Source organism: Camelus ferus, chromosome 13 (assembly GCF_009834535.1).
Source record: "Camelus ferus isolate YT-003-E chromosome 13, BCGSAC_Cfer_1.0, whole genome shotgun sequence".
Lineage (NCBI taxonomy): Eukaryota > Metazoa > Chordata > Mammalia > Artiodactyla > Camelidae > Camelus > Camelus ferus.
Genome location: NC_045708.1, coordinates 6,343,114 through 6,404,061, shown reverse-complemented (window position 1 = coordinate 6,404,061; position 60,948 = coordinate 6,343,114). Strand labels below are relative to the sequence as shown.

The window sequence follows — 60,948 nt, the reverse complement described above, 5'->3', positions numbered from 1 at the left end:
CCTGTGCACCTGTGCAGCCCAGATGCCGGGCGGCTTGCAGGGCCATTCGGAGAGGGCTCAGGAGAAAACAAGGGCTCAGTCACACGGAAGACCCCACCAGCTCAGGGTCAGGTCAGGGGTTGCTGGTTGGGACGGGCTTTTCTGAGAGAAGCTGAGCCCCCGTTCATGCTGTCTCCAGAACATCCTTCTTTCTCTGCTCAGTTCACCCTTCCCACCCAGGCCGCTGATCTGTTCAGATCCCTCAGCCCTTCTGGGGACACAGCCACATGGCGCCCACCACCCAGAACCGCAGGCCTCTGGACGCTACCTCGAGCTCTGTACTGAAGAAACCAGTGAGTGAAATCTCTCCTTCCTTGGCTGGAGCTCCCCACCCTCCACCCGGATCAGGGCCCTTCCCACCCCAGCCTGAGCTGCCTGAGCAAACGGAATCAAGACAAGACAGGCTGAGGTATATAGTTCAAAGGTTGGTATCTTTTTGGTTCCTTTTTAACTTTTGTAAAGAAAAATAAGGTTGTGTTTCTTGTTTGAAAGAAAACATAAGTAAACCCCTCCCTGCCCAGCCTCCCCACTGCCCTTAGGGGCACCGGGACCCCTGGCCCTGGGCAGGAGGGGCCGCGCTGGCCCGGGCGCGAGAGGAGGGAGCTGGGCACTCTGTCAGGGCTTCCTCAGGGCCAGAGAGGGAGGGCATTTGGGAATGGAGTCTGGCTTGGTTAGGCAAACAGTAAAATTAAAAAACTCAACACACACACCCACTATACAAATGGGGGCCAAGAGGCACCACCTCCGAGTTGGAACCATTTCTGGCAGTTGGACTCAGGGGCCTGGTACAGCCCCTGGCCCCCCAGTTCCCCATGTTCTGGGGTGGGGGACGGGGCAGGAAACAGTAGCTCCCAGGAGTAGGGGGAAGTCAGAGCAATCCCCTTCCCCACATGGTAAAAAAAATTACTAAAAAAGCACCCAAAGCTTGAAAAAACTAAACCTCCCTGGCAGGGAGAATTGGGGGCATCCTGCTTATCAACAGAATGCCTACCTGGCAAAAATGTGTAGAAAAATAAAATTAAACTTTATCCCTGAATGAGAGTGAAAACCCTTCCCCTGCCCTCATAACCCTCCCCCGAGGCTGCTGACTCCTCCCCAAGGGGCACAGACAGGTGCACTGACACGCACAAGTGTGCATGCACGCTGCCCTGGGCCCTGCCACACCTGTGTCCAGGGCCCAGGGCAGCGGGGACTGCGGGTTCTGACATCCACAGACACACAGTCTCTCACTCCTCACAGCACTCTGAGGGTCCCTGTGCCAGGCTGAGGTCCCTCCTTCCTCCTCTGGGTTGAGGGTGGGCAGGATGGGACCCCAGCACAAGGGTGGGGGCAAACCTGCAGTATCGGTCAGGAGGGCAGTGGCAGGATGGGGTTGGGGAGTAGGAAGCAGGCCAGCTGAGGTGGCCTGGAGACAGATGGAGGTCATGCTGAGCCCACCGTGACATGATGGCAGAATGAAAGCGAGGGAAGTGGGGGCTCAGTGGCTGAGGAGCTGAGTTCACAGCAGGGTGGGGGCAGGGGGTCCAGTTTCATCTGAGACCCATAGACTGAGGGGTCAAGCAAGGCCCCCGTGGACAGTGCATGGGGGAGGGGCCTGGTAATGGGGTGGGGAGGGTCCTGGGTAGTGTTCTCAGGGTCACTGGGCTGCTGCTGGGGAAGGTCACCAGAGGTAATAAAATGGGGGCACACGTAGACAGAAGAGCCTTGGGGGTGCTTACACTAGTCCAGCCAAGCCCTCAAGACCCAGGAACTGAAGAGCCAGAGGGCAGGCCTAGCCTACAGCCTACAGGAAGGGCCAGGACAAGGACGGAGGTGCCCGATCCTCAAGGGGTCTGTCCTGGGGAGGTTGATTCTCCACTAGACCATCCCTCCTTCCTCCCCCAAGGAGCCCAAGGTGCCCGGTGGGACAGGGGAGTACAGTACAGAGAGGCGATCACAGGCCTCGGGCGCGGAGCCAGGGCTCAGGCCGGCTCCTGCTCCCATTACAGTAGTAGAGGCAGCCCTGCCAGGCAGGACTGGGTGGTGGGGAGGGGACCCTGGGGTCATGCAGCCCCTTGGGGTCCCTGGCCTCAGGATCAGAGTGTCAGCACCAAACACACAACTGATATCAGCCAAGGAGGTGGGCGGGGAGGGGTGTCACCCCAAGACCTCGATCAGCCCTGCAGTCAATTAGATGGGGAGAAGGCGTCAGGGCAACAGGACTCCATCTGGTGAGGTCAAGGGCCCTGGCGACGAGGGCGGAGGCGGCAGCCCTCGGGGAGGGCTCTGAGGCCGGCAGTGGTGGGAGCTGCACGCACCTGGGCGCACCCTCCGAGACTCTCTGGGCGCCGGGAGGCTGTGGACGGCGGTCAGCGCAGGCTCTGGTACAGGTAGGCAGAGGTGAAGAGCGCGTTGGCAGCCAAGCTCACAGCCAGGAGGCTCCGGATCAGGGAGGGGCCAAAACGACCTTCCAGAGAAAACAAAGACCGAGTCAAAGGCACAAAGGTCCTGAGGAACCCAAACACCTGCCCCGCCCACCAGAAATGCAGGGGTGCGGCTCTGCAGCCCCGCCCCAGAGGCTCTCCTGGGCTGCGGCCCCACCCCCAGAGGCTCTCCTGGCCTGAAGCCCAGTCCCCAGTTCTTTCCTGCTGCCCAGAGGCCTCCCACCCAGAAAGACCCTGAGGCCAGTTGGCTAAATCCTGACTCCCTGAAGGTGCCTCCTTTCCTGACCCTGGGCCATCAGGCAGGTACCCGGCTCGGGGGGCATACACTTGTACCTTGCCGTGGGGGTAGGCGGGCTGTGGCAAAGGCTTCACAGGCATGTGCCACAGGGGCTTTAGGGCATGAGTGCCCTGCCCAGACCTCAGAGGCAGTAAGTTGCTGCCTGGGGTCCCCAGCCCCAGGTTGATGCTGCAGAGTCACATCCCAGACCCCACCTGATTTTGGGGAGAGCACCCGTTTCCAGTCAGCTCAAGACAATCATTCCAGGAAACTTTCTCATACACACACACATCTCCCACAGGGCCTGGGGTGGGGGTAGGGGGCCAGGAGCTGACCACTGGTGCTTTACACGGAACCAGGACTTGAGATCTGATCTCACACCCTGCCCGTAGCCTGCGAGCAGGGGAGCCGGGATTTGAACCCGGGCAGCTCAGTGCCCAGTGCAGGCCTGCAGCCTCTGCACCGGGCCCAGGCGCTCCAGGCCGAGCCCATCCCAGGGAACTTTCCGCAAAGGTCAAAGTGTTCTCTATCTGTTCTGTCCAGGAGAGCAGCCACAGGTCACGTGCAGCAATGGAGCACTTGCAAGGTGGTTGGTGCAGCTAAGCAACTAAACTGTTATTGTTATTAAATTTTAATTGTTAAATTTAAATAGCTGCCTGTGGCTAGAAACTACTGGAATGGCGGAGATCCAAACCCTAATACAGTCTGGGAATGCTGTCTGCTGAGCCCCAGGCAGAATCCAGAAGGTGCTGCGGGAGCGATCTAACCATCCTGTCACCCAAGGGCCCTTTGAGGGGCGGTTCTCTGTCAGGGTCCCAGACTGGAGACAAAGTTGGCTGCAGACCCTCAGCCCCGACACTGCCCTGCCCTCCTCCCGTGCATCGCATCGCGGCGCAGACCTCTCCAGGTAGTGGCCTCCTCTGCGCACCCTCTGGTGGTGGTGTCCACCACGCAGGAGGACGACTGGGAGGAATCGTCCTCTTTCTTGATGGAGCGGCTGCTGCAGGTGCTGCCTCTTTTTGGCACTGACTTCATGTCTGCAGGGAGAAGGGGTGTTTCAGTGGGAGCTCACAGCTCACCCCCAGGGACAGACGCGGGGCAGCTCCACCTCCAATCCCAGGACGGTCCTTGGATGGGGCCAGCCAGCCAGCCCTGCCCGTCCCAACTCGCCTGGCCCGCCCTGAGCAGTGGGCAGTGGGAGGCCAGGTCCTCATTCAGGTCCTGTCCGCGTAGCTGCCGCGAAGGGAGCTGGTTTTAGATCAGGAGCAGCAAACTCAAAGGCCACCAGGCGGTAGAAGACGATGGCCACAAGTGAGGCTTCGGAGGGGGTAGGTCGACGGGGCAGGGAGTGGAAGAGGCTGGGGCGTGGGACCTGAGCCTGCCCTTCCAACTGTCTGGCCAGGATTCCGGCCCAGGGTGGCCAGATCTTCTGACATCGTAAGAGACACAGGAAATCCACATGTTCATGTGAAAGATTTAAAAGACTGAGGCCTAATTTTAAAAATTTAAAAATGCTTTGCAGAAAAACACCATTTGAGCAAAACAAAAGCATCTGCAACCAGATGCAGCCTGATGTGTTTTTGATCCATTCCAAGGAACAGAGGACCCTCAAGGTCAATTGTAAAAGAAGAAAATAAAATCAGCCAACAAAGGGCCAAGTCCTGGAGGGTTCAAGGTCACCAGAAGCCAGGCTGTGGGTGTCTGGACTTGGGGGAGTGGCCACACAGTCGGAAAGGAGCCAGAACAGGTCCTCTGTGGCCTCTTGACAGTGTCCCCACTGCTGCACACTGACCACAGGGGCCTCCCATGGCCTGCTGGGCTCTCCTGCCTCCGGGAGGGTGGTCACAGGGCCGTACCCACGGTGTGCTTCATGTCCCGCGTGGGCTGCCGCTGTAGGACCTGGGGTGGCTCGACGGGGAAGAGGCTGCCGTTGTGGGGCGAGTGTTCGTCTGAGCTGCTGGGGGTGTTGGGGGCCTCTCCGGGGGGCGACGGGAACAGCAGCAGCTTCTGCCCCTTCAGGTTGAGCCGGGCAGGGCTGATGAGGGGCCGGCGGTGGCGCCGAGAACCAGAGCTGGAGGCTACGGAGCCAGCTATGGAGGGTGCTGGGGAAGGGAGCGGGGAGGAGGGGCAGCTCCCTGACAGCACTGAGAAGTAATCTAGGGGGCGAGGGGATGACAGAAACAAAGATAACAACATGGCGTGAATGTTCGCTGTGGTTACAGTGGTGGCTCTTTTGTTCCTGTTTTTCCTCTATTAACCCATGAAGAGAGACAAGGCTGGACCTAGACTGGGGGTGCACAGAGGACACCTGCTGGGTACTGAGGGCAGAGGGGTCAGGCACCTGAAGGAGGAGGACCATGGAGCCTCAACCATGTTCTCCCTCTGCTCCGCTCCGATTTCTACTCAAAGGCCCTGGTACCTCCCTCAGCTGAAAGTGAGGCCTGGGTAGAAACAAACGGGAGACCAAAGGTCAGCTAACCTAAGCCCTGCTGATGGCGGAATCCCTCAGTCATCACTTAAGAATGACAGCATCGTATCTAATTATAGAAACTACTGTGCCCATTTCATAGAAGAGGAGACTGAGACCCAGGGGTTTTAGGCGCTTGCCTGGGGCTGCACAGTAGGGAGGCACAGGGCTGGGATTTGAACACAATCCCCTTTGGGGGCTCATCTGACCCCAAAGCTCATGCTTAACCCCTCTGCCATCCTGCCCCACACAGCGCTCCGGGGACCTCGGCCCACGAACCACCCCTCCTGAAGCAGCTTCCCCATCACTCCTCTTGGTTCTGTCCTCCTCACCTGAAACTGGAACCTCCGTGGATCGGGACACCTGGGACGGTGGGCGGCTCCCACTGAACAGATACCCTGAGTCTGGAGAGGAAAGAGAAAGGTGACATGGGGCACCCGTGGAGACAGAGCCTCTTCTGCCCCTCACATAGCCCGCTCTGCTGGCGGCGTCGCGCTGTCACAAGAACACAGGCTCTAGACCTGTCTGAAGTTCGTTGGGCACATCCTCACCTTGTAGATGAAGAAATTGAAACCCACAGCAGGCCACACACGAGATCAAGCCTGATGCCTGGTCCTGCACCCTTCTTTCCCATGAGGTCTGGCTGCTTTTTTGAGTCCTGCCTCCTCCACCAGCCCATCACCTGACCAGCTGCCTGCACTGGACCTCAGGGCACCTGAGCACTCCGCTCTTTCCTCAGTCAAGTGCACCCCAAGGGCAGGGACTCCATCTCACATGTCCTATTCCCCCAAGGGTCCCACTGAGAACTGAGCGGGCAGAGATCCACCATGTGTCCAGTGGGCACTGCTGCGCCATCGCCCAAGGGGCTCTGAGGGGCCCGTCGCCCGCAGAGCACCGCCCGACCTCTCCACCCACCAGGCCCAGGGACACAGACCCAGGTCAACCCAAGTGATCGGGCGCATGTGGCCATGTGGCCAAGCACAGCCAGAGTCCTTTCAAGAACCTGCTCTACGGATGCCGGGGAGGGGTCTTCCTCCTGGGCATGACCGCAAGGGACGCAGGGGCAAGGCTGCAGCAAGAGGAGCAGAGGCCAGCAGAGCGGAGGGAGACAGTGCTGCACCTGTGACCCGGGCCACTAGGGCCGATGACCCACACAAACCTCATCCTCGGTCCACCTTGACAACGGAGACTCTGGAACACCCCACCTGATGTTCTGACAACAGCCCGCCTGCCAGGGAGCTGCCCTGCCGCCCTCGGGGCGGTGGACCTCCTGAGCCCTTGCCTCGGGCCTCCCAGGGTGACAGGGAAGCTGCCTGTCATTTGCAGTGGGTGGGAGATCTTGCCCCGAAGGTCTGAACTGGCTGTAGGGGGCCCCTTGGCTCGGCCACGCTGGTCAGTGTGCATGGCCAGTCCGGGGGAGTACTCGGGCCCACGGCAGTCTGCTCTCCTCCGCCCCAAATTCCACTACAGAGCCACAGGAAGCAGAGAAGGACACCCTCCTAACATCAGCTTGGGGTCTGAGCACAATGGTCTGACCTTTGATCCCCTGGGAAGAGCTAAGCTTCTAGCTGTATCCCCATCCCATAATGATAACAGCAGCCATGTCCGCTGAGGACCCTGTTCTGGAAGCTTCCTTGGCATGGTCTCATGTCAAGCCTTCCACAGCCCCAAGGCACAGCCACCCATTTCAGAGGAGAAGTTAGGATGCAGGGACCACCCAAGGTCACGGACTCAGGGGCCCCACTCGTTGCTCCCAGCTGGCCTGGTGGCCCCTGGCACTGTATTTCCTGCATGTACGCAGTCCTCACGCAACCCCACGGAGTGTGTATTACTAAGCTCCCTTACGGGTGGGGAACGGGAGGCGCCAAGAGGTCAGTCTGAGGCCCCCATTTCCCCTCCATAGATCAGCAGCCTCGGACCGGGTCGGGTTTTCTCCAGAGGGAGAGGTGGGTGGCAACCGTGACCTGGGCTTTTGGTTTTCTAACCCTGTGTTTCACCTTGCAGGGAACCTTTGGAGCAGGAATGTTCCCCTCGAAGGTCAGGTTCTTGCCTGTCACCCTGTGGGGTGATTTATCTGACTCATTTCATTTTTTAAAGAACAAGGCAAAAGGGAACCCTCCCTGGGCAGTCAGCACCCCTCGCTCCCCAAGATCGCCAACACCAAGCTCTGGCAGGGCCCGCATCCGAGCTATCTTGCAGGGGCTCGGGAGCTGGGTCCCGACTCCAACCCTGGAGGCCTAGAAGCCTCTCAAGCTCCGGGTGGGGAGCTCCAGAGAACACTCTTTTGGGGATGGGTTTAGCAGCAGGGCCTCCCAGGTTTGGGGGGCCAGGGCATTCCATGTCCTCTCCCCTCCCCTGCCCCTACTCCAGCTGCTGTTCACGAAGGGCTCATGGAGGCCCCGTCCGCCAGCCCCAGGTCTGAGCTGGGCCAGGTCTCAGCTGTGACTCGCCTGCCACAGGCAGGGGCTCAGAACTCTGCTGAACAACCATTCTCGGCAGGGCAGGTAGCAGCCACTCTCCCCCAGCAACATGGCTCACGTCTGGTTACACGGAAACATCTGGAGTCCAGGTCTCTGTACAACTCGAGGCTCTAACCCCTGAATGCCACCCTGAAGACCTCAAACACCATCCACCGCTCAGCTCACGGGTGTGTCCCATGAACAGTCCCTCCTGCAGTGCAGCCCACCCTCTACCCAGAAGGACGCTGGACTGCACACTGGGCAAGAAGATGGCTGGGCTCAAACTCTGGGTCCTGGCAGCTGCAGAGGCTGGGCAAGAGATGGAGGGAAACCGAGACTCAGGGAGGTGTTGGACTAGAGCAGGAGCCCCTGCTTGGGGGAGTCGTTGAGGGGCTTAAATGAGACACTGCATGTCAGCAAGCCCGGCTTAACCAGACGCTGCCCACATTCCTAGAAGCCTGGTCCTGCTGCCCACATTCCTAGAAGCCTGGTCCTGCTGCCCAGCCGGCCACCACCAGGCCTGGGTCAGCCCCAGGCCACACCCCGAGGGCGAGGCAAACCCTGTGTGCACCAGGCGGCTTCCCAAAGAGATGCTGGTCATCACAAAACACCCACAGGGCTTCAGGGAAGATCTATGACGGGGACCAGGTGCTGGTCACACCAGGACTCCACAAATGCCACTGACCAGAACCGAATCCCTGACCTCTGGACCACACAGAAGGGCCAGGGGCAAATTTCCCAGTCCCCAAGATCTAAAAACAACAGCAATGAATTAAGAAATGTGATAAAAGATAAACCCAGTGGGCCTGGACATTTATCGGCTGGATGCCTCAGCGCTTTAAATATGTCATCCTCTTTAACCCTCACTGAAAGAGGAGAAAACTGACAAGACGGCTGCTGAGTGCTTCAGGCCTGCACTTCTAGCTAACCCGCTCCCCTCCCTGTGCACTCTTTTCTTAGAATAACTCATCCTTTTACCCTAGAGGTCTTGAAAGAAGGTCATGGACTGAACCTCAAGAAAATGGGCAGACCCTCCTCAACTCCCCCGTAACAACAGCAAGTTCTTATCAAGATGAAAGGAATGTAGCCCCTGCTCACACCCTGATTGTTATCACCCTCCTGCTCCCATTTTTCTATAAAACCCCAGGACAGGCCCACAGTCTTTAAGGCACTAGCCTGCTGTGACTCTCTTTGCCTGGCAAAGCAATAAAGCTGCTCTTTTCTATCCTCCCCAAACTCTGTCTGACTTTCAATTTGGCTATCAGGGTGCAGAGACCAGTTTTCCAGCAACATCACTACCACCACGAGGCAGGTCCCACTAATACCCTTTTTTTTTTTTTGAGGGAAAATGAGGCTCAGGATGTTTAAGTCCCTTGGCTACGGCAGCTACTGAGCAGAGACACCAGGATTTGAACCCAGTTCCGCCTATCTCTATAGCAGGAGCTCTAACTGCCCTCCTGCACCATCTCCCACCTTGTGCTCAGCCAGAGACCCTGTGCCCAGCCACCCCTAGCCCCGCTCTGCCCACCCGAGTCCTCACCTGCTCGTGTCAGAGAGGGGATGGTGCCCAGCGAGAGGGCCCGGCTGAGGCGGCCCGGCAGCGAGGAGGGCGAGGCCCGTCGCGGTGTCCGGAACAGCTGCTGGTTGGCGAGTGGCAGGAAGCCGGGCGGGGTAGGGATGAACAGAGACGGCGAAGAGCCCGTGACACTCGGGCAGGGGATGGCCAGGCCGGGGCTAGTGGGGAAGAGGCCGGCAGAGTCTCCCGGGAAGTACCTGCAAGAGCCCATGGGCGTGGGAGAGAGGACCAGGGTCAGCCTGGGAGGGCTCTGCAGGCGGCCTCCACGTGGCGGGTCCCCTCCCCTCTCCCACAGTGCGAGGTGGGGCCTGAGTCGGGGTCCCAGAGGAGGCGTGTGTTAGTTGAAGCGGAAAAGCAGTCCGACCACATTCACGCCATTAGGAGCGGGTGGCTGGGAGGTGCCAGCGTGACCCACCCCTCCCTGCATGCCCCCTCCCAACCCCCAGCTTCACAGCAAACTAGTTCCACTACGAGTCTCAGTATTAAAGTGACACTGTCGCCCTTACCAACCTCACGCCAACCCTTCATCTTGAAGCAAAAACACCCAGCCCTGCGCCATGTGCTCCGTCAGGCTAACGGCCTTGGGCTCCTCTGTGCCACGTCCACTCAGTGCCCAGAGCCTCCTGACAGCGGCCAAGCTCGGGGAGCCCCCTGCTCCCCAAGGCCCGACTCCGGGAGTCCCACTGCTGCCCTCTGCTCTCAGACACCAGCCCCTCCTCTAAAGGCCCTGGCAGAGTGGAGGGGGAGGCAGCCAGGCCTGGGAATCCCCGGGAAGAGGCTCTCGTGGGACACCAGCCAAACTTGACCTCAGAAAGACCTGTAAACGATCGCAAGGCAGTTCAAAAGACGGAAGGTGACAGTGTCTCTTTAACTCGAGAGTGGTACAGATCACACAACAGGACCTGGTGGCCCCAAGCCAGAATGTCAACCATGCTTCTGATTAAGGCAACCGATTACAGAGGGGGAGGGACAGAGGCAGTTAATACATTATTAGTCCGCCGTCTGGACGGAGCTGCAGGAGGTCCAGCCTTACCTCAGTCCCAAGGGACAACTGAGCCCATGGACAATGTGCCGACGGACAGGCAGGCTGGCTCAGGCCCTGCTGCAGAGCCGGGGGCCGGCTAAGGGCCCCACCCTGTGCCCATCACAACCGCACACTCGGGCACCACTGGCCAAGCTTCACTCCACTGACTTCCCTCTTTCACCCCTGCCCCTGACTTCAGACAAGTTTATGAGGAAAGTGTGGATTCAGCCTATGCCCCCCTGGAGGATCATGTGACCTCCTTAATGCCTGTCAAAGTGCCAGGAGGCCACCTGGACTTCAGAATCAAAGGGGGGACCCAGTATTTCAGGCACACAGGGACAGCGAGGCAGGAACTCATCAAGCAAACCTTCAGAGGAGTCTGGTCAACCTGGCTGCCCCAGCCTGGATGCGCCTGCATTCCACCTGCTAACCTGTCCTGCCTAAGCCTGTCTGACCCCCACCTCCTTTTCCCCAAAATGCCTGGGGAAGGTTCTGCATTTAAATGCAAGATATAATCTTGTATTGTCATTTTAAAATTGCGACACCATTTGGCAGGACAGCTGCTTCCCTTGGGGAGTGGCCTGAGGTCAGGGGACCATCAGGCACTGAGGGGCAGTGAAGCTGCGCTGGGACCAGCTTTGGCCAGCTTAATCCGATCAGGCAGGGAGCCCTGTCCCCAGCTGGGGCCCGCACCTCCCAGAGAACTTGTCTGCCGTGTGCAGCAGCAGCCTGGCCACGGCAGGGTGCGTGGGCCTGGCAGCAGACATGTCAAGGCCTTTCAGCGGGCGGCAGGAGGACTCGGCGCTGGTGCCCCTGAGCCACCCCACTGCGCAGACCACAGGCAAGACTGGGAGTTGGCCAAAGGCCCCCCACTGCAGTAACCAGCAAGTAAGAGGAGAGGGGCCAAGTCAGGCCGCAGGTTTCAGAGGCGGCCAGCTGGGCCCAGGAGCTGGGTCTTGCCAGCTCTTTCCTGCTTTTCCCAGATCCTTCTCACACCTGGGGCTGCCCACGTTTATAACTTGAGTGTCTCAGTCACCTGGCACAGGCCACAGGTGCTTTCCCAATCTCTGATGCAACTAAAACTGGTGGCGCCGAGGGGGAGATAGTTCTTCATTCCGACCCCTCTCGCTGAGACTTAACTAGCAGATCCTTGTGAAGCGCCAAGGGTGAGCCCTCAGCCTGGCGCCGCAGAAGACAGTCCCCTTGGGCCCCACCTCCGCCAGGCTCCCAAGCACTGCCTGAATATCAGCTTCCTCTGGCGAGGCCCCCCCACTGCCTGTGCCCTCAAACCCCGTCTCAGGGGCACTCAGTCCGGAATCCCAGTCTGGCATCCGCCGGAACCAAGGGGCTCTGGAGCAGGTGGCAGGTTGTATTGCAGCCCACCTGACGCTGAGGGGACGTCTGCTTTTCCCACCCAGTCCCCGCCCCAGCCAGGAGCGGGAGGAGAGAAAGGACTGTATTTTAAGCAGCGGTTTATTGAGACGACGAGGAAAAACACAACCCAGCAGGGCACCTGAGGATGGCCTGGCCTCAAGCCGCTTGGTGCCCACTGTTGCCAGCTCCCACACCTGACTCTGGGGGGCACGCTCGTCCCCCAGAGCCCCCGCCCCCTGTGCAGAAGCCTCTGAAGGATCGTGAAAGAAAAACAAAGACGTGGTGCCTGACGCCCACGGGTAAAAGCAGGGCCCCGGAGGCATTTATTGAAAATACAGCATCAAAAACACTACATCTACGGCCGGGAGTTGCGATTACAGTGATTAGAGGGTCACTAGACAGTCATCCACGTTCTACCACACAACAGAGGACAGGACACTCGGCAACAGCCACGGGCCGAGGGGACACGGGCCCCTCTGGGTGGGCTCTGGGGCAAGCATTATGGGGGAGCCCGCTCGGCCCGGGGCGGGAACCCCAAGCCCAAAGGGAGAAGGCGTCCAATGGCACCTCCCTCACTTCTCGGGGGCTGTCACCCCGATCCCGGACGGTCAGGTGGTTGTCCCCAGCGGAGGGAGAGGCCCCCAGCAGGGCCGCCACGGTCCCCGTTAACAAGGCACGATCCCAGCGGCGCCTGCACTTCCTCAGCTGTTGCCAGTACCGCTGGAAGGTGCTGCAATACGCTCCGAGGAATGAGACTTCAAGGGACAGATGGGTAATTTTAAAACACCACACAAACTCTAAAAAGGCCAGGAAGCCTTCCTTTGACGGGGTCCATCTCATGACACGAGGGCGTCTTCCCGTCCCCGCTAGAGGGCAGGAAAGACATCTGCTCAGCAGGCTCCTGGCCAGCGAGAGAGCCGGTTCTGGTTATTATAAATAATTTAACTTAAATACACACATACACACAGATGTCCCACTTCTACTCAACGCCAAGAAAAGCAATAATTAGCATCGCGCCATCAGTTTCCTTGAGAATAGGAGGTTCCAGATACAAAGGCACGCACAGCCAACAGACACTGGTCCCCCGCCTGGCACCTGCCGCCTCCTCTCCCTGAGGCTGGCTGACTGGGGTGAGGGACAGACAGGGGCTCCCTCCCCGCTGACAGGCCAGCCACCCACCCCTCCTCCTAGTCAGTGCTCTTCCAGCTCTCCCTCCACCCAGAGCAAGCTGCGCCCAGCCAGACGGGCCTGGTCTGAGGCCATACAGCTACCGGGGGCGGCTCCTGACCCACCCAGGCTCTCCCACACGGATGCCGAGGGTGGCATGGCTGCCACCCCATCGCTCAGGTGAGTGGGGCTGGGTGGCCAGAGAACACGAGGATTCGTGCTGGTGGGGCTCGGGCATGACTCCCCTGCACCCTGGGGGCTCTATGAGGGTCTGACCAGGGCACTCTCACCTGCCCCTCAGGCCCAGCTAGTCGACGGCCCTTTCCTAAGTGTGACACATGTAATCAGCTTTTGCCTTTCCTGGGCTCTGATGTGCAGAGGGGAGGGGTTGGCACACTTGGGGCCACACCTAGAGAGGGGCTTGTGGTCACAGTGATGTGTGGCAGTACACAAGGGCCCTGGAGGGGTTGCACTGAGGTCACCAGAGGGCAAGATGCCAGGCAGGGGACAGCCTTGGTCTACCTTCCTGCTGGAGCCGTAGAAGGCAACCCCTAGGCTGAGAACCTCCTCCAGATGTGGATGGCACCTCAACTTCCAGAGCATGTATACACCAAGGTCAGCACCCAAGGGCCCTGGAGAGGAGTCCACTTCTCATTCCACAGATGGCAAACAGGATGGGACAGCAGGGCCTGGCCAGGACCACACAGCTGTCCCTCCCGTCCTGCTGACCCAGGGAGAGCGAGGCTGTGGCAGCCCTACCTGGAAGTGGGAAGCAGGAGCCTCGGTGCTCTCCATGAGGGACTCCAGGGGCCAGGAGGAGGGTAGTGACTGGCCAGAGAGGGACAAGGTGACAATGACCTGATGTCATCATGGGCCTGTGTGTCCTTTGGGCCCCTTACCCTGTGCTAACCTCAGGGAGTCAGGACTCTTCCCAGGCATCATATTGGGGTGGGGCTGGAGGAAACTGGGGACACCCCTGGCATGGGGGGAAGGAGACAGGGCCAATGAGAGCAGTTCAGGCCCCACAGTGCCAGCCAGCTAGGGCAGCCCTGGCCCGGGAAGCCTGAACCCCAGTCCCTACAGGGAGTGACTGGAGGGCTTTCCATAAGGGTCAGGGTCCTGCCTTTCCAGGGCAGAACTGGGGGCTTCCCAGAAGATGGGCAGAGTGTGTGTGCTCGAGTTCTGTCTGGCTCACAGCGATGCCCGAAAGACAGATGAATAAAGAGAAGAGTATACAGACCCCACCTCCCCCGCCCACTTGAGTGAGCTCCCACCACAGCCTGGCTCTTAAGAAGAAACTTGCTGACCACAGGAGAAGCATGGCCTTTCTACCGTCCACCTTGAGAAGGGCCTTGCCCCACAAACTCATGGTCGAGGCCAGTCTGGGCCTAAGAACTGCGCTCTCTGTTCCCAGGGAAGGAGGCTGAGGGATAACAGGGTCTCACCAAGGCCTCAGAGCAGGGAACCCAAGGGGCAGCCCTGCCTCCTTCTGGTTCCACCAGCTCTGGCAGGGCTGGCTGGGCAACGGGTAGGACCAATGGGGCAGACCAGAGAAGTGATGCTGGGACGAGGTAGGGAGCTCCGCTCTGGCCCCAAACCAGCAGCACCTGCCTGCGCCAAGCAGCCCGAGTCGTCAGGCCATACGGCAAGGGCCCAGCGCTCGGCAAGGCAAGAGGAGAAGCAGACAGCAGGCTCTCAACCTTCTCCCACTAGTGTCAGAGCCAGGAGAAGGGCCGTGGCCAGCATGGGGGTGCCCAGAGCCACCAGCAAAAAGCCACAGGTCAAAGGCAGGCAGTGTAGGGGCCCCCTGTGTTCCAGTCTCAGGGCAGTGAGGGGGTCTTTGGCCAGAGAGGTGGCAGCAGTGGTGAGCAGCTAGAGAGCACCTGGGAGCACACTGGGTTGGGGAGTGGCTTGGTGGAGCCAGAAAGAAGAGGTGGGGAGGCCCGACTTCTTGGAGAAGGGGCTGGGCCAGGACCAGGGGCCCTAGGATGGGCGGGGGTGGGAATGAGGCAGGTAAGAAAGATGCAAGACAGAGGTGCCCCGTCCGGGCTGGGGGCAAAGCCCTGGGCCTGTCCGTCCGTCTGTCCTCCCCCCGCAGTCACTGCTGCTTCTCTGACCTTCGAGGCCGGAACCTTCGTGGGCCTGTTGACTTCCTCGTGGCCACGGCTGCCGTGAAGCCCACCAGGCAGCACAGGGACGTGGTACTGAACTTGAGCGTGTCCAGCCAGCTGGGCGAGGCAGCCTGCAGGTACTGCTCGGCCAGGTGCAGCCCCAGCAGCAGGGCCCACAGGCAGGTAGAGAAGGCGTCGATTCTCCGGAGCCTGCAGGGAGAGCGGGAATGAGAGCCCATCAAGGTGGGAGAAGAGCTCTCTCGCTCCTATGATGTCCTGCCTTCTTCATCCGCACCCCTGGCCCCGCTCAGGACAGAATCCAGGGCCAAGAGGAGAGTGTAGGCCTCTTGGTGCAGCGCCCAATACTTAAACGCTGTATGACTCTGAGTCAGTATTTCTCCCGAGCCTCAGTGTCCTAGTCTGTGAACTAGGGCTAAGATACCCCCGAGTCACTGTGGGATGACACAGACACTATTTGGTACAGGGTCTGCAACTGCACGGGGAAGCAAAGCAAGGACCCAAGGAATTCCCACTTGACCCTCCAACAACCCACGAGCTAGATTATCATCACTCCAATTCTGCAGGTGAGGAGCCTGAGGTGCGGAAGCAAGGCAACGTGGCCCCAGTGGCCCTGGCACATGGCAGTAAGTGGTGGGCCGGCTCTGACATTGCTGCCCCTCTAAGGCAAGTCACTTGCCCTACTCTTGCCCACTGGATTTCCAGCTGCTGGAGAAGAAGGATGGAGTCTTGTTCCAGCTGCATCATGGAGCTCAGCCAACGGCTGTGCGCCCAGCAAGGTCCCTTGACTCCAGACCTAAGCTTTCCTCCCACTGAGCCCTGTCCCGAGGCCACAGTCCAAGACGCAGACCCCTGCCCCACCCACTGCACACATACCTGATGCGGCCGGCCAGCACCATGGCCAGCAGGCAGGTGAGCAGACCCAGTGTCACGACGCCCACCTGGTGGCTCTGCCCTAAGGCCCAGGCCTCGCGCAGCTTCTCTGCCACGTGCTCCGGCAGCAGGCCCAGCAGCTGCCTCCAGCCCTCGGCCCCAGGGGCTGTGCCATTGTCAGGTGTGGCCGAGCCATTGCCACCAGGCGGCAGCGCTGGGGGCAGGGGGCCCCCAGGGGCCAAGGGGTTGTTGGTGCCATACAGCGCAGTGGTCAGCAGGAAGGCGCAGGCCAGGAAGGCAAGGGCACGGAGCACAATGACCTGGACCGGGGCCTTCACCACAGATGAGCAGAAGCTCTGAGGGAGGGACGGAAAGACTGGTCAGTGAGATGGGCAGAGCCACCCACCCATCCTGGGGCCCACTCTACGCACAGGGGTCTGGCCAGGGCCCCACAGTCCTTGCCCAAGAATCCACTCAGTTCCTGATGGCCAGATGCCCTAAATGCTGAGACACTCTTGGCTTGGTTTCTGGTTTACCACTGGGTCCCATTAATCTGTCTCACTTCTGGGCCATCATCCCACTGTGAGAATTACTGAGTGGGGGGGCGGGCACTGCGCTACCACGTTCTTCACAGAAACCCTTTTCACGTTACACTGAGCTCTTCTTTCAAAGTTTTTCAATCATGAAGTTCTTATCAAAAATTCCTATTGTGGTTTTAACTGGAATTGTAATAAATATACAGATAACTCAGGCCAAAGTTAAGTTAAAACATACAGCAACAAGTCGTCCAGTCTGGGAACAGGGTGGAGGGGAGGAAACCAAGGGTCAGGGTGCCCTGCTGGGCAAGCAGGCATGTGGGCTGGCGGCATGGCCATGTGGTCAGGGACCTGGCTGCAGCCTGGGAGCCACACGCCAATGGGACGCACCTCTGGGGACCGGAGTGGGTGGGTGGGAATTTCTCTGGGGAGGATGGCTTTTACTTTTAAATCCACTTACTACTATGTCAGATTTTTTTAAACCATAACATCCCTTTATCTGAACACAGTGGATAAATTAATGATGACTTTAGCCAGCCGGTCCTGGGTTCAAATCCTGGTGACACGGCACACCAGGTGTATGGCCCTCTGCAAGCTACTTAAGTTCCCTGAGTTTGGTTTCCAGAGCTGTAAATGGGAGTCACAGTGCTCAGCAAAGCACCCACCACAAAGGTGCTGTGAGGAACCAACACAAGGGCTGGGAAAGTGCCCGGGTGCAGCAGGGAAACTCAGAAACCCATCAAGCAGGCAGGTAACAAATGCGTCCTGATACCAAGCCATTCCGCTCAGGACACCTGCTCCACTCCGGGTCTGGGGGCAGGTTGGTACACGGCCCCACTGGAAGGCTGCTGCCCCAGGGAAAAGGACCTCAGCTCTGAAGAGCTGCCCTCCGGTCACTGGGCTGAGTCCTCTGTGAAGGGGTCTCCTGCACAAACTTGGGGGCTGTGATGCCCAGAATGCGCTGGGGCCACCCCTCAGACCTGAGTGTGGGTCTGGTCAGCCTCCCGGCGCTTGAACTGGTGGCTGAGCAGCAGGGCGCGCAGCTGGCGGTTCTGGTGCTTGATGTAGTACTCGACGGCCGCCTGGCAGGGCCGGCACAGCTTGTACATCTGCTCCAGGTGGTGCCGGTACACCTCGATCTCCTCGTCGTACCTGCCCTGTGGGGGGCGGGGCAGAGGCTCAGGGGCCTGGTGCTGCCTGCCTAGCAGGTCGGACCTGAGTTCATGTTTGAGCAGGGTGACCACGGGCAGGTCGCCCCCACGCTGCACTGGCTTCCTCCACCGCCCAAAAAGACAAACGGCCCCCTGGGTGCGGTGAGGGCATCAGGAGTAAGGGCCACCCAGAGCCCGGGATGCAGCAGGGGGCCTCAAGTGACAGGAGACACTCTAGCCAAGTTCTGCTGCTCCACAGGATGCACCTGGAGGCCAGAACTTGGGACATGGCCCCGCTCCCAGACACCAGGGCTCCAGGAAGGCGGGTGAGCCACGGGAGAAGGTAGCTCTGGGCTGACACCACCTGGATGCAGACAGACGGGACAACCCAGAGGTAGGCGTGCCTCACCCCTTAAGCCTAGGGATCCAGACAACACTAGAGAGCCCTTGGCTGGGCCAGGGCTTTAGTGGGAATCAAAGGTCCACTGGGCTTCAGGGACAGCACAGGAGACCTGAGTCCCATCTGTCCTCCCCCAAGAGGTGCAGCAGCAACAAACCTCTCCCCTTACCCCCAGCGTTCCCAAGGGAGCCAAGCAGTTCTGTCTGCAGGGCCGGAGGGTTATCCGTTTGCTCTCCCGCTGAGACTGAAGAAGCCTCGTCACACGTGCCTTCCCTTCTTTCTGCCGCTTCCCCATTTCTCCCTGCTCAGCCCAGGCTCCCCTCCATTTTCCCCCTTCCCTCCTCCCTCCCTCCCTCCCTCCCAGGCTGGGCCTTGGGAAAGTCCATGTCCCTGGGCTTCAGCTGGGACTTTCTCCTGAGGTCGTGGGATTCCCAGCCTGGGCGAGGTGGGATGAGCTAGACGACAGGGCTGCTGGGCTCAATGGGGCCAGGGAGGCAAGCCCTCACATCCAGCTTCTCAGCAGCACCCATCTCCCTTCCTCTCCCACAAGCCAGGAGCACCCTCCACCAATTCCAGAGCAAACCGCCTGCCGGCAGCAGGCAAGTCACACTCAGAGGGACGTGGACAGGACGGGTCCAACAGGGCCCCAAGCTGGAGCCAGAAGACCCTACTCACCTCCCCTGCCCAGGGGCAAACCCCTCTGCCGTGGGGCCAGCACGGACAGGGGCAGGGTGAGGAGGGGGTTCCCCTCCAGATGCCTCTCAGCTGCTCTAAAGCACTTCGGCCCCTCCCCGTGCCCACCTCACCTCGTCTCTTGGCGAGAAGGCGGCCAGCTGCTTGATCTTGGTGGTCTGGTGGTGGCTGCACCTCCTACACAGCAGCACCTGGCTGCTCACCCACTGTGGGGGCTGCGCGGGGCCGCGGGGGCTGGGCGCGCTGCTCACCACGTGGTTCAGGTGCTCCAGGTACTGGGCGGGGATCGGCTTGTTGTAGTCTCCGTTCTGGGGGAGGAAGACCTGAGTCAGGGGGCTCCATCGCCGTGAGCCTGGTCCCAGGCTGCTAACACTTTCTTTACACGCAACACAGAAGCTCTTCTTCCGAAGAAACTTCACGGGGAACCCCAACAGGCGAGACACTGGGAGTGCAGCCTGGAACCCCCTTACCCCCCACCCCCACCCCGTATCATTCCTCAGGACCCGACTGAGTCTGTCACAGGGGTTGGCGAACAGCTGGTGGGCTGCCACCCATGTCTGTGAACAGAGCTCTCCTGGACCACAGACACACTGACTACAGGGGCTCGGCAGATCCGAGTGGGTGCCAGGGACCTCATGGCCTGCGAGGCCTGAACTCCTCATTACTCGGCTCCGCAGAAAGCCTGCGACCCCAGGCTAGTGCAGAGCAGGGAACGAGCTTCGGAGCCAGAAAGATCTGGAACTGAACCCAAATCTGCCTTTAGTGTGTGACTCCGCACAAGTCATCTTGGCTCCCTGAGCCTGTTTCCTCATCCTCCAAGGAGGGGTGCAGGGCCAGGGCGTGGGGCCCACAGGCCCGGGACGGGAGGGGATGTGCGGCCGCACCTCCTGGAAGCCGTTGTACTGCTCGCAGTGGGGGCAGTCCCAGCAGTTGCGGTTCCCGTAGGGCACTACCGTGTCCTGGTTGCAGAACCAGCAGTTGACCACGGTGTGCGTCGGCTTCATCCTGGGGACGAGGACGGAGTGGAATCAGTGGGGAGACCTCGCCACCGGCGTGATGGAGACCAGGGAGGATGTGCAGGAAGCAGGCCGGGGGAGGAGAGGACGCTGTGAGGGCGAGGACCCTGACTGGACACCGTGTGTCCGTCTGCTTCTCCTCAGCCCTCGAGGCAGACTCCCCCCGACCCTGGGGGCAGCTGGAGACTCACCAGATCCCTCGGCTCCACGTGTCCACATGGGGACCCAGGTCCACCAGGCCCCACTGTCCTGGGGCTCAGGCATGGGGGCAACGGGGGTCAGGGCCAGCAGGCCATGGGGCAGACAGCGACCAGCTCCAGGATGCCTGCCCTCCCCGCAAGGCCTGCAGACCCTGGGCCTGTTCCCAGGCTGTGCAAATGGTGCTCCCTGGGGAGCATCCAGATGGAAGGAGCCTCCTGTGCTTCACAGAAACCCCCAGGACAGCGAGGGCCAAGGAGGCCAAGGGGTGGGGACTACAGACAGCTGCTCAGCCAGGGGCTAATCCTGACTGGCAGAGGGACAGGGCAGGCCAGCTACAGGGGCCCGCACAGGCCACACATGTGGTGACAGGTGGGGTCTGCAGGATAATCCCAGCCCAGACATCGAGGGATCTATGCTTAAGGCCCCTCCATTCATTTCACTGACTGTGTGTTGGGGGATGGTGTCGAGAGGGGGAGGGGTGCACAGCAACTGTCCAGCAAACCCCTCCAATCCCAGGAATTAAAACAATGCGGGTGATGAGTGGCAGCTCTTTGAGCCCCGGGGTCCTGGCTTTGCTGCTCCTGTCCGCCTGCTCACCCTCAGAGTCCACCTTCAGCCTTCCGAGTCTGGGCCTCTGCTGGGGTGGGCAGCCATATTCCACATGGACACCCCTACTGTCCAAAGACAGCTTGAGCCCACGCTTCTGGGAGCCAGAGTCCCTGGCCCTGCCAGCTTCTAGCCATGGGCTTCTCCTCTCTCAGCTTCAGCCCGCGTCCAAGTGGGGGTAATCCCAGAACCAGGGCATCTGCATGTTACAAGGATCCAATGACACAAGACACACTAAAGGTGCTTCCCAACACAGAGCGCTGGTTGTCACTACCCTGTCCCTGGGGTGGTCAGGGGCCTGGAAGAAAGGCTGCCCCCAGGAAGCAGAACTCCTGCTCCTGACACTGCAGCTGCCTCCTGGCCTTGCCACTCCACTGACCACAGGCAGGTTCCAAGAGTTCTCCAAGCCTCAGTCTTATCATCTGTTAACTGGGAACAAGACACCTCAAGTGTGGGAAGCGCTAACAGTGCTTGGCTAAACGCCCAACATCTGGTAATTAATGTGGGGATGGGGAGGGGAACTGGAAGCCCAGAGAGAAGTGGATGGAACCAGACCCCGCACGGAAGGGTCCCAAGGTCCACAGAGGGCGCCCCCAGCAGCCCCAACCCCAGCTCAGGCCAAAGCCCTCATGATGGATCACAAGGGACCACCTTGTCTCCAGCATCGAGTCAGCGGGCAAGACCCAGAAACAGCAGCACTGGGCAGTGCAGCCTTGTGGTCACCATGTGGCCTTTGGGGAAAGTCATTCTACCTCCTGGAACCTCCACTGCACTCCTTCATTTGGCCATCAGGGATAATGATAATCCCCGCCCCAAAGAGGCTGCTGAGAAGATCAAACAAGAGAACTTAGGAAAGCGCGGAGCTGGGCAGGTGGTCAGTGGAGGCATTCTGACAGCTTCTCTGGGCTTCGTGCAAAGAGCAGTGGAAGGAGGCAGCTAGCGGTGTGGGAACCCGCTCTGCTGAGATGCCAGCACTTGGCTTTCTCTTTGTTAATTTATACCTGCTTTACAGGTTTCTTTTTAACAGTGCACAGGGGCAGGTCCCCAGGGGTGATGACGTAGGCTCCTTTGCCCCCTAGGCCCTGCTGTCCTCACGATGGGTCCGTCAGCCTCCTTTGCCCCAGAAGCCCACTGCACCCTGGCTGGAGAAGAGCCAGCAAAAGAGCTGGCAGCCCACAAATAAAGAGAGACAGGAAGGGAGTAAGAGACTGGCCCCAGGGACCAATGGTGGGGAAGCAGGAGCCAAGGCTTGGGTCCAGGGGGACAGGCACGGAAGCCCCTTCCGCCCAGGAAGTCATCATTTCCACCCTGAACCTCCAGCTCTGTTGCTGGGGAAATGAGCCTGGCCTTGAAAGCGAGTGACAGGAAGGGGAGGTGGGAGATTAGGCCCTGGCCCCTGGGCCAGCAGCTCTGGCTCCTGTCACCCTCAGCCCTTCGTAATCCCTGCCCGGGGTTGAGGGCTCCTGCCACTCTGAGTCTTGTGGGCGCTTATGGGTCACATCTGGGGGCGCACTCATGGCTGATCTTACAGCTCGAACAGTCTTCACAGCTGCCAGGCAGGTGGGCCTGGCCTCTGGGCCCACACCCACTTCTACCAGGGATCTGCTGGGTCAATCTGTTCTGAGCCAGCAGCCCAGGTCCTGCTCTTGCTCAAGGAATGTCCCCCTACCCTGCTCCCCTCCTAAACTCCTCAACCCGCTTCTCCCCCAAGCCAACAACCTCCGACCCCAGTGAGGCTCTGGGTCAACCCACAATTTGTGGTGGACAGTATCTGAGGTGACAAGACACAATGTCCCTGTGACAATTAGAAGAGTCCTGGCCAGGCTGCCTCAGGGAAAAGGTTGGGCCCCAGAGGCTGGGTGGCTGGGAGGGTCTGGAAGGTGCTAACCCAGCTCCTGCTACCTGTGTGCTGTGCTCTTGGCCAGAGGCCCGAGGCAGCCAAGGATAGGAGGAGTGCCTCAGGAGGAACCAGGGGCAGTTGCACACTCTGGAACCATCCCTCCACAAGCCCCAAACAATGGGGAAGAAAAAGATGAACACGTGCCCCTAACTGTTATCATCCCACTGGCCCCAAACACAAACTTTTAGTTACAACAAAGTTTGTGCCTGACACCCTGCCAGGCCCTACAGGTCTGGTGGGGGGCAGAGGGCGGGGGGTCACTTCTAGCCCACCACTCAGAGGGCTGCAGCATGAGGCCCTGGGCCCAGGACCCTGCCAAGGACTGGGCACCTGTTGTGAGCCCAGCACTGTGCCACATGGAAGGCTCAGTCCCTGTCCCAGGGGGCAGGGTGGGCAGAATGGGGTTTGTCAGAGACTGGTGAAGGCCAATGTGTAACCAGTCTCCACCAGGCTCTGAGAAACCCCCAGAGGAGAGCCGGGCACATAGCCCGTGACTCTAGGCACCGCGTGCTGGCCCAATGGGGTCTAGAAGATGGTCTCCGAGAGTCAGGCTAGTTCCCTCAGGTAGTCAGCCTCTGGCAGGACCCCAACAGGATGTCCCAGGACAGCCTCATAGGGGAGGGGTCCTTACTAGACCCCACATGGCTCCTCACTTGCTCCTCTGTGCCCCAAGTGGGCAATACATGTCCTATTCACCTGGGAGAATCCAAGAAAGTGCCTCCTGGGCTGCGGGACAATGGCAACAACGTGCAACTCAGCGCCTCCGCGCTGTCGCTCCAGCCTCAAGGGAAAGCACACTTAAGTCCACAGCAGTTCTGCCAACACTGAGACACAGAGCCCCCGGATCCGCTCTCGGGGGACCACCCTGGTTATTCAGCACAGCCCGTGCAGGCTGGGCACACGCCAGGCTTGCAGAGAGGCAGAGATGAGCGAGGTTCTCCACTCCTGACCCGGACACAAGGACAAGAACGCAACCTCACAGGGCAGCTGGTGACAGATGCCACAAGAGAGAGCCAATAGGCGGAGCATCTGCCGTCACCCTGAAGAACAGGTCTGCTGGCCAGCAGGGCAAACGAGCAGATGGCCTTCAAACAGACGGGACTGCTGGGCAAGGCGGGGGGGCCACCCGGCATGCGTGCAGGGAGCGGGGTCCCCTCAGCCAGAGTGTGCGGCACTAGGAGAGTGTGGCGAGAGGTGAGTGGGAAACAGGGACTCTGAACGAGGCTCTGCTCCTATACCCAGGAGGCTGCATCCTTTCCGTCTCTAAAGACCAGAAAGTGGACAATCCAATAAACACCTGCGGGGGCCGTGGGAGGCCCCTAAGGTCCTGAGCAGGGATGTGCTGGCAGCAGATGGAAATGACACCAAGCAGCAGAGTCTGGGGGTGGGAGTCTGGGTGGGAGAGGCACGGGAAGCCACTAGGACTGTGTGGGTACAGGGTGAGCAAGCCCAGGAAAGCATAATTCGGGCTTCCACAGATTTCCAGTGGGTGCAGAGCGGCAGCCACATCACCCGGTGAGGACCCAGAGCGCGGGGCTGGGTTACGAGCTGAAGGGCTGGAGTGAGGCGGGGCTCTGCCGCTGAATAGGTGGTACCGCAGGACAGGCCTCCGTTTCCTCATCTGTAGAATGGGGACAACAGCAGCACCTGCCTCCCAGGTTACACAAAGTCCAGTCCAGAGGACTGCCTGGTGGGAAGCCAGGGTGGCCCTGCCTGAGGCTCGGGGGGGCTGCAGCCCTTCAGAGAAGTGACCTCCTCCTCCTGCTCTGCGGGCAGGCTTCTGTCCATGTCTCTGTGCTGAGGCGGCAACCACCCACCTGGCCAAGTCGATTTCCAAAAACAACTCTCCTCACATGCTCTCCTAAGGGTCATTCAAAACCCATACTGTGGCCAAAGCCAACATTCCTCACAGTCACAGTTCTTCCCCCAGAAGGGAGAAGGGATCAGTCTGCGGGGCTGGTCTTGTATCTAAATTGTGCCAGTGGCATTTATGACCCCCAACAAAAGCTCTAGGGTAAAAGCTCAAGCCTCCTGGGTAAGGGCTGGTCCTTCTCAACCTACAGGACCCAAGGCAACACCATGACCCTGGCATCATGCCACTAGACTGAAAGGGCCTCCTGGCTTCACTCCAATCAGCTCACCCGTCACGGCACCAATGCCCCAGACGCCTGTCTCCGAGAGGGAAAGCTGTGGCTGGCAGCCCAGGAGGGGAGATGGGACCCCCAGGGACAGCTGTAGCATAAGGCAAGAGCTGGAGGCACAGTGAGCACACCTAGTCCAAGTCCAGCTACACCAACACAAGGGGGCTACAAAGCCTGGTGACAATGCCTGGCCCAGGCTCTGATCCTTGGGCTGACATTCCCCATGGCAGGTTAACTGGGAGGCAGCAGTGTTCAGAGACAAACCGGGCTCTGGACACACCTCTGCTGTCAACACGCTCTGGGAATCTGAGCAGGTGGCCTGATACTTCTGCACCTCAGTTCCCTCCTCTATAAAATGACTGGTTTGAACCAGTTGGTCCTGCAAGCCCCTCCAGCTTCCAAAAATTGGGCAGAAGCTGGGACACGCAAAGGCGTGGGTTGTCAGGGACCCTTTGAGGCCGCCCCCTCCTCAGCCTGCCAGTCTGGCTTATCCTGCAGACACAGCTGATGTCCCTCCTACCCCTTCCTCCTCCGGGAAGCCTGTGACTCAGTCGCCCTCACTTCTTTCCTCCTTGGGTGAGAAGCAGGGCTAAAGAAGAACAGACAGACCCTCCAGGCTCAAATCCCAGCTCCCCCACTTGCTGTGGGCAAGTTCCTTCGCTTCTCCCACCTAAGAGCTGAGCTTCCAACATCCCTTGCTGAAGCTACAACCCCACCCCTTTTGTCCCTAGAATGTTCTCACAACCCCACCTTTTTTTTCCTGTGCCCTGGAAGGTGGATCAAGTAGGGAGGCAGTGGGGCTGCCCCTGAGACCCTGCTGAAGCAAGAGGCCATTAAGCTATTATCCCTGATCATGGCGACCCATGAGACGCCAGCTCTGAAAATGGGGGTCAACACGATCTTTGAGCCTAGGCCAGGGCGGCGGGCAGCCACTGAATCCGCTCAGCAGCAGCGCAGCCCAGTTTAAAGACCTCGGAAGTATGTCCGGCTTTCCTACTCTTGGAGGCTGTAGTGCCCAGGGGTTAGGGATGCCGGCTCCACAGCCAGGGTGTTACAGTTCACACCCTGACTGCTCTCATTATTAACAGTTTATGTAGCTCTTTTGTCTCTCAGCCTGTCTAGGCACAGCAGGGGCTGTGACTCGGAAATGGGCTAATGTGAGATTAGAACGACGCCTGGGACAGCGCCTGTACACCAGAAAGTGCCAGCTAGGATCGTGCCACCCCAGCGTGCTCCTGAGGACCAGGGATCCGGGATGAAGGCGAAAAGAGCGCAGTCCGACCCTCGCTCGATTCTCCCGCAGGATTTGGGGGCCCTGCAGACCCTGCGGCTCCGCCAGCACAGGTCTCTGCGGGGGAGGAAGTGCGTAACTCACGCGCTGGCTGTCCCCGCCCGCTCCACATTCCTGAGGTCCCCCAACCCACTGCTCAGCCGCTTCCCACTAGATTCCCCGCACGGTCTTCTTTCCGGGGGTGGGGGCGTGCACAGCGGGTCTCAGCGCGGGGGCACAAGGGCCAGGCCCCGCCGCCACGCCGGCCTCGCGGCGCACTGGCAGGGAGGCGCCGGGCGGTCCCGGAGCCGACGAGGGCGGGAGGGCCGCGGGCGGAGGGCGGAGGACGGGGGCGGGCCGAGGCCGCGTGGGCCGCGCGGGCCGCGGGCCGCGCGCACTCACCTCCGCGCGATCCGGTAGAGCAGCACGCCGGCGGCGGCGCACGCCGTGACTCCCAGGCCGCCGGCCAGGCCGGCCGTCGGGCAGCGGGCCAGCAGCGCGCTCACTCCCTCCATGGCTCCCCGCGCGGACGGCGGACAGGCGGCAGGCGGCGGCGGCGGCGGCGGCAGCTGGGGGACCGAGGGCCGCAGCCGTGACGCGAAGCGGCGGCGCGCGCCTTCTCGCGCCGTGACCTTCGCCGCTTTGTAGCCGGCGCGGGCCCGCCCCCTGACTCGGCGCGCTCCCGCCGTGCAGCCAATCGGAGCGCGGGGCGAGCCCGTTGGGCGGGGCGCCGGCGGAAGTCGCGGTGCCGGCCCGAGTGCGCCCTCCCGCGGCCAGAGGTGGGAGGCGTCGCGGAGCCCTGCCCCGCGCTCTCCGTTCCCGCCGCGCTCGCCGGGCCTCTCCCGCAAAGTCCACCAACTTCGGCATCTCGGCTGGTTTTAACTAGTTTCCCCCGTTAGTTCTGTCTTCCCAACGCCTAGCCAAACCCGGCCCATGTGCGCGATGCTGTTTTCCGGCAAGTTGGAGCTTCTTAAACCACTTGACTGAAGCCACTCCAATGATCAATTGGTTTGTGGAAACATGAACGTCTCCCTCCCCACAGGGAGGAGATCGACTAGATCATAGGATCTATGCTTCCGATCGATCGTAACCCAACCAGAATGTCAGAGGTACTGGCCTAGAGGGATGAAACAAAAAAAGCACATGCAAATAAATTTTGAAAATACCTAAGTTTGAATAAACTCCTATATTATGTGTATGTTCACAGGAAGTAGAGGCTGTTTAATATTGAACTGCAAATAGTTGCGGGGGAGGGGAGTGAAGATTGATTTTATGCAAGTGTTTTAGCATTACTGGTTTGAGCTAAATTACTTTTATAACTAAAAAAAAAAAAAAAACAAAACCACCAGTAAGTCAGAAGCATTCGTATTTAATTACACAATATATATCTCAATGCTCCCACTATTCATGTTTTTTGGGGTCAACATAGAGTACTTACTGTCCTGGATAGTGATGGGTTATTTAGCAACAAATGTTACTTTGTTTCCTGTTGCTAGTTGGTCTGTCCACATCCTCGTCAGGTGCACTCACCAGGAACTGCAGAGGGAAGGGAGCAGGGCCTAAAATCCAGGCAGTGATTAGAGGTTGCAGTGGAAGCCCCTTTCTTGGACGCGGGCGGCAGAGCAAAGGCTTTCCTGTGCTCCGTTGCTGCTTTCACCGCAAATGAGTGAACAGTAGTGAAGCTTCCCTTCAAAATGTGAGGCATTGTATTTAAGCACCATTCTCTTTTCAAGGAAGACTAAGTGTTCGCGTGACATCCCGCTCAAAGCAAGGGCTCTGTGATCTATGTACAAAGAATGCACCCAACAACTCTGCCCTGAGCATTGCTAGTACCAGATCCCCTCCATCAGGGTAACACCTGTGGAATCATGCTCCCTCACTGAAAGGAATAGAACGGTTTGCTGGACCTTGGCTTCGGGTCAGATCACTGCACAGGCTGGGACACCCTCTCTACCTTAACATTTATCTACTCCACAAGCGGCACGAACCCACAATTGGTCAGTTTACTACTTACCTCCGGCAAGTCACGTATGCCTCGGAGCCTCTCTTACTTGTAAAATGTGGATGCTGATAATCTGTGCCTCACAAGATTGTCAGAATTAATTTAAATGGGAAAATAAGTACACCTTGCACAGTGCTTGGCACACAATGGAAAGCAATGAAGGCTTTAAAAGTCTTATACATATGATTACTGAAAAATGGTGAAATCTCAGTGACTAAGCTCAAGGAGGAGAGAAATAAATCGTGGGATTTCTCCATTAGCAGCTCAGTGATATTTCCTACTTTAAAATCCAACAAGCCCCTTTATAAAGGAAACATCACTTTTTCATGCTTGTTTTCTTCCTACTTTTGGTACTCAGTGCTTCTTCATTTCAATGCCCTGGCGTAGGAGCAAGCAGAAAATGAAATATACCAGGTCAACATCAAACTTACTTCAAGAATGTGTAAGTTCTAAATTATTTCCAAATAATTCTCATACCCAACTAGTGAATATTAAGCAACCTAACTTTTAACCTTCATATTGGATAAAATCTTGAGGAAAAATTCAGGTTTTGATACAAATATTAAAATAGGAAGGTGTTAAAAAAATAGGAAAGGGTGGCTAAGTGTCACTATTAAACAGTTTAAGTGAGCTTCTGGAATAGAAATCTCTTCACCGTCACACATTTTAGGAGCACTGAAACTTGACTAAAGTCATTTATTTTGATTTCTACTTAGTATGGACAGTTGAAGCAAATTATACTAGAGGGCTCTAAAGCACCAGCTCACCTCCTTTATGACCAAAGGTGAACAAAATTAAACTCAAGTGGACTTTAATTTGAAAGTGTCCTCCTCTCATCCCTACCAGGGTATCTTCCACTGAATCTGCACCTGATCTTAGCCAGGAGGCTGAGAAGCCATCTGCCACTGAATCTGAAACTACAATGCATCGGTTATTAAAATCAAGGATCCTTCTAGATAATCAGATTGAAAAATAACCTTAATGTATTTAATACATGCAAATTCCAGTGAAAGAGCTAATGGGAGACCATCCATCTCACCTGCCTTGTCTTATTATTCTTTTGTCCCTTATTAAATTTCCTTTAAAAATGGGGGGTGGGGGGCGTGGCATGAGTTTAAAACTCTGGTCTTTTCTCATTTCTAGGATTTTTTTCCCCCAACCTTGAACTGGGGTATTTAAACCACACCTGGGCCTCCTGTCAGAATAAAGGGGAACCCTCCCAGGGGCAGGTGGTCACCCTTGTGCCCTGCCCCTCTTGTCCAGCAGTGGAGCCCCGGGAACAGGGTGAAGACCTGACAGGGGACATCTGCGACGCTCCATGTTCCACACTCACAGCCACGCCGGGAGGCTGCGCCCAAACTTGCTTACAGGGTCCCCGGGCTTGCCTGGGCTGAGCCTCAGGAAATACATCCTGGAGCAAGGTAACTGGTAAACAGTTCTTTAAATCTCTTGCCTTTGGTGCAAAGTGGGCCTAGAGGATAACTTCTGGAAAACATTTATAGTTTTACTGTCAGATTAAAGATTTAGTGTCAGAAAGTTGTACTTTTTTTTTTTTTTTAACTCAGCAGCCTGAAAGCTTAGATTATCAACCTGTATGAAACCTGGGAAGCCTGTCTTGGTCTGCCCACTGGCACTAAAATGTGACACTTCTTACCCATCCAGCACTGCAAGATCTTACAGTCAGATCAGAAAGCAGGTTGTACTTTGACTTTATAGTTTTTCTGTGTTTTTAGGTATATGCTTCGCTCAAGTCCTTAGCTGTAGTTTTACAGTACAGTGGACATGAAAGAGGACACAAACCAAATTTATACTTAAATTAAATAGCATGATTTAATTTACTGGCTGCTTAATCCCAAATCCTCTTAAGTTAAAAACAACAAAAAAACCCCAAAAACCACAAAACTCAAAAGTTTTAATTAACTGTTAACGTTAATGAATTTTAACCTTCCAGAAGGCATGACTCCAAAAGGCAACGTCCAACAGGTGATACGAGCTGGGTATTTTACGGCCTTTCCTGTTTTGGTCTCAAACATTCTAAACATCAATGGAAAAAAAAAACTCTCTAGAGTTTTTCAGCTTTATTCTTCTAGAGCACAATTTCCTGGCCCGTCACTGAGCATGGTCTTCTAACAGGTATACAATTAATTCATAGGTAGACAGCACAATGGCAGTGTTTGGTATCTGCCGGATGAGCTGGGCAAAGAGTCCTCTGTAAAAGGCAAGGTAACCTTCTTCCCGGAAGACCAGCCGAGCAGTCTGGACGAAAGACTTGTACTTGGTGCCCTCCTCCCGGAGCCGTGTCCTGATGACTTCTGCGGAGAGAAATCACACATTGCAGGCTACAGATGAACTGTACTTCCACGCATGTGAGGGCAACTCAAAGTGCACAGCTTTACAACTGTTCCGGTACAACTACGCGCTCTGCTGTCTCCACTCTGTTTGGACGGGACAGTCATGCAGAGACAATGAAAAGCTCTTTTCAGAACATTTTCTAATTCTGGGAATTGGTCAATTAGGGACATTTATGTATACATACAAAAGTGAAAAATAACTTCTAAAGGATAGAAAACAGCTTAGTTTGAATGGGACTTAATTTTAAGGTCATTCATGATTTTTTTTACTCCCAGTTAAACAAACCCTGCCATTTCACTGGAGGTATAAATTGTATGAAGTATGGCAGTATCTTCAACAAGACTTTCTTTCCAGGTGCTCCCCAACTTTCTCCTCCTACCAGGATCCTTCTCCACTCTGTCTAGCTTAAAACCTGCCTCCTACCTTTTCAGACCCCGGCCCACCTGGCCCTCCCTCATCCCGGCACCCACAGCACACCTGTCACCGCCTGCCAAGCAGACGTCAGGGCACGTGACCCGAGAGGCATCCTGACCTCTTTTCTGAGAGCCTGCGGGGCTGCTCTGTGCCCCAGCACACGATGGGGACTCAATGACCTGTTATAAGTTGACCGTGTGCATTTGTCACAGCTGACGGTGCAGCAGGCTTTCGAAAACAAACCCGGTTTTTCATGGCACAATAAACTATGCTATTTTCTTTTAAAGTAGTTCAGTAGAACATTAGGTCTATAGTTCCTTACAAAATAAGCTTGCCAAAGTAGTTTTACTCAGCACTCCATTCAAAGTGGAGGCTGGGAGATCTCTATTTTTTAAAGCGTGGCCTCCATGTCATTTTTTAAAATTGAGAAATTTTAAGTAAAATCCAGATTTCTGGCTTCTCTGAAAGCATCAACAGTTCCACCACACAGGGCCCACATTCTGTCCATCAAAGTCTGGACCACAGTTAGCTGGAGCTGAGAAAAGCAGAGCTCCCATCGCTCACATGACCTGCGCCCTCGTGCCGCAGCCGCTGCCCTGGGACTCGGTCACCTCATTACCTGCAGCCTCTGCATTTCACCTTCAGAGGTCTAGACACACCGACACGAACTGCTGGCCGCTTTACTGTTCTGGAAGGAAAGCAAAACCTACCGTGTGGGTAAGCGACACAGGAGGCACATCCCTTAGAAAGAGCAGCAGCTGCCATGAGTCCAAAAAAATTGGTGGAATTTTTCTCAGTCCCATTTGGAGAAGAGGCTAATGGAGCTTCTTTCAGATACTTCTTTAAACTTTCATAAATAGCAAAACAGATGATAGTTTCTGAAATTCCAGCATACGAGGCAGTTAATCCCCTATAGAAGCCACGAATGCCTTCCGTCTGGTAAACGTAGCGGGCACACTGGAGTGTGTTCCTCTGCTTGGAGCCTCTCACTCTGCATAAAGGAGACCAGCGACAGGCCATTAGGACCTGCAGTGAGGAGCCGGCTGTGCACCAAGTCCCGAAGACGATGGGGTGACACAGAAATCAACAATGGGTGCCACGTCCCCCTGTTCAGTGGTTGGCTGAGCCCACCTGCTGGGACACCTGATGGCCCACAGAACAGTGTGTGCACCTGGGCCCAGAGTCACAGATATGTGCTCATAGTCTTGGAGCAATTTTGGAAAGAGCTACATGGAAGATGCTCAAAACAGAGGAAAATACAAGTGCAATGTCATCAGAACAATCCAAATGTCTAAACGCAGGATAGGTACGTAAACTAAGACAGTCATGTGGAGGGGTATGGCTCAGTGGTAGAGCGCGTGCTTAGCGTGCATGAGGTCCGGGTTCAATCCCCAGGACCGCCATTTAAAATAATAATAATGATGAAAATAATAAGATAAATTCATAAATAATAAAAAAAAGATAGTTGTGAAGGCAGTGAGATATGGGGAAGCACTTAAAGTGGACAGCAGGACAAAGTTATGTGTAAAGTATAATCAAATTATGATACAAATACGTTGAAGGAAAGCTCACCAACATCCTGACTGGGCGGTGAGTGCGAGAATGCTCTTTCTTACCATTCTAGTCTCCAAGTGGCGTATTTTGATTCTATTATTTCTACATTTATAAAATTATAAACATGGAATGGATGATACAATAACTCAAAAGCCTTAGGCTTGGATGCTCTACCCCACGATGTGAAGTGGTCATAAACCTGCCTGATACAAACGGAATCCCGGGATGGACCGTGTTTACACTGGGTGCACATCCAAGACCCCGCCTGTGGGCTGGAGACCAGGGCGCCCTCCTGCTCCGGTCTCGATGGGTGTCCCCACTCCTGCCCTGGAGTGACCTCTGTAACACGAATGCAAGCATGCCACTCTCCTGCTTAAAATCCTCTAATGCAGGGTTTCTCAGCCTCCGCACTATTGCTATTTTGGGCCAGAAAGCTCTCTGTTGGGGGTTGTCCCAGGCGTTGTAGGGTAGCTAGCAGCGACCCTGGCCTCTGTCTACTAGGTGCCACCGAACGGGTGAGAAATAAAAACGTCTCTAGACACTGCCAAACATTCCCTGGGGGACAAGCCCCCGAACCACTGCTCTAGTGGCTCTCCACTGCCCCAAAATAAAAGCCAAGTCCAGACTCCCATTCCCAGCCAGGGCTTTTCAGGACATGCCCCCCCCCGCCCCGTTTCTTCAGCCTTATCATCCGGTAACTCCCTCCTGCTGCAGCACCTCCACGTGCAGGACACCCCTTCTCTCAGCTGCTCAGGATGGACAATGCTGTCTCGCCTCCAGACTTTCTGCACACACAAGTCACCGCCGCCACCTGCCTGGCTGTTCTTCAGATGGTGGGGTGGACGTTGCTGCCACCAGAGGCCTCGCCTCCCTACACATCCTGCCTAGACTGCATTAGGGACCCTCCAGGGTCCTGGAACACCAAGGGCTGCTTATCCCACCAGCCTATAATTCTCTTGATTTATTTTCTGTGAAGCTGTGAGCTTCTGGAAGGCAGGGCCCATGTCTTATCCTCTGCTGTTTCCACCGTGACTAGTGAACAGGAAGCATGCAACAAATACTCATTGTTGGGGGATATGTTCACAGAATCCACCCAAACAAAGCTGGGAAATGTCCTGAACGTGGGTCATTACCAGGCAGGTTGAGAAGAAAGAATATAAAGGCTCTCAGCTGACTCGTGCGTGTATCCACTACTAAACAGAAGTGATATTCGGACACCAAGCGCACACCTGGAATTGGAGGTGATTACCAAAGGTTTCCAGGAGAGGATGCTGGTCAGAGGCTTGCAGGAGAAGTAGGCGTTCTTGAGGGACAAGAAGGGGAAAACAGATTCCTGGTGAAGGTCAGCAGACTCAAGAGAGATGGAAGTATGAGAGCACGTGACATTTTTGGAAAATTGCAGAAGATCTTGAATGTAAGTTATGCCAAGAAGTCAGGATTTGATCCTGAGAGTAAAAAGGATTCACTCCAGGATTCTGAGCAAGCAATCTTGCTAGTTCAAAATGACTAGCCCTGATGAATTTTAGAAAGTTCTTTCAGCAAGAATGGATTAGGGGGAATATGGAATCAAAGACAGACAATTCAGAGGCTGTGGTGGTCACTGGACAGAAAAACAAGCTAAGCAGATCCCACTGCCACTGCCAGAGGGCGCTCTTGCCCGTCCCCTCTCAGTCATTTCTTTACAGGTAGCTTAAAGTTAGACTGTACTAGCTGGAGTTCCCAGTGCCCCACACACATTTCTAAGCAACCTAGTAACAGAAGGGTTCTTAGAATCCTATCACAAAACATCATATACCAATATCATTAATATGAAACTATGGTAGTCATTGGGATGCTGTTTGATCTTGTTATTTAATGTATTAAAAAAGTATATTACTAAGGGGGAGGGTATAGCTCAGTGGTAGAGTGAATGCCTAGCATGCATGAGGTCCTGGGTTCAATCCCCAGTACTTATATTGAAATAAATAAATAAACCTATTGCCACCCCCGCCGGTCAAAAAACGAATTAAAAAAAAAGTATATTACTATATCGCAATTTTTAAAAACACTGATAACTGTATTTCAATAATTGGTTTCCATTGCTTTGCAAAACATTATTCTAAAAAGTGCCTGTAGGCTTCACTGGAAGGAATCCACCGCATGAAAAATGTTAAGAATCACTGGCTAGAGTTTCAGGGCAGAAATCTCGGCTATTTGAAAGCCTTGGAGATTAAAATGACCCTTTTGAGACCTGGGGCATTTGCTGTTCTGCCCTTACTGGCATCTTCTCATTTGAAAGAGAGGTCACCTGGAGGAGAGCCCACCATACTCCAACTGGAGGTGGGGTCTGCCAAGAGCAGAGACCCATGACTCTGAGAGAATGTCACGACCGTGGATCTGGTGCCACAACTGAGAAGACTTCCACCATCCCCTTGGGAGTTCTTTCTGTTGTCCCTTGTCTCCCCATTGCCCTTGGCAGTACAAACCTCAAAACAAAAGGAGTTTCTACACATGCTTATACCCAGACAAAACAAGGATGCGCCTGGCTCAGGATGCTGTGCAGCCCACCCCACAGCTGGAATCAGCGGAACCCTACGAGTTCTTATATTAAGGAAGGAACAATTAATAACTTACTTCCGTTCTAGCTGCATCCGGGTTTTAACCATCCAAATAGGATTCATTAAGGAATTTGTGACAAAAGCTGGAAGGAAAAAAAAAAAGAACAGAAAGTGCTATCACTGAAGAGGGTCAGTGCTTATTAAAGCTGTTCCATGTGATAAACTTTAAAATCAGGCTTTCAATGGCTTAGTAATAAAAACGGACAGTAGGAAGCAGTTGCATGTCCATACTGCAGACGGAAGCCGCAGTCCCCTAAGATGTATCACCTATTCGTATGCTGGACTTTAGAGCAGATCTCTCAGTTTTCTGGAGCCCTGTCTGGTCTTCCCAGCCTCGGGGTGGTGCTGTTGTTATTTCTGTTAACGGGATTCCTGTGGTAAACATGAAACTCTTCTAAAACTCAATTTAAAGCTTCAGGTCCAGAAATAATTTGTTTAAAGTGTTGCCATTCTAATCCAAAAGGTCACCTTATATATAACTTAAAATAGAAGGAACTAAATCTCCATTTACCTGACTCCACACTCAGACATTTTAATACCTGACTAATCATTTTAGGAACCTGAAGTTTTAAGACTGATCTGCTCACAGGAACCATTTTGAAAGTAAGTCTTCTCCGTCTTAATAACGTTCATCATTCTGGACCAACCAAAAAAGCACTATCATGGTATTGGCTTGACACACAGGGCGTCTTATGGAATACATCACCCCTCCACAGTCTAAGTAGACTGATTAGATAACAGGACCCTAGATAGTGGTTTAAAAATCTCCCTCCAGGTCCACTTTATTTACCAAGGGTTCTTCTAAGTTAATTTTGCAAAAGTTACAAAACTGATGAACAGTTTATGGCTAACTCGCTGTCGGCCTCCTACGTGAAGAGCAACCTCTTCTGAACACCGCATGCCCTGCTCAGAGCTCCAGGTTCTGTAAAATGCCTTTCTAGCGTGAAGCAACTTTGCGTCACATCATTTTCTATTTGGGGTCCATAAATTATCATCTGTAACTACTCAGATGGATTGCTAGTACTTTTACTTGGAGTAACAGAGACAAAACAGGTACATACAACTTACAGGCTGGCAGAGGGTGGAAATTTTCCATAAAGTGCCAATTTAATTCTCTAAAATACCTTTTTACTTAAACAGACATAAAACTTATATCTAATAAGACAGCCTTCTCTCAGCAATCCACATGTCCATTTTTTTTAAACTAAGTATTTCCTGGGGGAAAAATCCTGTTATGAATTTTCTATAGTAAGTGGGATGATTCCCTCAAAAAGGAACAGAAGCTGTGTGACCTATCACTGACCCTCAGAGAATCCTAACACAAGCCCTGAATCCCCAGCATGGAACCCAGCTGTGAGGGGGTCACGGAAACAGCAGCTCAAATTTTAGAAAATTCACTTCATGTAATAGAAAGACATGAAAACACATTAACATGACTTTAAAAGCTACATCACACTAACCAAAAGCATGCATGAGAGCCTATCAATTTTGAGGGAGAATAAAAGGCTTTAGAAGTAAAAGAAAATAGAATCAAGTTACAAGCTGCTCTTAAACACTCACATTTTATCAGTTCTAACATAAAGCTTTAGAAAAACGATTTTAGATGCAACAGGAACTGAGAGCTAATTTCTAAGTCCTGGAAAAAGCTGTTTGGCACAACACATGCTTTAGGAGAGTAAGAAACGTTATCTCTACTCCCTAGAGTAACTTACCTGCAGAGCCAGCTGAGAAAATGTGCACAATATTACTATTAGGCACGAAAATGCCATTGAACTGCTCTTTGGCTTTGGAATAGCACGCAAAGTACACAGCCCTGTTAGAACAAAGAGAGAGCGCTATGGAGACGTCATACACACGTCCCTCCCCAACCTCTGAGAAATGTAGGGATATGGGAAAGAAGCTAACATGTAACCAAAAGCTGGACCTTATGTGTGCTAAAACCAAAACCTGCTGCAGGCACCTTCAGGAAGCTCCTGCATGTCCCTCTAGAAAGTATTCAATGATGATGGAAGTGTCCAAAATAATTGAGGAAAAAGAGGTTTTGGTACTAGACACACAAAGTCCATTTATTTTCTTCATTCTGGATAAAATGCCAATCCTTTAAGCACCAACATATCTTGTAATTTTTAAAATTTGTAGTATTTCTGAAACATACCACACTTGTCCTGCCTTATGCCAAAATGAGGATGTCAGATGTGTAATCTGACCTTTTTTCTGATGGCTCGGGATCTCAGAGGAACAGCATACGTGTTTTTATAAACAGCTCCCTCCACTGACATGTTCTTTAACCCCAAAGGGACTCCCGGAAGTGGTGTCAGCCTTCCCCTCCCGCCTTTCTGGTCTCCCCTTCTCTGTCTGCTTTTTCCTCTTCTGACTGTCTCCTCTCTTGCTGGGGCTGGGGAGCGGGGGCTGGCTGTGATTTTCCCTGCTCCTTCACCAGCAATGTCAACTGGCCAATGGATCAATCACAGAATGTATTTTGCATCTTAGAATCCTGACTACTTCCAATGTTATAAAACGGTCTTCCGTTTTCTCTAGGGCCCAACTGTTCTACATGGCTGTGGTACAGTCATGAATCGCTATCACATTAACAGGTGCTACCAATTTAGCACTGTCCACAAGCAGGTCTGACTCCATTTTCTTTATTTCCTATGTATATGCAGTATGTCTGCCTTCTCTTAGGAATGCACACCCCCCCGTATAAGCTCACAGACAAGTACTTTCTATATTTAAATAGAATATACACATAAGTTACACAATCCTAAAGGAACAAAAAGGCTTAATAAGATTCTGCATTTTTACAACATCCTCAGGAGATTTGTACATAAATTGAAGCACCGATCTGCAAGAACTCTAGAAGCTTTTAGTCTTCACTTTGTATAAAATAACATTCTCATTTTTGTTATAAAGATTAATTCTCCTTAAGGTCTATTCGAGTATCACGTAGATTCAGGTAAGTGTCCTACTGCTGTCACCCAGCTCCCCTCGCAGGAAGCAGTTTCTTACCTACTTTTTGCTACACACACACACACACTCCCCGACACACCTCCTCACTTGCACACCTCACATGTCTATCCTCTGCGTCAGCGCCGTCCAACAGAACTTTCTGCAGAGACGGAAATGTTCTGTATCTACGATCTGCAGTGCAGGAACCACTAGTGACATACGAATACTAAGTACCTGAAACATGGCTAGTGAGCCTGAGGAACTGAGTTTTTAATTTTAATTAATTTAAATAGCCCTATGTGGCCAGTGACTATTGTTTTGGGACAGTGAAGCTTGATATATTCAAGTAAGCTTTGAAGAGAATTGTTAACAAAATGAGGATGCTGTTTTATATAAAGTCTAGAAGTCTTTAAAATTCCTTCAGATCAGTGCTGTCAAGTACAAGTGAATCACACAGGGGTCTGGTTAGAACACAAATTCTGATGTAGGTCTGGGGTGTGGTCTGAGATCTCAGTTTTAACAAGCTCCTAGGTGATGCCAACGCTGCTGACACAGGCCATGCTCAGAGCAGTAAACACTTATTTAGCGAAGACTTCAGGTGATGGGAGCAGACGAATTTTCAACTTAAGAATAAAATAACTAGAATCTCTTTCTCACACACACACTAAAAGACTCACCAAGAGTTATCCCTGTTGCTAGACATCAGATGTATTTGGGCAAACCCCACACAGAAAAAGAACCCAGCCACCTAGCAGTACTGCCCCTCTGGGAAGGACCCTGCATATTACACTGCATGCTGTATGTAGTGAGTCAGCCGCAAGTTCAACACTTACCTTGATGGTGCAACTCCAACCAAATTTGGACCCAAGCCTCTAAAAAGTGACTTTGGTCCCTCCTTCTCCAAGATCGACCTGAATAGAAAGAAAAGATCTAACTTTAAAATCCTTAGGCAAGGCCTATGCAAAATGATGAGGGTCAGCCTTCACATTAGCTCCGTGAATAAATACAGAACAGAACGTTTACAAACCCCAGAGTCTCATCTGATTATATTACAATACAGAATCAGAAGAGTGAAAAATAATGCTTTCATTACTGCAGTGAAAAACCATGCTTCCAAGTCTTTCCCCTTGTTCATCCGGGAGCAAGGTTCAGGGTTTGCACCTCACACCACAGTGCTAGTCAGGCAGTGTGAGCATCTGGCAAAGGGTCTGACACAGGAAACAGTGTCCTCGTTATGACAAGATTTGCTGACAAACAGGCTCAGAAATGTCTTCGGATGGCATTTCTTTTGGATTTACTCCTTATTTATAACAATCCTATCTTCTAGACCTTTACTCATTGTAGGAGAGCCCCAACCAGGGATATAAGGAGTAGAAAAACCTAGTAATTTTCACGTGATGGATGACTGCTATTTAAAGCCAAAACCTAGTATCTTGAGTTCAAAGAAAATACTGTGCCTTGCTTTTTCTTTAAAAACTTTTTTTTAGTGTGGTAACATACACATAAATTTTTTTTTTTTTACCATTTTAACCATTTTTAAGTGTACAGTTCAGTGGCAGTAAGTACATTCAAACTGTTGTACAACTCTCACCATCCATCTCTAGACCCTCCTCATCTTCTCAAACTGGAATTCCACACCCATTAAATACGAACTAGCCCTCCCCTCGCAAACACCACTCTAATTTGTCTCTGTGAACTTGCCTACCCTAGGGACCTCATATGAGTGAATCATATAGCATTTGTCCTTTAGTGACAGGCTCATTTTACTTAGCACAGTGTCATTAAGGTTATTTGTTACAGCATGTGTCAGAAAGCCCTTTTTTAAGGCTAAATAACACTCCGTTATATGGATGCCCCACGTGCTGTTCACCCATTTGCCTGTCAGTGGACACTTGGGCTGCTTCCACCTTTTGACTACTGTGAACACAAGTGTGAACATGAGTGTCCAGTATCTGCTCAGGTCCCTGCTTTGCCACGCTATCCACCACAGCAGCTGAACCGCTTTACATTCCTACCAGCAACGCACAAAGGTTTAAAATTTTCCACATCCTTGCCAGCCTGCTTTAAAAAAAAAAATTAAGTATGGTCTCTGACTAAAAATGACTATAAGAGAATTCTCAAAGGCTTGCATAGAACATTCTTTTCCTACTATAACATAATGATCTTCAAATTGGTTAAATTTATTCTTTTCAATGGCTCAATCTTCATGGTATCCTAGAGAATTTATATTGTTAAATTATGGTCCTCTCCAGTTTAATCTTCTTTTCTGTGGATTTTTTTTTAACTTGGTAATTAGTACCTCCAATATGACAGCATTCCGAGATGATCTAGCTCACAGATAATCCTACTGTCAAAAGAGTTTATGTAATGTTTTACCTTTTATTACGACACTGAAGGTAAGATTAAAAGGTATCTTCCACTTTATGGAAAACATTTTCCTATAAAGCCAATAGCCAATTCTGTTTCCACCAATTTCCACTTCTCCCATAGAGAAAGTTTTTAAAACAAAGCTGAAATTTTTGCTGCACATGAGGTTAAGCTGATATTTTGGTCTGTGGCATGTTGGATGATGTTAAAGTTTTATCTGTTTGTAGCTTTCTTTCTTTCTTCAGATCAGTGTAATGTTTCATAGTCTAGATCCCCTGAATGGACAAACAAAATAAAAATTTGAATCTTAGCCTTCTCTTCTACAAATTTCTGGATGTTTATAAAATATTTCAATATAAGAATATTTGTACCTTTAACAGCTTTCCTAAAAAGTAGGAGGCTAGCAATTAGACAAGAGAAAATAAACAGAAGTATCTAGATTGGAAAGGAAAGAGCAAATCTATCTACATTCACAGACTACATGGGCTTATATATACAGAAGGAAAAACTAAGGAGTCCACTAAAAAATCACTATAATTAATAAACAAGTTCAATAAGGTTGCAGGATACAAGATTAATATACAAAAGCCAATTGTATTTCTCCATAGTAGCAGCAAACAGTCTGAAATGGAAATTTAAATTCCACTTCACAATAGCAACGAAAAGCATAAAATACTTATCTCTAGAGATGAAGTAGATTAGTGGCTGCCAGAGGCTGGGGGAGGGGGAAATGGAGAATGATTACTAATGGGTATGTTTCTCTTTGGTGTGATGGAGATTTTCTAGAATTAGACAGTAGTGGTGGTCATATAACTCTGTGAATATATTCAAACCCACTGAACTGTGTATTTTAAAAGGATGAATTTTATCGTATGTGAATAATACCTCAATAAAGCTATTATTAAAAAAAGTAATAAACTAGACCTCAGTTCTATCTATATAATTAAATTACTTAAAAGCAGTGGGAGACAAAAGTCTTCTTTTCTAATCATAGACTCTTTTCCTTACTGGCAGGTATCAACCCAGGCCCTTTTAAGTGATCCCAAGATGCACTCTTGTCTGTGTGGCCCAGACTAAACCCTCCAGTGACTGAGTGTCACATGAAGGTACTCTGCTTGCCACACTAGACAACGAGAGAGTGCATCTCACTGAAGTACAGCATACATTTCTTCTCTTTTTTTAGCGGCATCTGGGAAGGTCAAAGCAATGTGTTTCAAATAGGACCTAGCCATACAACAGAACATCATTTGGCAAGAAAAAGGAGGAACTGACACACACTACAAGGATGAACCTTCCAGAAACTTTATGTTAAGTGAAAGCAGTGGACACAAAAGGCCATTATGTTGTGTGATCTCATTTATATGAAATATCCAGGAGACAAATCGATAGAGACAAAGTAGACTAGTGGTTGGCTGTCCAGGGTTGGGCGCCTGGGGATGGGGAGTGGCCGTAAACAGGTGAGGGGATCCTTGTGGTGGGGGTGAAAAAGTTCTAAAATCAAACTGTCGTGGTGGTTGCACAAAACTCTGTGAATTCACGAAAACAGCTGAACTGTATGCTTTAAGTGGGCAAATTGTATGGTATATAAATTAATTTTAATAAAGCAGTTAAACAACAAACTACAGAAAGGCTCACTGAAAAAGTCCTTGAAAATAGAAGAGATACTGGCAGGAATTGAGTTTTAAAATAAAATTTAGCTCTTGTGCTAAATTAATCACTTAACAACAAATGATAAAACTGGGATATAGACTACAGATTAGTTAAACAACAGTGTATCAATATTAAATTTCTTGAATTTGAAAACTGTACTGTGGTTTTAAGAGAATAGCATTGTTCTTAGGAAATAAATGCTGAAGAATTAGGGGTAAAGTGATATAATATGTGTAACTTATTTTCCAATGGTTCAGAAAAAAAGTATGCTTGTATACATAAAGCAAACACAAATAAACAAATGTGGCAAAAATGTTAAAACTGGTGACCTGAGGTGGAGAATATAAGCAAGTTATCTGTACTGTTTCTATAACTTTTCTGTAAGTTTGAAATTATTTCAAAATAAAATTCTTAAAAATAAAAAAGCTATATGGGGGTAAAGGGGGTGGGAAGGGACAAACTGGGAGTTTGAGATTTACAGATACTAACTACTATATATAAAATAGATAAACAACAAGGTCCCACTGTGTAGCACAGGGAACTACACTCAATACCGTGTAGTAACCTATAATGAAAAAGCATATGAAATTGAATATATGTATGTATATGTATGAAACATTATGCTGCACACCAGAAATTGACTCAACATTGTAAACTGACTATACTTCAATTTTAAAAAATGCAAAAAAAAAAAAAGCTATAGGTCATAGGTTATAAAAATACTGAACTCATGCTTTTAGCTCACAAAGCCGTTGGGGTAAAGACAATTCGTGGGTTTCTGTAAACCTAATACTCCAAATGACGTCCACAGGGCTTCAGTGCATTTGCACACTGGCCAAAAGCTAAGCCATTTGGTCCTTACTAGAGGCATGAGAATTTAGTGTTTTCAACTTTAAACACTTTACTGTTACTCCTTCTCAAAACAAGATTGTGCTTTTAAAAAGCCAAGCTCTCCAAAACTTCTCTCAAATAATACCTTCAAGTGACCTACACTTTATAATACAGTATGTAAAAGACTTCAAATGGTCAATATAGGCAAACTTTTTTAAAGTTTATAGGAGGTCCCCATTAATGCTCTCTGTGCAGCCAGCACCAGGAGTCACTTAAACACCATTAAGGGAGCCTCTGCCTCCAGGAAGCTCGGAGCCTCTCATCCATAATGCAGCAGTGAGCTCGTGTCCTCAAGTGACTTGGGCCTTTTAAGAACTGCAGAAAGGCTGTCTCCATAGTTACACGTATTAACAGTAGGCAAAAAGTCAAATCTGTTACATAATTCAAACTTCTAACCTATCTGGATGTTTACAAAACTTTTCTGGAACAATCAAGTTCCTACTATAAATGGTACTCTCCAGCTTCAAAATAAAGCATGTTCGGACTGAGACTAATTTTCCCATGGTTGTATAAACTTTCATTTAGGAAAGAAATGCAAAAGGAAGTCAGAGGCTTGTTTGGAGCATCTCATTCTCTTCACTAGTTTTAGATCATAACACGCATGCCACAGACCGATCCGAGACAAAGTCCCCATCTGAACACATCCGCTTTTTAAAAGAGAGACAACTTCACTAATATATTCCTTTTCAGACTAAAAAGATACTTGAAAAAAACAAAAATAAGGTACCTGAGTAGTTTAAAGAATAGGTTCTGCTTACTAAAAAAAAAAAAAAAAGACTAAGTCATAAGACTTTTTAAAGCAGATACTTGAACTTAATGGATATATTATTACTGTTTGGAAAATTTAATAGGGAGAGCCTAAATGTGTTAACATCTTTCCTTTTTTCTTTTTAAGTAACTATATTCAAAATATAAAGGTAATCAGTACTTCAATGGTGAATGTTTTTCCTCTAATAGGTTAATAGAAGACACAAGCAAACACTGGTGTGCATTTTGCAAAGCAAACTTCCTGTAAACAAACTCCATTGCCTGGTAAGTCTTTAAGCATGTAGTACTTCTTCAAAGAGTTAAGACTAATAATAAGCAGCTTGGTTTTAAACGAATAATCATTTGATAAACCCAAAAGCTTCTAAAACTGTGAACAGACAACTTTGCTGGACTTTGTGATACAGAGAAAAGGCCCGGATGCTTGTCCTGGGTTTACTTCCGAGATAAAGAGCCTGTTCCGTAGACCATCATCACTGCCCTTAGCCTGAGGGTGGTGAATGGAAGAATCTGAAAGCAGTCCAATAACCAGGCGAGAGGAGGGCGGCCTCACCGGGGTGGTGGTGAAGTGAAAAGCAGTCATCTTCCACGAAACCACCCTCCAAGACAATGGTTCTAATGAGGGCGCACTGTCTCCATGTAAGTACTGGGTAACAGGCTGCTTTCAGTACTTATTAACAGGAAAAGACATTCCTCCTCAAGAGCAAGTATGCTTTCTTCCGATGAGAATTATGCAATACGACAGTCCCCCTTTTCTTTTGGCCACTGAGAAACTCAGTTATAAATCCTATGTTTAAAAAGTACAGAAAGTATTAGATTGCAGCTAACATTTATCGTTTACATGGCCGGGGAAGGAGTGTGTGTTAAACTCTTTATAGTCAGTATTTTACTGATGTGCCAAAATTCATCCATTCATCCTACCAGTACTGAATTCCTGCTGTGGGACAGGCTGCACTCTCAGGACTAGGGGATACCTCAGTGGTCAGAACAAATCAAAGTCTCTGCCTCTCCGGAACCTCCATTCTGGTGGGGGCAGGGAGAGAAAATAAACGGTATAAATACTTTCTAAATCTTTTGAAAACTACACTGTATTATGGATGGAGGTAAGTGCTATGGATACAAATAAAGCGGGAAGGAAGAATGGGGCATGAAGGGAGGGCTCAGTTTTAAACAGCATGGTCACTGCAAGGCCCTCCTGCAAAGGTGACAATGGAGAGCCAGCCATGCAGATAATGTCCAGGACAAAGGCCCTGCTGTGGAATGTTCCAATGTTCCCAGTCTTTTAAAGGGACAGTAAGGAGGCCAGTGTCGCTGAAGGGGTTGGGGAGGAGAAATACGAGATGAAGTCAGAGCAGTGCTGGGAGACGACAGCAGTGCTGAGCCTGGCAGGCCTCAGGGGTAGCTCTGGTGGTCCCTCAGGAGAAGGTGGCCTGGGAGGCTCCGAGAAGAGGGTTCCCTGGCTGCTCCTCCAAGAACAGCCTGAAGGTGGAGAGGGGCATGAGGTCTCAAGTCACACCAGTGAGGAAAACAGGTTGCTGGTGTGTGGTGTGGGCACTACTGTCCATGTGTTTTAAAAGATGGAGAGGCTTTTTTTTTTTTCCTTTGGTTTACATTTTAGCAAACAATTGCCCTGACCGGGGTAGAATATACATTTAGGGGAGATTATTGGAGATAGAGAGACAGATACTAGAGCCACAGAACATGCATCCTAAAGCACCTGCACCAAAGAGACACTCCCGTTCACCTTAGGGCTAGGCCCTGTGGCACCCACCGCTTCTGGGCACCAGTTTCCCAGTTACTGTAAATATGCAAAACCACTAGTCATGAGCTATTGGCAAGTATGTAAGAGGAAGTTTACCTTGGATGTTAGTAGAGTTGGCAAACTACTTCTCTGTTTCATTGCGTCCAAAGCACTTAAGTTCCTCAGAAGAAAGGTGTCATTAGACACTGCTAATGACAAAACTTATAAAAGGCAAACCAGGGCAGGGTGTCTTCAGTGTCATGCTCTCTGAGGAAGTGGCCTGTCCTCTCCTTACTGAGGGCAAATGTGCCTTAACCTCTGCCTTGTGTCTCCCCTCCCCTTCTCAGTGGTTAATTTTTGAAAAATGGATTCTCCTGGAGTCTTGGGTACCAGCCTTCCCTTTCCCTAGATGGGTTTCTGACTCACTTGGGACCCTGCCCTTGGCAGCCTCTATGGCCCCATGAGCTCGGATGCACCCTCTTACACATGTTTGGCGTGAGTGCCTGAGAGACTTGGAAGGCAGCTTTAAAAACAAAATGTACCTAGAAATAAATTAAGTCCTTTCCAATTCATTCCACCTTATCTAAAATGTGACTAAACTCTGCCCAAAGTGAGAAGTATTGTGGTTATTGAGACAGAGTATTTCTATTTTATTACATCTTTTTCTAATGTTTCCCAACAAAACATCCACACTGATACACAGCAGTGTCTGTCTTGAACACACACTCTCCCAATGATCGGTTTTAAAGACCTGAATATCTTGTGGGGTCAAATTCAACCATCATTTATGGAATATCTCTTTTAAAGTACAAGGCCCTGAGGTAAAACGCAGACACTGCCGGGGCTCTTCTGAATTTGTGATTTTGCCCTAAGCATAGAGACTGATAAGCCAAATTCAACTTAAGCAGAGGAGATTATTCTTCATGCAGTAACAGTAATAAATTAAGCAGGTAGCCTAGGTATGAAACAAAAATGTTAAAGACCATTTTACTAAATATATCTCACAACTTTTTTATAAATGTAAAATTACTTCCAAATAAAAAGTAAAAAAGTGTAACATTCTGTTTCCATATTACTTCCTCTTAAAATATTCACAGCCCTTCTCTTGTACAACTTTCAGATTTTTAATTTCATTCTACCACCAGGGCTTCTTGCTAGCCCTCAACAGATGTGGGGGCAAGAATAACACTTTGATGCAACAATTTAAACGTGGATTCAGGGTTTGCTTTGTTAGGTTTACTTTAACTGTCCCCAGACGCTGATCACATGCATAGCAGGAGCCCTGCAGCCAAGGAAACAAGGTCAGAGTTCAAAGGTATTGGTACAGAAACCTAATTCTCAAATTTGGACAAAGCTTGTAAAAATAGAACATCCCATCTCATGGGCTTAGTAAACATTCTGCGCTGATAGTGGGGGCAGGAGTCCAGAATGGGGACTGAACTTACTTCAGAACCTGTAAGAGCCCTGGTGTCACAGACGTTGGTCTCACCATTCCAGCGCCACTAATGGTCCCCAGATGAACCTGAGGATAATAGACTGTCCGAAGAGCTAATCTTGAAGACTGCAACCTCGTCTTAATGACTTCGAGTGGACAAGTGAAAACAGCACCGACCGTGCCCCCACATCTGTAAGAAAAGAAGTCACAACAGGATCGGAAAAGCTCTACCATCCTCTCTATGGAAACGAAATGTGAAACTGAACTTTTCTCTATTTAAAAAAAAGGTACCTATGTTCATTTCATAATTAGAACATACCAGGAGGTTAAAAAAAGAATCAGTTGAAATCCCAGCACCTAAAGAGATAATCATTGTTAACACATTAGCACATCCTTTAGGGCTTTTCATTACAGGCCTTTTAATCTCACATTTTTTTTTCTCATCTAGATATCGTGAATGTCTTTCCACGCAAACATATACACACCGACACCATCATTTGTAACGGCTGCATACTATTCCTCTGTATCAGTGTATAACATTTTCTGTTAGATATTCATGTCTTTTCTAATTTCACTGCCAGGTTGCAACAAATATTCTGGAAAATGCATCTTTTCACAATGAGACAAAATAGTTATCAGGTAATACTACTATTTTGAAAATCAGTTGACTACAACACAGGTTTTTATTAAAATCTGATTAATTTGTACTCCATTGAAAATCAGACTAAAGCTTACTTTTAATGATGAAGCCCTTGTGTTTCCCTCAGTCAGAACTAATCAATTCATCCTCTGGGATTTCATTAGTTGCACTGTCTCTGTGGGTCAGTGTTCCCCTAACTACACTTTATAATTTGTTCCTATCAAAATATTACCTGAATTTAAAATTTTTCTTCAAGACAACTCACCTATTTATCCCCAAATACCTACTTCCATCTTTTCTTAAACAATAACACCCCTGAAACTGCTTATCTGATGGGCTGGTTATAGATACCAAGGTCATGTACCATCCAATGGCGCCCCCACACCACCAGCCATACAGGGTGAAATCTTTGAGAAACAATAAAGGTCAGTACCTGAGTCTTAGTCATCTTTGTACCCCTGGCCTTAGGACTCACAGGCTCACAAATAAGATTTGCTAATAAGAAATGGAATTATTAAATTGGGATTTCAAGGAGAATGCCTTTTAAGGGATTGAAATGTTTGAAAACAGCACTTACTGTCCACCTCCTGTCACAGGCCGACTCTCCCATGAGATGGGGAGCCCCCTCCCTCTGTACGTTCCTGCACCTAGCTAGAGGACAGTACTGGGCCTCTATGATTGAGAAAAGGAAAGACAGGGAAGGATGGGTCCTGGAAAACAGAATATTTAAGTGAGCTTCCCTACTCCACCACATGCAGGGGTTGGAAATGTGGACGCGAACCCAGCACCTAGCACACCCCCTGAAGGAAGGAATGAAGTAAAATCTCCAGGCAGCATTTCAAAATCAGAAGCCTAGTTCTACAGAGCAGGTAAAAAACTGATAACTGAGAGCTAGGTAAGAGCCATCAGCACTACTACCATTGACTGAATGGTTATTTCATGGCATACATTCAATCCTCCAACAATCCTACGAGGTAGGAACTATTATTTAGCCTCAATTTACCATGAAGAATCTGAATGTCAGAAAGAAAGAGAATGAAGTGTACAGATTAGGGGAAGAGGGGGAGGAGAGGAAAACAGCTGTTTTGGGCTAGTTAGGTAACCCTGCTTTAAAATTATGATGATAATATAGCCTAAGCTGAACTGTTTGTCTACACAGTGTTTTTTGAACCGTGGGCCAAAGCCCATCATCCACAAAGCAACACAGAGAACCACAATCAGGACGAGAAGGGAGCACGGCAGGAAGGACTTGATGTACCGAACAACTACCGTCTGACTCTCCTGGATTTTGTAGGGTGATACTATCCTGACCTTACAGACCGGGAACCTGGATCTCAATGAGGTTATCCACTTTCTCAAAGAAGCCACAAGTGACTAAGTGTCTAAACTGAAGCCCAAATCCACATCCTGTCTTCAAAGCCTGTGTTCTTCCAACTGTACTATGGTTTTCCCTTCGGGATAATTATGCAAAAACAGGTACTATATACATGCAGTTAGCTTATTTAGACTATTTCCATCCACTTTCAAAATGGAAAATTGTTGATTAGACAACTAGGACTTTAAAACTCGAATGTGTCTTTTTGTATCAAGAAAAAATTGTGAGCCCAACTGAATGTTGGTCTGTATAATGTGCTCTAAGCACTAGAATGTATCTAAAGAAAATGGGGTATGATGGGAATTATTTTAAAAAAGTAAAAAAAAAAAACCCCAAAAAACCACCTTCCAAATCTGTGTCTATTCACACAAAATAAATTGATCTTAACTATTAAAATAATAACCATGTGCTTAAAAAGCAGTATAACATTTTAAACTTTGGAAAACCTACAAGCTCTTGAGTAAGATAAAGACATACCTGAAATCAATATCATGACTCCAGGTCACTGAAAAAAACAGAGCTTTGGGTAAATTCTTTCATCAGAAAGTCAACAAGTTTCAATACGACACGAGTCAACAACATTTGCTTTGTCCCTAGGTTAGCAGTGCTTCTCACCGTGGCCAACTGCCATCCAAACCAATGCCACTGACCAGAGGATGGCCCGCAGGACAGTGCCTGTCTAAGGAAGCAAATGTGCCTGCGCACAGCTGGCTGATCACCTCCTGGGGGTGACAAGACACACTCACTGCACAGCCAGTGTTCTATGCATCACACACCGCGTCCAGGGCAGGAGTAGGGGAGGTGGTCTCCGACTTGCCAGGGGTGAGCTAAGGCACTCCAGCTCCCTCCTCTGCAGGAGGGCTGATGCCGCCTCAGAGCATCACGGGAAAACAACTGAAACCTGGGAAAGCACTGCACACTGTCAACAGCGGTATGAAATAACCACTCGGTAGCTAAGCCCTTCCTCACCTACCAGGAAAAAAAATCTTAGATGAAAAATACCCAAAGGAGATCTTAAATCAAGCTGAGTTGCATACATATTCACTAAAATACTCTTAATCAGAAGAAAACAGATTCTGATATTAAATTAAATTGCCCACCGAAGATTCTTCCTGAAATTTAAGATATCTCATAGTAGAATTTTAGAAGTTATCTTTCAGTTCAACTGCTTTTTGTTTCTTCATGAACCAACACATACAGGGCAATTCATCAACCTGAGGAGATAATAGACAATATAAATCAAAATACTGACTTCTCTAGATTGGCTTTCCAAATTTTCTAAAGATATTTAATCATGCTGGGTCCAAAGCACTTAAGAGTACAACAAACTATATTTTTTATAGAAAAAAGTTCTCATCAGTTCTCAAGTCTTCGATGCCAAGACCTTCAACATCGGCCTGACTTCTCACCAAGGTCAACTGGAGGGATGAAGACCTTCCCACTGTGACTCTGCAAAAGGTGTTAACTGAGTTTTCAGGAGTCTCAATTCGGAAAGGGGAGAGTCCTTCACAGCCCCCCACCATCACCGGTTTTCAGCTGTGCTCCACTGAATCCTGCCTTTCCTATCAATGATGTCACAGGCAGACCCATGACTTCCTGGTAACTTCCAGTTTTTCAAATTCTGTTCTGTCTAAAACGTCGATCTCAAATCTGATTCAAAACTTGCTTCCACCACTGCCAGTCAGATAGGTGGCTGGATGGGGCTTGGTGGAGGAGGGGACCCTTTTCTTTCCTTCCGTTTGGGGTTCTCTGGGCAGAAGGACAGGGGGAGAAGAAGTCCTATGGAAACAGTCTCGGTCTTGTTGGGGGTCCACCTGGCTGTGTACATTATGTACACTCGTGTGTACATACAAGTATATACATACATAATTCGCCTCAGCGAATGTTATGATTTCAGTGACAATGCTGTGCAGGCCTCTTTGGGGTGGTGTTCAATCTCACCAAGAGTCCCAACACTGGGAAACCCTGTACTGGGCCTACTAGCAGTCCCCCCCCAAAACTCCTTCGGCCTTACTTGCTTGGGAACCTTGCAGATTAGGTGTCTTTCCTTCCTTTGGTCCCCATGCTCCCTAATGCCACTAACATCCTTCCATGGCCACCATGAGGCAACAAGATGGACACTCAGTAGGAAGTCACCCCCATGTCCTTCCTAAGCACACCACACCGGTCCCTTCTCATCCTGCAGACCCAGGCTAATGCAGCAGCCACCCACCTGCAGGGAGCCTCTGGACAGGGCAAGCTACTGCCTCTCAGCCTCACAACCTCACTCCATCTACAGCCCAGACCGGTAGGGGCTAATAACAGGGAAAGGGACAGTGACAGAAAAGGCCTCTCAACACTCTACAGGTCACCATGCTGACAATTAGAACCTTCCTGCTCTGCCCACACAACCTGGTGCAGTGGTCAATGCAGACGGCAGATTCCGCCACCTCCTTCTGAGTCTTAGAGCCGGCTCCTCTCGGTTCAGCTGAGGGCCCTGGCAGTCCAGTGCTCAGACAACAGGACAAGTCACAGTCAACATCGAGTTCTGAGATGACACAGCGTCAGCATCACAGTCAGGGAACTGATTCTGATAGGATCCTGATACTTTAAACCACTAATCTCCGAAGTGAGGGAGTACATGCAGTGACCCACAGGCATACAGGAAGAAAACATTACAGAAAGAAATAAAATTCCACTTTATTTAGAAGCCCCACCATTTAATTTCTGTTTTGTGTGTATGTTTCAGAATGTGTATAAAATTAATAGAGTACTATGAATACACATGGGGATGTGCATTTTAACCACAGGGTTGTGTGATCAAAGTTTGAAGACCACTATTCTAGACCAGTCAGTGGTTCTCAACCAGAGCAGCTCTGTCCTCAAGCCAGTGGCACCTGGCAATGTCTGAAGACATTTTTGGTTGTTGAAATTGGGGGAGGGGGTACTAGCACCTCGTGTGTAGAGGCCAGGGATGCTGGTAAACATCCTATACTGTACAGGACAACCCTGATCTCTAAACAAATAATGATTTGACCAAGGTTGAGAAACTCTGCTCCAGATCAGTAAAACGGACAGCATATTTGAAGGCAGTATGACCAATGTGGAGGATACTGCTGGATGCCTCTCAGCATCTATTCTCCTCTTCCTCTGTCTTGACAAGATCCCAATTTTCTTAAGCCATTTAGTTTGGAATGGGATTGAACTCATGTCTAGTTTAGCCCCAACTCACTTAACGTCACGTCATGCCATCTGTTCAGAGATGGGCACAGAATTCAGCCCACGATAAGTAGCAGTAACCCCCCCGGGAGCAACACTGGTTTAGAGCTGGGTGCACGTCCAAGTTGGTCTAATCAGAGTTAAGCTCAAGACTTGTTCAATGGTGGAGAAACACCCGCAGGTGCTGGAAGCTGTTCTGTGTTCATGCAGGGACCAACCTTGGAATCAAGCAGATATTTCTGGAAAGCAGAGCAGTCACTGTGGGGTCCCATGGTGACGCTGTGGAGCTATGTAGATAAGACCTTCCCAAGCCTGTGCTCTCTCTGGAATTTAGGTCTATGTGCCAATAATCAAGCCAGTTGGAAGTGAATTTTTTACTACTTACAACTGAAAGCCTCCTAATGAGCCTAGTCAACAAAAAAATTCACACCCAAGCTTTCCAAGAAAGTACTTAAAGGGTTTAACTATTATCAGTAATCTTCCAAAATGCAGATGGGACTTGTGCTTCTAGTGGGTTATGTTTCTAACAGCTATGAGGAAATCCCCTGGATATTAATTTAATTTCGCTCCTAAAATACTGCTCTAGTCAGTGATGCCAAAGTTCAGAGAACTCTCTGTGGGATATTCCATTCAGCAAAGCCATCCAAAAGGTCTGACTAGGGTAGCAGAAAGGCCACGAAGAGCAGTTAAATCACACGTGTCTCAGAGCGGTCACAAGAAATAGTAACTCTCTGAAGTCTATTTACTTAATTTTCTAAAGAAATCTGTTACTGGTATTTTCCTGCACCTTTCCCCTTTTACTACTTTTTTTCTTTTTTTGATAAAAATGTCCCTCCCCTCATTCTCTATCCTTCCTGCTGAGAAACGAAGTCTTGTGTTTATGACATAAAGATGTATTTAGTACAGCACAGGGAACCATACTCAATATCTTGTAACCTACAGTGAAGAATATGAGAACAAATGTATGTTCCTATGTGACTGAACTATTGTGCTGTACACCAGAAACTGACACAACACTGTAAACTGACTATACTTCAATAAAAATATATTAAAAAAAAAAGATGTATTTAGCTGTTTATCTTTGCCCACATAGGCCTTGCTTGCTTTTTCTGTCCATGAATTAGGCTCCTGTCTTCCAGTTTATAGCAGAACAAAGCTGGACAATTATTACTATAGTGTGTGTGTGTATATATATATATATAATATATATATATATATATATGTACGTGTGTGTGTATATATATATATATACACACACACTGATTTTTCTACTATTTTCATGTGATCGGAGACAAAAATGTTAAATTATGCACAAAATACTTTACCTTCTAACTCCGAGTTTCAAGCAAGAAGAAGAATTTTTAAAACCAGATGTTTTTAACAAGAACCTCTATTTTCTATACATCCACTCACTCATTTTAGACACTGAAGCCAAAACCAAGATGCTCTTTATTACAATTTGCTAACCCAACTGATAAAAAACTGGTTTCCAGACTCACAGTTTATACACAGCTACAATATGGATTCTACTAACTAACACTAATGCCAGACACCCTGTAATCCCAATCTTTGGAGCTTTTGGTAATTTCCCCTTTTTATCTGCTACCTCTGTCTTCACTACTTCTAAAAAACTAGTGCCTCTTTATACATAATTTTCTGGAATGTTTTATTTGAGTATGTAGCATAAGGCTTAGAAGATTTTGATTATGCAAATTCTGTATTCACTTGATAAAAGCAAAATGCGTTTTTTGATGCAGCTAACCATCCTTTAGATGCTGTTTTCTGTAATTCTACCTCATTTAGAAAAAAAAATTGAAATAGCACCCTGAATAAAAAAACTCTACAGGATTTTCTGAACCTGAAGAGAATCAGTATCTTTCACAAATACACAAATCCAAAATAATGTTACTTTATGCCAACACAATTTCAGCAAATCCTACTACAGAACCATGTTCCTAATTCACAAATAAAGTACCGTTTTTCTTTATCTGGGACAATTCAACAGGCCACATCAATCCATACCTCTAGGTAAGATGCACAGTATCTTTTATTCTTTTAGTTAATCATTAAATGAGTATGGATGAAGTAATTCTGACACGTGGGGAACTGTAACTGGGATGCACCAGTGAAGAAAGCAGACATGGGTGCTACCCACATGAAGCTTCAATTCTAGCAGGAATCTTTCAAACACAACACACTTAAAAAAATGTTTGTCACCTATATGAAATACACTGGGCAAAATCAATTTATATCCTTCATATACTCATATAACTAAGCATTATCTAAAATATATGTGCACACTATATGTCTTATCAAAACTTCCTTAAGCATTTCAATTAAGTCTTGCATCTTCTCCACATAATTCCTAGCAAATACATTAACATGTGTCTAACACTTCAAAAGTAACCATTAGCTGACACAGATTAAATTTGTAGGGACAAGCACAGGACAGGAGTATACCAGGTGACAGCTGTCCATAAAGGGGAGAAATACTGAATTGTGAACACTTACCTTAGACTGTATATTTTAAAACCTTAAAGACATACCATATTCCTATTAAAATACACTTTAAAGGCTACATACGTATATTTAATGACAGAAGAAAACATCATGCCATAAAAATAAGAGCCAAAGCCCATAATCCAGGCCATCCACCTCTAAATCTAAGGACAGCTTAGTACAGCTATTTCAGGGGCTGAGTATTCTCCTGAACCGCCACCTGCCACGCTGCTGCTTGTTCAGCAGGTGAAGGGCATCACTGCCACTACATGGACAACCAGAACCCCCAAGTCATTTCATAGGGAAAGTTCAAGAGATTTTTCTCAACAGACATGAAGCCTAGACACTTTGGAGTTTCTCTTAAAGAGATGGTTTAAACAGTAGTAAAGGAATAATAGGTTTTGCTATGTAGCAACAATGAAATTTGTTTGAGTAAGTTTTTTGTTTCGACAACAATACTATACAGATTTTGGGATAGGAGGGAAGAAAGCAGAAAACAGTAGAATCCTTAAAGTTACTAAAAATAACATCAAATGAATGAGGTCTGCTCATAAAGAAGCAACCCACCCTAAGAGGTGGCTTATAAATGTGTTGGTAGGTATCAAAAGCCTTAAAAATGTGTTTTCACTCAGCAATAGTACTTCTTACAGTTTATCCTAAAGAAACAATCAGATGACCGCACATGTACACATAAGGATGTCCAGTTTATACTAGCAAAAAATTGACAATGAGAAATTAGAAAGAAATTAGGTAATCAGAATAAATTAGGTAGCCCAGTCATAAATGACTATAGTATCCTCACTGAATTCCAGTCACTGGGCTTGGAAACTGTTTGCCTTCTTCACTGCAACCACTGAACAGTAAAGACTCATTCAGGGTATACTCTGAGAATCCACTACCATGCTGCCATCAAAACTCAGCATATTCCTAAGAAGGAAGCAACATAAAGAATGAGACTATTTAAAAATTAACTATGACATTACACTTGGTACACATACAAAACACGCATAGATCTTATTCTAAAGTGCTTATTTCTAGGTGTTGGCTTGTGGGTGATTTCTCCTTCAGTTCTCTTCTTTCTTAAAGAGCAACACTATATTTAAAAGATGACTATTACAGGTTAACTTAGGGGCATTTTCACCTTTGCAAAGAACCCACGACACCGCTTTAAAAAAATTTAAGAAATTTAAAAGACTGTGAGTTGTTCTGGGTATAGTTTTTATTTTCCAAGATCTAAAATTAATTTTCAACTATTCATAGTCCTGTCATACCTGATAAAAATATGCATTCAGTATCATTAATTAGTGTAGCTTTAAACTTGTTTGATGTTGGTTTCCAACGGCTATTCAATAAACAGGAGAAATGTGACAGAGCCCCCGATAAAAAGCAAGGGTTCTGATTTCTTTTCAAAGGATGCAAACTTAGTTCTCTGGAAAGATGCCAGCTTAAAACAGCGGAAGCCAGTTACTTAGAGCAAAGCAGCAGTCTTCCACCAGACAGGGTGGGACCGCTGCACGATATACCCATTCAATACTTAGCTCCTTTAACGTTATTCCCTAAAAGAAATGGAAGTAATATATTCTAGTGGGAATGAGTCAAAATCCAATTGGTTACTCTGAAAGCATCCTTTTCAAAGATTTATCTCCTTTTTTGAATACCTGCAAGTAATCCTGAACTGCTGCTAATGAAGGAACTGAAATCTATTAAACACAACGGCTTCAGGCACTCTCGTAATAAACTCCACGTTTTAATCAGTCCAGACGAGCTGTGACGGCCACTGCAGTTTTCCTCCATCACAGAGTAAGAGGCTGGTGCTCCGGGAGGAGAATCAGCAGCCAGAGGGCACTGTGAAGGGCGTGCGGGAGATTCACATAGACACGGCCATCAATTACGCAGCAAGCCTCACCAGGGCTGCTCCAGAGCAGGTAACTCTCCCAGTTTGGAATAATTTTTTTTTTAAAGACCACCTTGCTAAATACAGTAAATCTAAGTCGCTGAGTATAAAATTAGTGAAAAAAATTTTTTCTTCTTGGCTTGAAAAATAACTTTAATTACAAGGCCAGCTTGTTTTAAAATTCCCCAAAATGACAAATTAATATACTGTCTTGATTTAGGAATCCCCCTCCCCAAACCCTGTTAGTCTCAAAGTAAATATTAATGCGGAGGTGAAGCTAAAGACAGAAAAGGAATGACAGGAAGAGATGAATGAGAAATCCTTCCTATGTATGAGGAATAACCAAAATTTTTTGGACCTAGAAACAAAGTAATTGTGTGACCAACTATAATAAGAAGTACAAAGAGTTCAGGAACACTTTCATCATAGTCATTTTTGCAGATAAATTCTCAACTGTTACTTGTTTGTAATAAGGAACATACCTGGGTAGCAACTAAAGTACTGAGCTGCAACTAAAATACTCATATCAAAATAATAATCCAGAATAAATTCTACTGTGTGCAGAATGTCCTACACTTAAAAATTGCTGTGGCAGGCCTCTGAGGTCCTCAAATAAGACTCCAAACGGACCCAAAGTCACCGGCTGTATTAAAAGGAAAAAAAAATTACTAATACTAAAATACACTTCAACTTCTATTTCCTAGAAAAACAAACAAACAAACTCAAAACACCAGCTCCCTTCTTAAACCCCTATCACCCAACCTCCTTAAAAACACGTTGCCTCCACTGAAAAAGATAAGGCGACGATCAAACTAATGAAGCTTTCAAAACAGGGCACATTTTAGAATTATGCTGCTTCTGACGCTGGACGCTTCGACCAGCAGGTGAGAAGCATTTCAGTGCACCTCCCTGACCTCACTTTGTCCCGATGTCCCCATGAGCCCTCCCACAGGTTGCTGATCCCACGGTTCACGAGCACTTTCCAGGCCCCACAGATGCCCAACGGCTACAGCCCTCTTCACCGTCTAAACTCGTCCCTGCGCTACCCTGAGGAACTCCGGGGCCAAACCGAGCACCCACAAGGCTGCCCAGGGCCTTCGGGAAAAGGCCCTGGAGATGAATCCAGGCAGACGGACAGTAGGTGCAGCGTGGCCCGGCAGGACCGCCCCCAAGTGACAGTAGTCAGACTGGCCACTAATTGAAAGGAGAAAAAGCTGGAGACTCCGTGGGAAGGGGGATGGGCGTGGGAGCGCGGCGGGCGCTAGGTAAAATCACCCTCGGGGGTGCGGCCGGGAGGGTGGGAAAGGGCCCGCGTCCCCGCGCCCCCGGGCCTCCCCACCGCGCCGACGCCGGGAGTTCCTTCTCCGGGAAACGGCGCTTCAGCCCAGGGAAGGCCGGTGACTAGCCCGGGCGCACCGAGGGCGCGGGCGGGGCCGAGGGCGAGGGGCCGGGCCGGGACACTCACCCGCCGGCGAAGAGGTGGAGCAGCGTGTTCTCCTTCTGCTGAGTGCCCGTCGCCATGGCCGCGCCGGCTCCGAGGCCCGCCGCCGCCGCCGCCGGGTGCAGGCCGCTCCAGGCGACTCCACGGATGCGCGAGGCGGCCGCTCCGCTCGCCCCGGGGCCCTCAGGCGGCCGCCGGCGCCGCCTCCATGCGCGCGCGCCCCCACGACCGGCTACCTCGGCCCGCGCCCTGCGCCGCGTGGCCGCCGGCGCCTCACCGGCCTCTGCGGCGCGAGCCCGGCAGCCAGCGGGAGCCCGGCGCGCGGCCGTCACGTGCGGGGGCCGGGCCGTAACGTCACCCGGCGGCGCGGGCCCGGGGCGGTGCGCGGCGGGGGTGTGGGCCCGGATTCCGCGCTCCCATTGGCCGGCGGTAGGACGTGGGCGGGGCGACTGCACCGCTTGGGGTGGGGGCCGGCCTGAGCCAATGCCCGTGGAGTGGGAACCGGCTGAGGCTGCCCGGTCCCTGGAGAAACTGGGCTTGGTCAACCCTAGTGGACCCTGCGCCTGGCCTTCCACCCCCTTTTTTAGTCAAGTTCACTTTGTGATAGTTACGCTGTGTAAAAATGTATATAAATTGCATACGTCATCTCACAGCTCTGTACTCATTACCCAGTCTAGCGGAAAAACAAGATCCAAACAGCCTAAACCCTCAGTGTACCCGTGGTATCATTTTGTGTATTTTTTACTTTTCTAGAAGTAGAGTTATCCCTGCGATACATTTTTTGGCCTCTTTTCTGGCCATCTCCAGCCTAGGAACCTGAGCTCCAACCTTCTATATCCAAGCTGCTTTTCTACCTGTGTGTCCTTGGATCACTGTCAAACTCAGCCTGGCACCTGAACTCCCAAGTCACACGCTGGACTTTCCTGGCCATCCTTGCAGCTTATTCTACCTCTACCACATGACTCTGTTTAATTTCCTCATCTAGGCTTCTGCAGTTACTTTATTGCTTTATCTGTTTGAATTATCCTTCTGCACCTGGAGTGTAAGCTTTAGGAGCGCAGGGATCTTCTTTCTTTTGTTTAGGGTTTTTCCTGACAAGGTATCTGTCGCAGGTTAATGCCCAAGATACTAATGAATACATGTCCTGAACAGAACTCGTCACTTCATTCTTCCCTTCCCCCAAACTTGTCTGCCGCTTGTATTTCCTGTCCGGGAGGATGGTGACACTACCATCTGCACAGCCACCAATGCCAGAAACGTTCCTGTTACTTTGGACTCCTCTCTCTGTCTCTTTCTCTCCCCAGTCCACCTGGCACTTCTATCTCCTGAAATTCTCCCAAAGCCATTTCACTCTCTCTGTTCTTTCCTCTGCTGCTTCTGGTTTCAAGTCTTCATGTCTCTCACCTACTCTGTAGCAAAAATCTTCTACCTGCTCTCACATGCCACCCCTTTAATCTGTTGTCCTCCACTCTCATCCCCTTCCGAAGGCACTGGGTACAGAATATACCAACACTTTGTTTTCAATTCAATCTCCCAGAGCTGCTAAAAGCAGTACCTTGCCCAGACCAAGCTGCTAGATGTCCTGTATGTAAACACAACTAGAGCTTAAGTAGAAGGGAAATTGTGTGTAAATGCAGGAGCTAGGTATTTGATTGCTGGAACTCTTTTAAAACATCTCTTAGGAGCAGTCATCCAAAATGCAAACACAATGAATACTGTATATTAAAGCCATTACTTCCTCTAGAAAGGGGGAAAGTCATATTAGTGCTCCATTTATGGGGAAAAAGAAGGAAGGAAGGAAATAAGGCAGGCAGGAAAAAAAGAAAGGTGTTTCTTCATGTTTCCTGGATTTGCCAAATCCCTTGATTCAGTTGCTCAGGAAGTCAGTGCTGGTTTTAGCAGAAGATGATTTATAAGGCATGAGTAGAAAGCAGGAGACAGTAACGCAACCCAGTTAACCAGGAGGGAGCTGTTCCCATCTGGGTGGGATTCTAAGCCCAAGGAGATGCCATCTTTGGAGCAAAGCCCTCCATCCTGGCTGCCCTCTCCCAGAGGTGTCTGAAGCTGAGATCCAGGCTTCTTTTTGTTTGTTTGTTTTGTTTTTATGAGGGGAGAGGTAATTAGCTTTATTTATTTCTATTTGGAGGGGGTACTGGGAATTGAACCCAGGACTTCCTGCACGCTAAGCATGGGCTCGACCACTTGAGCTATACCCTCCCCTCTGGGACCCAGGCTTCTAACGCCACAGCAGCACCCAGCCTCCTGCCTTCTTTCCCCAAGGACTGTCAGTCTTGGCTGTGCTGGACACATAAACAGCTTGTTAATAGTAACGCTGTCTTCATGTTAGAGTTTTTTCAAGGTCTTTCATGTATTTTTCTTATTGGATACTCACAATGCTCGGCAGCCCTGTTGTTTTCATTCCCTTTTTATGGATAAGCAGGATAGATTTGCCGGAGGTCACACAGCTAGTTAGTGGCTGATGCAACAACCTGTCATGCCTCCGTGCCTTGGAGCATGCTGTAGCTTAGGAGGCCCCCTTCCTCTGTTGGCCAGACTGCTTCTGGACCTCCTCTGAGACCAGCTCTGAAATCACCTCTGTGAAGCTGTCCCCTGGCCTGGGGAAATCAAGTGCTTCTTTCTTCTCTTCACTACTGCTCAGCCAAGGGACTGTGGCTGTGGCCACCAGGCCATGTTGCTGCGCTATATTGCAGTGAACTGAATGAAAAGCATTCATCCCCTGGTGTATGTGTTGGTGGGAGTGAAGACTGGGACATTTTCAGAGTGAAGTCTGGACATTTCTGACAAAATGCTGAAACGCTTAGGTTCTTTGACCCCCACATCAAGGAAGCTATCTGACTCATTCATTCAAGATATATTTATTGAGCACTAACTCTGTTCAAGGCAATGTTGTAGGCTCTGGGGGTACAGCAGGGGTTAAAATAGTTAAAATTTCTTAGTGAAACAGTAGCAATCAAATCCAGCAATAGATAAAAAAGGATAATACTCCATGACCAAGCGGGATCTGTCCCAGTAATGAGAACTTGGTTTAACATTCAAAAATCAACCAATATAATTCAGCATATGAATAGAATAAAGGAGAAAAACCAGGTGATCTTGTTAATAGATGCAGAAAAGCATTTGACAAAACTGAAGACCCATTCCTGGTAAAGTTCTTAGCAAACTGGGGCAAGGAATTCTCCTACTGAATTAAGGGTATCACAATAAAACTACAGCTAACATCATAGTTAATGGCATAAGACTGCCTGCCTGCCTTCCTAAGATCCGCAACAAGAAAAGGCATCTGCTCTTACCATTTATTCAACATGGTGCTAAAGGTTGTAGTCAGTGCAATAAGGCAAGAAAAAGAAATAAAATGCATAAAGATTGGAAAGGAAGAAGTATAACTGTCTTTAGTCACAGTTGATGTAATGGTTTACCAGAATCTATGTAACAATTTCTAGGACT

The 60,948-nt window shown here is 50.2% G+C and overlaps 2 protein-coding genes across 4 annotated transcripts; both read right to left on the bottom strand.

Annotated features, from left to right (window-relative positions):
* Positions 1–451: 451 nt before the first annotated feature.
* On the bottom strand, positions 452–26,378 carry TMEM201 (transmembrane protein 201). Of its 3 annotated transcripts, none has more exons than XM_032495136.1 (11): positions 26,125–26,378; positions 19,473–19,593; positions 18,702–18,896; positions 17,325–17,501; positions 15,812–16,164; positions 14,924–15,127; positions 9,206–9,438; positions 5,539–5,610; positions 4,596–4,895; positions 3,639–3,776; positions 452–2,485 (listed from the first exon to the last, which is right to left on the bottom strand). In XM_032495136.1, the coding sequence occupies exons 1-11, from the start codon at positions 26,235–26,237 to the stop codon at positions 2,388–2,390; spliced, it is 2,004 nt and encodes a 667-aa protein (XP_032351027.1). In that variant the 5' UTR covers positions 26,238–26,378; the 3' UTR covers positions 452–2,387. The 3 variants fall into 3 exon arrangements, with proteins under 3 accessions (XP_032351027.1, XP_032351028.1, XP_032351030.1); XM_032495137.1 differs by lacking the exon at positions 26,125–26,378 and adding an exon at positions 19,796–26,015; XM_032495139.1 differs by lacking the exon at positions 452–2,485 and adding an exon at positions 3,910–3,972 and having other exon boundaries at positions 3,652–3,776; positions 26,125–26,377.
* Positions 26,379–29,528: 3,150 nt separating this feature from the next.
* SLC25A33 (solute carrier family 25 member 33) lies at positions 29,529–57,811 on the bottom strand. Its single transcript, XM_032495140.1, has 7 exons — positions 57,508–57,811; positions 46,447–46,626; positions 38,421–38,498; positions 36,354–36,454; positions 34,658–34,724; positions 31,201–31,481; positions 29,529–30,036 (listed from the first exon to the last, which is right to left on the bottom strand). The coding sequence occupies exons 1-7, from the start codon at positions 57,561–57,563 to the stop codon at positions 29,834–29,836; spliced, it is 966 nt and encodes a 321-aa protein (XP_032351031.1). The 5' UTR covers positions 57,564–57,811; the 3' UTR covers positions 29,529–29,833.
* Positions 57,812–60,948: the final 3,137 nt, after the last annotated feature.

What these genes read in the sequence shown, in the direction of transcription:
- TMEM201 (XM_032495136.1), bottom strand. Translation starts at nt 26,237, where the DNA reads ATGGAGGGAGTGAGCGCGCTGCTGGCCCGCTGCCCGACGGCCGGCCTG. An exon ending in GTGCTGGCCGGCCGCATCAG is followed by an intron (nt 15,128 to 15,811) that starts GTATGTGTGCAG and finishes CTCTCCCTGCAG; the next exon opens with GCTCCGGAGAATCGACGCCT. An exon ending in CACGGAGGTTCCAGTTTCAG is followed by an intron (nt 4,896 to 5,538) that starts GTGAGGAGGACA and finishes CTCGCCCCCTAG; the next exon opens with ATTACTTCTCAGTGCTGTCA.
- SLC25A33 (XM_032495140.1), bottom strand. Translation starts at nt 57,563, where the DNA reads ATGGCGACGGGCACTCAGCAGAAGGAGAACACGCTGCTCCACCTCTTC. An exon ending in TTTCTCAGCTGGCTCTGCAG is followed by an intron (nt 34,725 to 36,353) that starts GTAAGTTACTCT and finishes TTTTCCTTCCAG; the next exon opens with CTTTTGTCACAAATTCCTTA. An exon ending in CTGTGTCGCTTACCCACACG is followed by an intron (nt 30,037 to 31,200) that starts GTAGGTTTTGCT and finishes TTCTCTCCGCAG; the next exon opens with AAGTCATCAGGACACGGCTC.